The following is a 72089-nucleotide window of genomic DNA, read 5'->3' on the forward strand; positions in this document are numbered from 1 at the left end:
GGTGTTTCTTTTCTGGTCCAATCTATTTGGAGTTCTGTAGGCTTCTTGTATGTCTATGGGTATCTCTTTTTTTAGGTTAGGGAAGTTTTCTTCTATGATTTTGTCGAAGATATTTACTGGTCCTTTGAGCTGGGAGTCTTCACTCTCTTCTATACCTATTATCCTTAGGTTTGATCTTCTCATTGAGTCCTGGATTTCCTGTATGTTTTGGACCAGTAGCTTTTTCCGCTTTACATTATCTTTGACAGTTGAGTCAATGATTTCTATGGAATCTTCTGCTCCTGAGATTCTCTCTTCCATCTCTTGTATTCTGTTGGTGAAGCTTGTATCTACAGCTCCTTGTCTCTTCTTTTGGTTTTCTATATCCAGGGTTGTTTCCATGTGTTCTTTCTTGATTGCTTCTATTTCCATTTTTAATTCCTTCAACTGTTTGATTGTGTTTTCCTGGAATTCTTTCAGGGATTTTTGCGATTCCTCTCTGTAGGCTTCTACTTGTTTATTAATGTTTTCCTGTGTTTCCCTAAGTGTGTTCATGTCTTTCTTGAAGTCCTCCAGCATCATGATCAAATATGATTTTGAAACTAGATCTTGCTTTTCTGGTGTGTTTGGATATTCCATGTTTGTTTTGGTGGGAGAATTGGGCTCCGATGATGGCATGTAGTCTTGGTTTCTGTTGCTTGGGTTCCTGCGCTTGCCTCTCGCCATCAGATTATCTCTAGTGTTACTTTGTTCTGCTATTTCTGACAGTGGCTAGACTGTCCTATAAGCCTGTGTGTCAGGAGTGCTGTAGACCTGTTTTCCTCTCTTTCAGTCAGTTATGGGGACAGAGTGTTCTGCTTTCGGGCGTGTAGTTTTTCCTCTCTACAGGTCTTCAGCTGTTCCTGTGGGCCTGTGTCTTGAGTTCACCAGGCAGCTTTCTTGCAGCAGAAAATTTGGTCTTACCTGTGGTCCCGAGGCTCAGGTTCGCTCGTGGGGTGCTGCCCAGGGGCTCTCTGCAGCGGCAGCAACCAGGAAGACCTGTGCCGCCCCTTCCGGGAGCTTCAGTGCACCAGGGTTCCAGATGGTCTTTGGCTTTTTCCTCTGGCGTCCGAGATGTGTGTGCAGGGAGCAGTCTCTTCTGGTTTCCCAGGCTTGTCTGCCTCTCTGAAGGTTTAGCTCTCCCTCCCACGGGATTTGGGTGCAGAGAACTGTTTATCCGGTCTGTTTCTTTCAGGTTCCAGCGGTGTCTCAGGCAGGTGTCCTGCCACTCCTGGGCCCTCCCCCACGGGAGCCCAGAGGCCTTATACAGTTTCCTCTTGGGCCAGGGATGTGGGCAGGGGTGAGCAGTGTTGGTGGTCTCTTCTGCTCTGCAGCCTCAGGAGTGCCCACCTGACCAGGCGGTTGGGTCTCTCTCTCACCTAGTTTACTTTTTTTAAAGTATGGCCCATAACCTAGAATTGTTTCCCCCACCCCTTTTAGTGTGAAGTTTTCTTTTTTGAGATGTCCATACACTATTGAAGGAATTACATCATATCTACCAATTCCTTGCTCCCATCCAACTTCTCCAGTACCCCCCTACTCCCTCTCAAATTCATGACCTCTCCTTCTATGATGACTACATTCATACATATACACTTATGCTTATATGCAAACACATGTATAAACATTCATGTCTATACACAAATACATGTATATATAAAAACCTGCCAAGTGTATTCAGTGTTTCTTGAATGTATATGTGTTTAGGACTCATTGAGATTGGATAACCTACCAGGGAGTTTATTCCTGGAGCAAACCAAGTCCTCTACACACAATGCAGAATTCCATCTATTTGTGCTAACCTGTCAACTGGTGTTGTCATCATGCAGGTCTTGCTAGGCCCTGTGTGGCTGGCATCTCATGGGTACAGCATTCATGTCATGCCTAGAAGACACTCTCATAGGAGTCCTGGTCCTCATGTCTTTCCATCCCTTTTTTTCACCTCTGTTGTTCTTTGAGCCTTTGCTGTTGGGTCTGCATTATAGAATTGATTGGGACTGGGCATTCCGTGGTCACTTAGTCATGTATTGTCAACATTTTGAGCAGTTGTGGATCTCTGAAATAGCCTCCATCTGCTTTACTATGAAGCTTCTCCTATAGAGGGTTATACCTATCTAGCTGGCTGGTCTGGAGAGCTTACTTTTCTATCAATCCTATGAGACTTCTCCATGTCCTTCTCCTGCTTAAAATACTTAAATGAAGGACTGGGGACATAGCCCAGTGGCCTAGCACTTGCTAGCAGGAATAGGCCCTAAGTTCAACATCCAGCACTAAGAGAAAAATAATCAAAAGATCATTATTTCAGGGCCTATGAAGATGGCTCAAAATTCAAATTTCGGTCTTTCATACTCATCAGAACACAACCATGGCAATTCATTATGTGTTAGCTGTGGCTGATCTTACAATAGCATTGGAACACCATATATTTATTTGTTGTCCAACGTGGACAAAACATTACTGATTTCTCTGTCTAGCAGTGAGCCAGACATCTAAGAACTGGTCCCATTTGTACACATGGCAACACTGTTGACTGATCAATAACATCCACCAAGCAAATTAAATCCCATACATACAAATACATGTTTCTTTTACAAACTGAGATTCAGAGTAGTTCTATTCCTTAACAGTATTAAGGCACAAAGGGGAATAATGCATTGGGGGTGTTAAATGGTATGGGAAATAGGACTGGACAGAGAACACATGGAGTAACAAACGGCATTAAAGAACTTTCAAAAATGTTATATAGAAACCTTCTATTGTAGAAGTGTAGTAAATTATATGCAGAGAGAGGGGAGGGAGAGAGAGAGAGAGAGAGAGAGAGAGAGAGAGAGAGAGAGAGAGAGAGTTTAAATGTATTTACCCATAATGGGACATCAGTGGGACTTCAACCTCCTTTGGAGTTATTTGTCAGTGGGGTAGACATAGATTACTCAAACATTACAGACTATTGTCACTACTCTTGGCCATTCTCCAGAACTGAGTGATAAGACCCTAGAGCTGAAGATACTACATACTTGAGTAGAACATGAAGAAATCGATCTTGTAATGGCCTTGAAGGCTCATCCCGACTGGATAGCTGTCTTTAGTGTTGGAAGGTGCATGCTCCTGGAGGAGAAAAGTTATCATCATTTTTAGTCATTATTCTTACCCAATTATGAACCTTGTGTGTGAACTACAGTAATGACCATCTGGGTCAGGGTCTGACAGGTGACACAACAGTGGCATGGAATTTATGGGGCAACCAACCATGTCCTTAGAAAGACTCCCTTTCCCTGTTTTCTCAGCTTCCAGAAGATTCATGAATTCCTTGGTTCATGCTCTAACATGTCACCAGCATGACTGTGCTGTGAATACACTGTATTATTTCAAACCTCAGTCTCTGGGATCCGTCTACTTCTGCCCTGAGATCTGCATTTGTCAGTAACACTCATTCTCTGGCACTAACCTTCCATTTTCTCTCTTTTTGTACACATAGGGCCCCTCTAGGTATGTTAGAATCAGCTCTCCACCTTAAGGTCTTTACTTAACCAACTTTTCAAAGTTGTTCCTCCCATGAAAAATAACTTTGATAGATTTCAGGAAGTAGAATGCAGACACCTTTGGAGTGGCAGGACATTATTTTGTCTGCTAACTCTTAATTCTCTCTCTCCACAAACACACACGCACACACACACACACACACACACACACACACACACACACACATCCCTCTTAAGGGTTTGGTATTTGTGTTATGTTTTTATTGCTGTGATAAAATATCATAACCAAAAGTGACTTATGGGAGAGTTTCTTTTATTTATCATTTCAGAAGGACAAGAGTCCACTAGAGCAACCAGACATCAACCGACAGGAATGGAAACAGGGACAGAAAGCTGAGAGCTCACATTCTCAATGGAAAGCACAAAACAGAGAGAGAAATGTAAGTATGGCAAGCCTGTGAACTTTGAAAGCCTGCCTTGAATGATGTACCTCGTCCACCAAGGCTTCACCTCCCACCTTCTCCAAACAGTGCCATCAACTAGAAACAAAGTGTTCAAATGCCTCAACCTAGGGGAGACATTTCTCACTTAAAATGTCATAATATTATTTTAGTCAGTTTTTGTTTTTGTTTGTTTGTTTGTTATTTTATTTTTGCTATTTTAAAGGAGAGGTGTCGTAATCTTACTTTTCTATTGCCGTGCTAAGACACTATAGTGAAGGCAACTGACAAAAGAAGCAGTTTTTGGACACTTACAGTTCAGAGGGTTACTTCATAGCCACCATGTCAGGAAGCATAGCAGCAGGCAGAATGGTGCTGGAACAGTAGCAGAGAGCTAACATTCTGTCCCACAAGCATGGGCCAAACAGGGCATGCTAACTGGGAATGACATGGACTTTTGAAGTCTCAAAGCCCACCCCTAGTGATAAACCTCCTCCAACAAGGCCAAGCTTCCTAATCCTATCCCAACAGTTCTACTAAGTGGGGAAACAAATATTTAATGACCCACTATGAGGGCCATTCTCACTGAAACCACAAGAAGTGTAAAAACAATGTCATGAGAATTCTAGATCAACGTTTTATGGTTCAAGCACTAAGGCAGAACAACTGGACTGTGGGGGGGGGGAGTCAGAGACAAATGCTGAGTTACAGCTTGTCATATCTAACACTGTGACATCTAGTAAGTTATTGGAGTGCTCTGATTCTTAGTGTCCTCATCTGTAATACCTCATTTCTAAGTCGTCCACAGACTCAAACTGCAGTGACGTGAGTATTTATGCCATGCATGTGTAAGTCGTTAGCAACACGGTTCTGAGTCAAAGCATGAGCCACTATATAAGCAGAGTCAGCCAGATCCTGGAAACATTTTAATATTTAAATACTCAGCGCAGGCAGTCTCAGGCCAACATGCACCAGCACGCCTGCCTCTTGATAGAACTAAAACACATCTCACAGGAAGCAACTTCGTTTTTATTCAGGCTCAAGCATACAGTCAGTTTTTATACAATAAATATGTGGGAGTGAACCCTCTAGTAAAAGACCACAGAATCCCAAATATAGCATAGACTATAGAAGTTATGTTTTGGTTACAGTAAGAAATTAAGTCACAAATTACGAATAACTATCTTTGAAAATATTACCAAATCGCTTGAGCAGGCAAGAGAGGCTTGAGCAAGTGAAACAGCCTGAAGCTTAAATGCTAACAACTTCCAAGAAAAGTATTCACTTGTGTCTGTTCCTGTGTCCACATTCTCCCCCTCAACTACAGTGCTTAGTCTCAAGCAGCATACCGTTCCCATCCACAATCCCTGTAAAACAGCTTTCTGATTTGCAAAATTGAGGTTCTATACGAACTACTAAGAAATGTCACAAATAAATGTCACATGGCTTCTGCGGCTTGCTAAGCATTGCGTTCCTGCTGCAAATTTATTTCAGTCCTACGTTAATACAAATCTGGCTGGTGTGGGAATTCACTCTAAATTCCGAACAGAGCTTCGAGGGAAAGAAATGTTTCTTAAAGGCCTAGACATAAATTCTAAGAGAAGATCAGACCGCGGAATCACAATTCCGGGAAGGAGGCTGAAGCAGGCACAGAAAGTGGTCCATTTTTCTAGGGCATTCACTTGCTGCATAGTCACTAGATATGGTGTCAGATTTCATTAGATAATTTCTGTCAAGTATATCATGTACAGTGACAATCTTCACCGTTCGCCCCACAGCTCCCTCCCTTTGGCACCCCCTAGCTTTCCCCATTAGTGTCTTCCTTCTCTCTTCTCTTTTCACCTCCCCTCTCACTCAGATGAATAAGCGTGCGTGTGTGTGTGTGTGTGTGTGTGTGTGTGTGTGTGTGTGTGTCTGTGTGTCTGTGTGTGTATCTATACAAAATTCTAGGGTCCACAAATGAAAGAGAAATGAGCTATTTGTCTTCTATACCTTGACTTAGTGCACTTAATGTATAACTTAGGAGATAATGCCAAGAGCAGACAAATGGGATTGTATTAAAAGCTTCTGTGTGGCAAAGGAAACAATCTGAAGCTACGGTTTACAGGCAAGAGGAAAATCTTCGCAAATTATGCATGCGGCAGGAGATTAGCACTCGAACAACAACAACGACAGTGAAAAATATACACATATTAAAAGCCAAACAATTCATTAATAATCGAGCTTCTCTCAAAAGACGGAAAGTACTAATGGCCAATAAACATATGAAAAAGTTCAACATCTTTAACCTTCGAGAAAATGCAAATTAAAATGTCATGCATATTCTATTTGCTTCTCTAAAAAATGGGATATGAGGAGTAAGCATCTACAAGGTTGGGATATTGTATAGCAGTGTCTTAGATAGAAACGACATTTTCTAGCGAAGGAAGAAATATGAAGGTGGGCCCATTCAAGGGGGCTCCATACCTTTTAACTCATAGCACCCAGAATCTTGCCATGTGACAAAGTGGAAGAACAAGCCCTTGAAGAAGCAGCAGTTAGCATTCTCTCCCATACTTTGCCTTTCTGTCCCATTGAAACTGTAAATCTGGGATGTAGATGAAGTCAGGTCAGGCCGTGCTTGTTTATTCGTCCAGAAACACACTTTCTTCTGAATGAATTTAATCTAATTCTTCCGTCTGCCTGTGCGAGGAAGTTACTGTGCATATCTACCTTTTCACAGTGTTGCAAATAGATGTCCATAAATAAATTATTTCTGATATATTGCTGAAAATCCTAGTGAATCTCGTGTTTTGTTTGGCTTTGTTTTAACGCTCAGAAATTCCCATTTGGCTCTCAAAGCAGAGGATAGAGCTTATCGCAGCTCTCTGGTCCATAAATGGAAGACGGGATGTTTCTACCTTGTAGGCATCATAGGAACTAAGCAGGGATTTAATTTTATGGGCTGAATTGAAGCTATGATCCTTAGGTTCAAAGGAAGGCTTTGTGTCAAGGCCTGTTAGCCAGCTTCACCACCCACCCCGCAATGGCCTCTGACCAGGATTCACTGAAGTAATAAGGGGTTACCCAGGCAAAAGTACCCGGAATTCTGTAAGTCACTTCTGGCAGAGGTTACCTTTATTCTCTGGAGTTGAAAGCACGTCGCAAGGCATTTATTAAACCTTTATGAACTTTGCATTTTTTCCCCAAGGTTTGTACTGAGATTCAACTTTCCTAAACCAATTTTGAAAAACGGAAGTTGCATACATTCCTTGTACATTTTCAGAACTGCAGAGTTTCCCTCTCGTGTTATGGCTTGTTGGGTACCTAAATGACCATGATGTTCTTTTCAAACTTGACTAAACCATTCCCATATCAACAACACTCGTGGAGTGATTAATGTTTGCAATCAAGTCACCCTGACTTAGTTCAATTACAGGGAAATTGTTGAGTACAGGCAAGGACTTCTCATTCCTTAAGACTCAGCTTAAAAGCAGCCCTTCTATGAGGCTTTCTCCAACCTTCTCTTCCAGCCATGACTTAGTCACGCTCTCCCTTCAGCACTTCATAGAGCACTATCTTAAAGCATCTTGCCAGCTGGCTGTGATTCCTGTCACTGTTTGTTTGCAGTCCCAAGAGATATCCAGGCTCTCAAGTAGAAGGCCAATATATTATCCTCTTGGCAATTCCAGCATCTAGCCCAGTGCCAGCCACCTCCTAGGTACTCAAGAAATGTTTATTTAATCAATAGGCAGAGTATTTAAAGTTGTTCTATTGTCACAGTTATATTAGATTGAAATTGGTCAAATTAAGTGAAATTAATCTTTAAATTAAAACCTACTTATCCAATTCTATTTGAAAGATAATGCCTTTTGAAATGTCCTTAGAGGACTTTGTGGTTTAACATCCTCCGTTCTCTATTTAGGGTTGCTTGGATGGCTGAATTTTGGCGAAAATTTAAAAAGAAAGAATTAGGTTCATGGAACCTATAGGTACTAAAGTCAAGGAAGGAGTTTTTGTAATCAGGAAAGTGAAAACTTTTCCTCTTTTTCCTGTTTAATTTTCTTCAGTACGTTTACCATGATGTAACTTCAGTGTTTGCAGGGACCTTGTCCGCCTTAACTGCTGACTATACTATCCACTTGGTAGCTTGCTATCCTATCGACTGCAGTGCTCCTACCTCAAGCAATAGTACTATCTTGGGAAACATTACTAGTTTTGTGGGTAGATGGGTAGGTGGATGATGGATGAATGGCTAATAGGACAGAGGGACGGGTAGGTAGACAGATGGACAGATAGATTACAAAAAGATGAACACATAATGAATGGGGTGTGAAGATGAGACTTCGTAGAATTTTTACTGAGGATTCTGACCTCCAGGCTAGAATTTTATACTCCAGATTATTACCCCATTTTAGATAAAATAGCTCAAGTCCTCTCATTTGAGCCTCAAATGTCTCTATTTTATTCTTTATATTAAAGTATTCGTGCTGGTGCTACTGCAGTTCAAGCCCTGGTATTTTTACCTGTAATGTGTCTGTGCCTTGTAAATTATTTTCTCCTTATTAGATGTCAGTGGAGTGTGGCCTCTGACATGGTTATGTGAGCAGATGATTGGAGCGGGATAAAGGTACCCTCTTCTGCATCTGCTCCCTGTGTAAGAAATTAAGGCCACCGGGGATGGAGAGATGGGCCGGCAGTTAAGAGAGTACACTGCTCGCTCTTACAAAGGAGCCAGGTTTGGTCTTACCACCCATGTCTAGCTCACAACTGCCAGTAACTCCATCTCCTGGGAATTCCTCCTCAAACCCTTGCACTAAGGTGTCCATACCCTGACACAGGTGTGTGCACATACTCACATATACACACATATACAAGTAATAATAAAAGTGAAAAAATTTGAAGGGCCTCTAGTGACTTCTTTTCATTTTCTTAAGGAATACTTTTAGTAAATTCCTCATTTACTAGCATAAGTTCTAAGTACTTGGTTTTATCCGCAAAGTTTACATGTTTATTTTCTGGGCAAAACTGAAATTTTGCTGGAGGTCAGGTAAGGAAGTAGGAACGGTGAATCACAGCAAGCAACTGAGGTAATCCTGCTAGACTAATGATAAATGCTCGGACTCCTGCAGAGCAAAGCAGGATTGGAGATGCTGGGAAATGCTATCTCACTGAGCCAGTGTGTCAAGAGGGAGCTCTGGAGAGATGGAGGCTTCAGAATGAAGGCCAAAGGGAAGCCACTGAAAGCCCCTACTCAGAGCACACATATGCACCTGCACCCATCAGCACAGCACCTCCACAAAGCAAGCAAGCTGCATGAAATCCAGAAGGAAGCCATCAGACGCTGAGGAAGCAATCCCTGACTCAGCACTTCTTCAATTTATCAGCTTGCAACCTCTTTTCCTCCAAGACATTTATTCAGTTCCAGGTATACAGAAATCAATGAAATGGGGATACAAATCCAACATTTAATGACAAAAAGAAATTATGAATACATTTCCTTTAAAACAGTTCTTTCATGTACCTGTAATTTTACCCTTTATTAAAGACAAAAGCAATTTTTTGTGTTAATGAGATGGGTATTCTCATACTAGCAAACTAAGTCTTGGCAAAATATTTGATACTGTGGGACATAAAACACATCTGACACTTTTCAGACTTTATCAATATTTGGGTTTTGTGATGAATGCTCAATGCTGGCTGGGGAGTACCACTCTGCAAAACATACTACAAACTGGCAAAAACCTTGTTTAAGGACATTTCAGAAATTGAAGAAAATTCTGTCCTGGTCTCAAATCAGAATTCGTCTAACTAAATCGGGTCATTAACTAAAATACCAACTTAAAAACAAAACAAAACAAAACACTATTAAGTCTTTGTGAATTTCACATCATCTACCCCAATTCCACACATCTCCCTCCATAGCCACCCCCTGCACTTGCAACTTGGGACTCAAAAAACAAAAACAAAAGCAAAAAAAGAAAAAACAAAATGAAACACAAACAAAACCTCATCTTGGAAGCCACAGTGTGTCACACAGTAAACCTTTTTGCCCAAACAGTTTGACCCTGAAATGGCAACTTTGAAAGTTAAGCATTCTAGCACAACATTACTAGAAAGGTATGCAAATTTTGTTTACGTGCTGAATACTGACTGTAAAAACATCCCAAGTCTTTGTTTTCCACAATTAAACAATTGTGTTGCTGTAATAGCAGTCAGCTTTTCTGGTAAGGGCACTACAGTTCTTACAGTTCCTGACACACAGTGGGGGAAATACAGCTATGTTTTTCCTCTAGAGCCATCTTTCAAAACACCCGCCATAGGCATAACTAGACCTCTCTTATACTCCAACAACAAGGAGTCTGCCTCTGGCCAGCACCATTAGTTTCAGATAGTTCCGTTTGCCTTTAGTTAATTACTGGTTTGCCTCTGCTCTTTCTAGCTATTGCCCAGGTAGAAGTTCATCAGCATAAAATTAACAAAACCAAACCATGGACTTGAGAACGGTTAATGCCTGGATTTGAGCCACATCTCCACTGTATCTTGGCTAAGATATTTTCTGCAAGATCCATTTTGTTTCCCTGAGCCTCAATATCCCTCTCTGCAAAGGGGGGGATACCACATCTCACAGAAGCACCGTGATGCCTAAAGCATTGGAAAAGCACTGACCTGCATACTGTATTTGTCAGGATAAATGAAGCATGAGCCCTGCCCCAGGGAGACCTTCTCCTTGAACGTCACAGACACCTTTCAGCATTGTGTTGGTTAATTGTCTATCTCAACACACATGATATTTTTATAGCTACAGAAGCTGAGCTAGCCTTCCCTAGTTTAGAGCTCAGCAGAGGCAAGGAAGCAACCATTTGAAAACCACCTCTTAGCTTGAGGATAAAAGAAGAGTGGGTAATGGGACCTGCAGACTGAGATTCAGGAGGCGAGCTGGCCAGGCCCACCTCTGCAGCCAGCTTCCTGTAGAATCCTAGGTGAGTCATTTTTATCCTTGGGCACTTGGTTGTGGCAGAACTAGATAGAATGACTTCGTACACCAGGTCGCCTTTATGTTCTACAAACAGGATGTGGAGGTTGCTGGAGAGAGGAGACTGATTCTGAAGTCCCACAATGACACACCAATTATTTGAATAATTACAGCGGCTTCAGGCAAAGTGTTCTCAGCATTTTTATAAGCATTCTTACTTTATTATTTTGAAACTTCAGTGAGATTTCTAAGTAGTAATGCAGTGGCTTTTGGTTAATACCAGGAAACATGCTTTGAGCTTCCCGCTCGCTGCCATCTGTAACTATAATTGTCTCTTCAAAGAGAATGCTCTTAATTACAAGATCATGTACAAAACAGTAAAATTTAATCTAGCATGTGAAATGAGTAAGATGTGGGGGGGGGCGTGGGGATGGAGGTGTGCCCACACGCGGGTCATGTGTGTTTGCCTAATATTAAGAAAATGAGTCAGAAGCCATTTAAACTTTTTTACTGTGATTACATTTCTAAAAGTATACTAATACGTTTAATGAAAGCACAGAATTGAGGCAACCTGGCAAGATCAAGTCTGAAAGACCTGTCTGCCATTCGAGCATTTCAAAACCTGTTTTTCTGTGTCCTTGAATTCCTTCTCTGTAGGGGTTTACTTGATTTTTTTCTCTCCCATGGAATGGGGAGTTATGGGGACTGGGGGTCCCTTGAGAAGACTATGGGGCGAAGGAAATGTGGCTTGGGTGTTTTATCTATGAGCACATTCAAGGAAGCTCTTATATCCCTTAAAATGTTCCTGGGAAAAGGACTCTAGACAAATTGTAGTTCGTAGCATTGTTCTGACAAAGCCCGCAAAAGGAAAAGCGGGAAAGGAATTGATTTGGAATTTAGAGCAGGTCATTTCCAGTCTCTAGACTCAATTTTCTAAACCAGGGTGGTCAGAAGGGGATACTGACAGGGGAGATGGTCAGCATTGGGAAAACAGAGAGACTGCAGGGATGAAAGCGGACAGCTTTCGCTAAGGAGATGAGGTGTATGTGGTTGTCACACCAAGCACTCAGCAAGCTGTGAGCAAAAACCCACTTGACCCTGGATGTCAGGAGAAGGAATCATGGTAAATTTCCAGTAAAAAGCTGAGTTCATTCTTTAGCCAGGAAACCTACCTACCTTCACTTGCTGAGACCCATCAGTAGTACCAGGAGAGGAGGCTGCTTGTGAAAGGCTTTTAAGTCGCCAACTGACCCTCTTCTAAGTAGAGAGGAGATAGGCTGGTGAGGCTGAGAATCAGGTAGTTGGTCCCTCCATCCCCCAACATTTCCTGATCTTTGGGAAATCAACATCGTGCGGGCATACCTAGGTCAACACCTAGAGTCATTGGATAACAATAAGGACTTCCCTTCTTGCTCTCTCCTCCAACTCTTGTTTTGCTAAAGGCCTGGTTTAATAGTTCTCAAAGGACCATAACAGCCTCGGCCACTTCTCCGTTTTAGCTCAGCCTGCTCAGTAACAACAGGAAGCCTGGGCCTGTAGTGTCCAGGTCTCTGAAACGGCCAGGGGACAGAGTCAAAGCCAAGGACCAGGGCATGGTTCTCACAATGGGTGTGGGGAACAGGCTTGGATACAAGCTCACTTCGTGTGTACTGTGTAGTTCAGGCTTCTCTACATTTGTCAGTGGTCCCAGAGCCACCTCCATGGTCTATGTTGCTTTCTAGAAAATCCCCACAGAGAATGTTCCAGAAGAGAAAAAGGGTTGAACCATAATAGAGGCCTTTTGGTTCCAGGCTGTGGTAGGCAAGCTTAAGGGTGGTATATTTGGGTAGTGTCATCTGTTTTTCAGAGTGAATCTGATACAGAAACCAAAGGAAGCCATGGTGACAGCTATTGGTTCTGACCTAGGCCAAACAGGTTTCCCAGTGGTTTTACCTAAAATTTTTGTCTGCTTCTTTCCCCAACTTCGGGTTTTAAGTGATCCATTTAGATGACCAGTTATAACACGCTTTTCAGAACATATCAGCAAGAGAGTAGAGATCCGTTTTGATTAAATTGAAGATGAGAGAAGCCAGCTCTTCTATTCACAATATGAATTTTATTTAACATTTGTAGGAGTAACTGGATGTTAAATGTCTCTTTGAACATCCTTTTACTCAGTAATACATTCCTGTAATAAATGGTAAATATACAAATTGATTGGCTGAGTGCCCACATCATCTTTCACAGCTTCTAAAGTTCTTCGTGACCTACACTCCAGCTACTCCATCCCTCTGGACAATTTCCCCCCTCTATTACCCACCTTTCTTCCTTGATCTCCTTCCACACTGAGCAGTGTGATGTGTCTCATGCCTTGTTCTACCCTCAAAGGCCTCAGCTGGGACTTTGTCTTAGCAGGTACCTGGAACACCACTTCCCTGCTTGACTTCTACCTTCATTGGTGAATTCCTCATGAGTAGGCATTGTGTTTTCGACTTTTTCATTATTGTGTATCCAACTCTGGCATCAAAATACAAGCTCCATGAGGCAGGGACTTGGGGCCTTGTTGATCACTCTGCATACAGAAGCCACCCAATGGACACCTGTTACGACGAGCTCTTTGTTTTCCTTTGAGGGTTACTTTTCAGACCACCTGATAAATGTTGCCATGTAGCATTTCCAAAACGCCCTGTCCGACGTCCTTTTGCCATCTCCTTCCATTGTCTCCCCAGCTGCTGGAAGGGTTGACTGCTTCATTAGCTATGACTTCGCAGTACGTTGTCTACTTTTTACTCAGAGAACATGCCACACTGTGCTGAGCTCTTCTTGCCCATACCTGTCCCTCCCAACATGTTCTGCTTCTGGAAAGCAGTCACATGTTCCTATCCATGTATTTTCCTAATGCTAAGCCAATTCTCAGACACATGGTAAGTGTCCTGCAAATATTTTTTGTATAACTAAATACGTGAATGAATGATATTCCCAGCAAAGGGAAAAGGGTCAGAGACAGGAAAAAGATAGGTGTCTGACTTTGAGGGGGTGCTTTGAAAGTGGTGGGGAATGGAATTCAGTATCAGTATATCTGTATTTGAACAGTTTCTCATGCTTGCAAAAGGACTGTGCTAAGTCCTGGTTTCCTTTCTGAAACCTAGAAAAAAAAATCTGTTCACTGGACTAAAAACCAGCACATGCTCTTCCTTTTTCCTTTTGTCATTGTAACACAGTGTGCCTGCTCAGGGCGTGGTAATCAACAGAAGCGTGAGAGTATAGGGCAAACATGCTGATATTTCTGTCAGCATGGGACAGAATTGCTCTACACGTCCTGTGTAGGATTGCTCTACACGTGCTTTCTGTTTCGCTCACATTAGAGAAAACAGACACATTTCCCAGCCTGGGAGAATCTCTCCTAATTGTCTTAGCTCCAAGGGTCTCTTCAATATGACCCTCATGGTCACTCAAGACTTCTGTCAATGCAAGGAAAACTGTACCTAACAGTCTTTCTGAGAGTGTCACATGCCCTCTACTTCCTCCCCACTGGCACATTACGTTAATTTAATCATCCGTTGATGGGATTATGCAGAGGCTGTGGGAAGGCTGTATCTTTAGTCCAACTTTTGGAAAGCAGAGGGGACCTGAAATGATGCTGCTTGTTCTCTTTCCTCCAAGAAGATACCCACTTTCCCTCTGTATTATCTCATATATTATAACCAAGATCATGACCACAAATACCTGTTCTATTTTGATCTATGTTCCGCATTTCTTTTTTACATTCTTTTCCCTTTAAAAAACCATTAACTATCCTAGTGAACTAATTCCTAAGTTCTGCCTAATGTCTCTATTTCCTGAGTCACAGAGTCCTAAAAACAGTTCCTATGACATTTTATTTTGTCCACACACAAAGACTCGCAAAGACTCTCCTGCAGTAGAAAAACCATCTCCATGCTGAGCCTGAGGTCTTGAACTCTTCTTCAGAAAATAGCGCTCATCTTTCAAAATCACTTTATACTTCGTCTGATAGATTTTATTCATCTGTTTGACCAAACCCAAAGGTCAGGAATGTTCTTAATTGTAATCCAGCTTTCTGTTGTTGGGGTGGGCGTGTCTTGCTCTCACATCAATTTACATAAGAGGGCAATGTAATGACTATATCCACAATTCAAGGTTCTAAAATGTTAATTAAATTCCTCAGTACCTCCAACTTCCTTCAAGCCCATCAAGAGAGAAGAGAGCCAAGCACATGATAAAGCCGAGACACAGTGGTTTCAAGGGACCATGGTAGCCCAGAGGATCCATGAGAAGAGTACTGTGGTCCCTGTGGTCAAGAGATGTAGGAAGTGGTTGAACTCAAAGGGGAAAAGGACCAAACATTTTACAACTGTCCTTTGGAAACCCATAACAAGCATGGCTTCAAAGATAATGACCACCTGTGTAAATGTTATTGAGTCCTTCCTTCCCATGGGCAACTTCCGGTGGACTACAGTTATCTTCGTAATTACAAAGGCAGCTGACAAGAGATGAGCCTGACAGTGATGTCAGCATCAATTTTCTGGCACTACTCTTCTTCAGGGCTGTGAACCTGGACCAATCACCTTTCCTCTCTGAGCCTCAGCTTCCTCACCTGGAAGATGGGCATGATTATACCCATGGCACGGGAATGTAGTGCCACTCACATGGGACTCAGAACACAAAAAATATCTTGGAGGCTGAAGTCTTACCCACAGTAAAGATACTATTCTGACTAATAATAGTTATTGTGCCATCATTCCTTTGAGGCATATAAAGGGGTGAGTATTGATTTATTCATTTTACAGATGGGAAAACAAAGGGGTACAGACCCTCACTAGGTTATAATGCTGGGAAATATCATGATCTTAAGATTCAGAGTCCTTGAATCCCATTCACTAGCTAAGCGACTGGGGACATGTTGCTCATCTTTTCTGAGCATCTGTGCTTTTCTTTAAAACTGAAGTTGAGTAAATGGCCTGAGGTGGAATAAGGAAAACACCTGTCACATTATCTGGCGGTGACAAAACCTCCCAAAGCAGTAGCTGTTATTAGTATTCATCAAAGTCTGTGTCAGCCCCTACTTTATTTCACATTTAATACTCTGTTGTTTTCTTTGCTTCTGTAAGATCAGGACATGCACAGTTTTCAACTACTTTTTCCTGAATCAACGTGTTTCTCATCTAAGACATTGGGAAGTGGGCTGGATGGTGTCTCGGTGGTTACAAACACTTCCTGTTCTTGTAGACGACCTGACCTTCGTTCCCAGCACTATGTCTGGCAGCTTCACAATGGTTTGTATTTCCAGATCCAGAGTATCTGATGCCAATATCCTTCCCATGAACCTACATGCATGCGCATTTGCCCACATACAGACATATACATACACAAGCAATTTAATTTAAAAAGCTTTACAATACTGAACAATACCCAGAGGTTGCCTCACAGAGAAGTTTAGGAGGTAGGTTAACATGTTGGGAAGACTAAACCACTTGTCTTTAATACTCACCAACTTTTAGTCATACAGATGCTTATAGTATCGTGGTAATTGATATTGGTGATACATTATGCAGAATAAAAACAGATTTACTGTTTAAAATGTGTAAAAATGTAAATTCTTAAAAGGATAATATTAATGTCCACAGATACTGCTTGGGGCAGCATGGCAGAGCATCTAAAGGCTTCCTCTGGTCTTTCCCAATTAACACAAAGAACATGACAGAGACAAGAGAGGGTGAAGACACCAAAGCATTCTCGGCTCTGGAATTTCATGTCATGGAATCACTGTCAGAACTCTCCAATCTCCTCCACACTGCTGTGATGAAGGACCACCCTTTGTCAGGAGACTCTCAACAAAGTTTTCTAATAAGATATTAGTCAGAGATATCATTTGAATCATTCTGAGCATCCTGAAGAAAGGGAGCTTTGAGTATCAACAGTCAGACACAGCTCTCAGGAGTACATCTCTGATCCAAGCTAATGTACTTTCTTTTCCCTCCCTCTTTCTCTCCTTCCCTCCCTCTCTGTATGTTTTCATGAATGTCTGAGGTATGAGTTTGGATACGTGTGGTGTGTGTGTGTGTGTGTGTGTGTGTGTGTGTGTGTGTGTGTGTGTGTACATGCACGCATGCTCCAGGGTGTATTCACATGTGTACTCATGCTACCATATACACCATTTACCTTTCCAGAGTTATAAAGAGAAGGGCTCAATTATGGAGGAGAGCCCAGAGTCCCAAAGTGATTTAGACCTGCATGCTCATGTAACTACCACTGTTGGAGCCTGCTTTTCTCTCCTTGCCCAATAGACATCTCCTGCTTATCTACACACCTGGCCTTTCCCCAAGGAAGCCATTCCTAGCCTCCAGGTTCACTTAGCCCATTATGGCCTGTATTGCTTTCCCTTGAGCAAAACATTCTTTCCTGGTCTTTATCAGGAATGTGAGTTTATATTCACTCAGAGTTTATCTAACTCACTGAAAATCTGAGCATGATTAATATAAATTATCACTCTTAATAAGTCCATGCCCATGGTAACTGCTACAAAAAAAAATACTTAAATGGATGAATGAACAAATGACCCATGATCCTCTGAGGTAGTCGATGAAGATCTTGTCTTAGAACACTTTCTTCACTTATAAAATGAAAACCCTAATTCTATTCTGTGTGCCTCATGGATAAGATACAGAACAGCCAAGGTACAAAGACAGAGTAGAGTGGTAATTGCCACAACATTTGTGCTAGGGCATCTAGATCTGCAGGTTTGAATCACAGCTTTCTTCCCAAGAGATCTCCATGTGACTAGTGTGGAAATAGGTGACTATTAGAATTTTGTGCCCAGGTACTTCTCAAAGTACAACCTGAATTGACACCTCTGTACACGGTACTTGGAGAATTTCAAATTGAGCCCTTTTTTGTCTCGTTCTTCCTGTTTCCTTTTGTTTGCTGGCAGAGGAAGCTTAAGAACAAATCCTAACATTACAAAATCCTGTAAAGATAGTTTATTCTAGAAGTCTTAAGGAGTTTTAATGGGGGCGGGGTAACCCGGGGATATGCTCTATTCCATACTGACCTACAGTTCAGAAACCACTGGGGAGGACTTCTGGACCAGGAGGCACATTCAAAGATGCAGTGTTGTGAATCAGAAGGTAGATTAGGAACTCATGCACATCTCCTGGCTGCCATGATAGAGATTACACTGGGATATGAAATACCGTACTGTAGAAGACCACTCAATTTTCATATTAAGAGGAAACAGGCAATCCCAGTACTCTTCTGTGGAAGAAGGACCAACTGCAAACAGCAAAAAATAAACTGCTGTCAAAAGACAGCTAAAAGGTAAGCTTCCAGTGGCTCCAGGAACTCAAATGGCTATGGTGGACTATGCATACACGGACCTCCTTGGGTGTGAGAAAAGTTAGCTAGGCATTGGTTAAAGGTGCACCTTCTCAAGTTTTGGGTCATGAGGAATCAGGAGTTCTAAGAATGGCCGGAACCCTGAATTTTAACAAACCCTCCAGTCAGTGGTTAGATGAATACTACAGCTTAAAAGTCCTGGCTGATGAAGTAAGCTGGAGGGCTTTAAACATACACAAAAACCACACACACACACACACACACACACACACACACACACACACACAGAGAGAGAGAGAGAGAGAGAGAGAGAGAGAGAGAGAGATACACTGTAACATACATACATACATACATACATACACACACACATTGTCATAATGGGCTCTTTGTGTATTTTACTTATTAGCAAACAAATAAGAGTTTTGAGTTCTCCAGGGACCCATCAATCACAAGGAGCTTTACAAACCAGCACAGACAGCCCCCGTGTCAGGACAGGTGCTTTGTCTAACCAAGGAGGAAGAGGATGCCTAGTTCAGGGCAGCAGGGTAGAGCACGGAACCTTGCCTAGATGCATCTTGCCAAGCCTGCCTATGGGTCTGGAAATCAGGGCAAGGCAAGATTCCCACGTACAAAATTAGATCTTGGAAACAGGTTGGTTGTCTTGGACAGACTTAGCATGAAGGAATGTTATCACAGCGCCAATCTACATACAGATCTATATGAAACTGAAGTGAAATTGTGCTGTCTTTCAGAGAGAAGCTACCAACCTGGGATGGCAGAGTGATGACTGGATTCTGGCATTCATCCTTGCACGAAGAGAATATTGGAGTTTCTAAAGAGTGTCTGAGACCGACCTTGTTGACAGTCCGCCATGGCACTTCAACCCTACCACTTCAGGCGGAGGGTCTCCATGGGGCACGTTCACATGTGCAGGCCTTTTGTAACACTTTGTTGAGAGAAGTCTCATCATGTCTCCCAGAATGAGGCCAAATGCAGACTTTTCTTTTTCACAGAGACACTTGATTATCCTATGAGATGAGTTAATCAGCCGGTGACGTGTTTTTGCATGGCAACAACAAAGGATGCATCAGATGCCGTGCAAATGTCCCTGGCCTCCTCTATCTAGGTCATCAACCTGGAGCACTGCATCACTTTGATGTTTCTCTTTCCATGTTCATCAGCCACTTCTGAAAGGAAAATGCAAAGTATTACGGCTAGATCCATATGAGGGTGGTCAAATATTTACATGCAAGGCAACCCACAACAGTCTTGATGACCCCTGAACATCAATTATTTGCAACCTAGGGACATAAGGCCCTGAGACAATGCGATGAAACACCAGGACACAGAGCAGTTAAGTCTAAAGTTGAATTAGCGCAGTGCCCTTGTCTTTGTGAGGGTAGATGTACAGGCTACTGGAGACTATACACAGGAAGGGAGCTCGGCAGCCTAGGAAAGGTCAGCACTGGCATTGGTTGTGATTATTCTTGTCCTCTTTCCATCCCAGTTTTTACCTCCAAGCCTTTCTTCATTGTGGTTTTAGCTTCTGGGTAAATTAAACTTGCTAGCTCTAAAGAGACCGTGATCTTGGCAAGTTACACTCATCCCTTGTCTCCTTTGATGATCACAGTAATGGGCTAACTCTCCCCTTCCCACACTGAAGGCAGGGCAACTCTGTGGAGTTCCCTCTATCTTTCGGACCTTAGCAGCGAACTCTTACCTGCTCAATCAGACATTGCTTCACTCCTTTTTGGAAACCTTTAGACCCAGCAGCCCATTCCTTGTAAGAACAAATCCACAAAGGGCTTATTGACTATTGCTAGGACTAAGGTCCTAGAGCCAGTCAACCTAGAGGTTTAGAATGTATGGCTCCTGAAACTTCAGACAGGGCTCCTGCCTTTTAGCCTTACTTTCCTTACACATAAAAAACAAGGTCAAGATTACCCTTTCCCAGAGTGTCACACAGACCTTGAGTTGGACAAAGAACCCTCAGAGGCTGCTCTCTTGATGGAGTTTCTAACCAGGGCTTTTGGGTGGAGAAGATGGTAGGAAGGAGACCGACATTTCAGGGGCTTAGTTCCTGTTTATCCATGAATCTTCTTGGAGTCCCTGAGGCTATAATATCCATTTAGAAAGATTAAAGAGCATGTGATCGGGCAGGAAAAAAGAGAGGTGGGGAGATAGAGGAAGAAGAAAGTAGAATTCTCTGGGAGTTAGAATTAAGAGCCTAAAATGTCCCCTGAAGAGGGTGCCTTCCTAAAGACAAGGTGCTCCTTCAGAAATCTCTAGCAGGTGAACGTCTTGAAGGGGTCTTTTTTTTCTCCGTGAGCCTGCGTTTTCTTTCCCACATTCTCAGGTGTGCTGGCAGGCCCTGGGAAGCCAACAGACTTTTTCAAAAGACACTTCCACCTCCTAATCTCTTTGCCTACAAACCAAATATTGATCTATTTAGTAAACGGGCCAGTGGAGGAGAGCTTGTAAAACCCTGTTTATTCAGCAGTTGGGCCCCCCTGACAGCTGTTCACTGGGGGATTATGAAGTCACGGCAGTAATTACACTATAAACAGGGGATGGGGGAGAAGAAAGCCTGAAAGTGAACTGTGGGCTCTGTTACCAGGCAACATAAAATATGTAACCGGAAACCCAGCAAGCGTGTACATTTCCCTACAAGCCTCCCAGATGTCCTCACTTTGGGGCCAATGTTCAATTTCAGTTTCGGTTTGTTTATTTATCCGTCTTCAGGCCGAAGAGTGGAGCTGAGGATGTTGGAAGAGAAAAGAATCAAAACAAAACAACAAAACAAAACAAAAGCACAGGAAAGTGGAGTCATGCATTCCACCCAGTGTCCAGGCCTGCAGGAGAAGGCTCAGGCCCTTGGTCCCTGCTAAAGCAAGCTGTATAGATGTGTGCACAAGGAGGTGGCTAACCCAGGCTTCTTCAGCTAAGAGAGCAACAGGAGTAAGCACCAAGGGAGAGAGGAGAACGGAAAAGGAGAGAGCAAGAATAAGGAAATAGAAACTGGAACCCGCATAATGGGAACCCTGGAGTCCCCTCGGCCACAGCCCCACCTAGTGGTTGCCCCTTGTCGTCATTGTCATAGCTTCTGGGAAGACTAGTCCCCAAGGGATCCAGTGGCCTTGACTTTGTCCCAGTAGCTTTAACCAGAACATGCTAAAGCTAAGCTCACATCAAGTCCCCTGTTCTAGACACTTCTCCAAGCCTGTTTATTAAGATTGGAGAGCTCTGGAAAAGGACCAGAGCCCCATAAAGATTTACAATAAGGACCAGGATGTTTTACTTGCCTTGGCTCCTTAAGTCCCTGTGTGCTCAAAAGCTCTTCCAGCACTCTACGTGGATTTTGTTGTTTCTCAATACACATGTGGAGCATGCACGCCTACACATAGACACATATCAGACCCCACCAGGAAGAGAGCACTTCTGTTGAGTCCTGTATCATAAGCTAAACATTAACACAGCGTGAACACTCAATTTGGAGCACTTTATCTAAAGCAAAACAACAACAAAATAAACACGGCAAAAACTAAATGGTGCTGTCTCTCAGGAATGCTGTTCACCCTATTTTAAGACATGATAGCTCAGTGGCCTGGAAATTACCAGTTAGGTAAGCTGGTTGACTAGTAAGCCCCAGAAATCTACCACCTCCCTCTCCCCTTTGCTGGGATACACAATCATGGCCCTGTGGATTCTGGGGATCAAACGCAAATGCCTTCATATCTTGCTTTATAATCGCTTTATCTCTGCAATCCCTGAGAGTCTGGAATTTTTAACAGAATCAACCACCTCTCCCGACTCTAGTCCTCTCTCTTCAAAGAGCCGCAGAGATGCGAGACTGTAGGAGAAGGCTTAGGAAGGCAGAGTTCCCGTTTCCAGGAGCTCTGCAAATGTATTCACCATTGGGAGTTTGAAATACGCTATCATGAAAGTACTTATACCAAAATATAACCAAAAATAGCCAATCAAATACTCCTTTTCTTACCATGTCCCAGACTCATGGCTGACATGCAAGCCACTGACCCTGACCAACCACTTACGACTTTCCTGGGGAGTCAACGCATCATGGGAGCTGAATCCTGAAGCCACAGAATCCTGCAGAGGCTTCCACACAGAAAACTACCAAAGTAGTTACAGTCTGGTAGCAGAAATAGAATTTTAATTCTTTTCAACTGATTTCCATGTAGAGTAACCACGCTGGTGAAATGAGAATATTTCTCGTGGAACTTATTCCTATTATGGTATACATATATCCACAGGACACTCTGAGAGCCAGACACTGAGTGGCCAGGTTGTAACAATAAAAATATGTAATAAATAAATCCAGGTCACCGAACACACTGCTGTCACCACCTGAGCCTTTAAGGCAGCTGTGAAGACAGCTGGACAAACCAATGTCATTCAGTTTTATTTTGTTTTCAACCTGAAGAAAGCCATCGAACTTTTTCTCCTAAACTATAGTATTAACCACAGTGGGTAGCAGTTTGGTGACAGAGCTCACTGGGCACCTTGGTCAGCCATTCCTTTGATATTCGGAAGCTTGTCACGTTTACTATCTAGACCTCAGTTTCCCTCTCAGGCAGCTAAGACACTTGAGGGAGGCGAAGGAAGTTCTCCCGGCAGACATTTAGGTACTCACTGAGACCAGCTCAGCAAGCAGAGCTCTGCCCAGTTTCCACAGCTCATTGGCCCATAGACTTCCTTCCAGTCACTGCTGCTGTTGTCCTAGGGATGGTTTGTTTGTTGTGACTGACTTTGCCTGGGATGCACGACAGATGCTGATGCTGATGAAATTGCCCTCAGCATTGCAGCCCCGGGTCATGTTATCGTAGAATCTCACCCAAGCCAGGGCTGATTTTCAGTCGTTTTCCTAAATCAGGCAGCTTCAGGCATCCTACCCTGCCCCAGATGAAGCAGGGGTGGGTGACTGAGGGCTTCTGTCACCCTACCAAGATCCTCTCTTGGTCAAAGAATAAGAGTGGTTTTGTTTTGTTTTGTTTGTTTTGTTTTGCTTTCCCCAGTCTTGTGGTCACTGACTAGCATCCAGTGCTCCGATTGCACTTCCTGCCGTGGTCCATTTAAAAACTAAGTCTAGAGGCTTGAGGTTTCCATGCAAGCTTCTGATACCCTTGACTGCATCTTTCTCTGTGATCTCCTCACTTATTGCCTCTTCTCTCAGCTCCGGTCACATTGGCCTCTGGCTAAGCAGGTTCCTGCTTACTCCCAAGTCAGCCCTTCGACGGTTTTGTTTAGATGATACTTTGCCAGATTCCCCAGGGACTACCTTGAATGAACTGAAGCCTGCCAACCCGACTCTCCCAAATTCACTCTCCTGAACCCACTCTCTAATATCCCATCTGCCATTACCATTGATGATAATATACTCCTTATACACTGCCCTTTCTCAGAATGCCAGTCTTCCTAATTGTCTATCCTATGTCTAGGGCTGCGTCTGCATTTTCATAGACACACCCGCTTGTTCTGTGAGTGGGTAAACTATCTATCCTTGTTTTTCATGGATTACAGAATCCATGAAACTTTGTAGAACTTTCTCACTACAATTTTTTTAATTCCCCAAATCAATGATTTCACAATTGCTCACAGACATGTGGAACAGTGAAAAACTTACATCGCCAAAGTGCTGGTCCCCAGTTGAAGTAATGCTGTTTTAATTCTGTTTTCAACATCAAAAAATGTACACTATTTGGGGTATGTTCAGTGCTATGGATTTTGCACATTTGTGCCTTCTGTTGTGAATTCACCGCCCCTAAACATATTCATTCTCATCCCCCCTCCCTTTCTCTCCATCATAGTACAGACTAGTGAGCCCCAGGCATCACATATGATACATGAGTGATCTGCCAGTGAGCTTGTATACTTTTGTTTTTTGATCAGGAGAATCAAAAACAGCCCCCTGATAAGCTGGGATTAGGCCTGCTCCACTACTCTCTGCCCAGCAGAACTGCATAGTATTTCTCTGTGTGAAAGGCTATGATGTGGCTCAGTGGGATAATTCATTTACCAGAAAAAGCTTTATTCAAAAATAGTAGAGCTTTACTGGCCATAAGTTCAATGCTAATGAGTCAGCCAAACATAGTGAAAGATACTTAAATCAAAGCACACACACACATGTACAGGTGTCCCATGACTTACAGTGAGGTTACATCCCAATAAACCCATAATAGGTTCAAGAATGTGTTTGGTTCACCCTTCCTGCAGAGCATCACAGCTCCGTAATGCATGGGATGGTTCTATTCATGAGAGCAAAGCTGACTGAGAGCTGTCACTCCCTGCTCTAGCCAGCACGGCAAGGGTATCACACTGTATCCCTGGGAGAAGACCAAACTTCAAAAATTAAGGCTTCTACTGGAGGCACATTGTTTCTGCACCACCATGAAGTACAGGTACTAAGTCATAAGTCAAGGACCATCTCTGTACATGCCTGCTGGAATTCGCAGCAGTTTGCAGGAGCTCAGCCTCCTACTTCCCCAAGAACAATTGCAGAACATTCAGTGGCTTAATGTTCTTGGAGACACGGTGACTCTGTAAGCCAGAGCCACTATGACAACAAAAATCCACCCAGTTCGGTTTGAATTCTGAGTATTAGCTCATCAACTGTAGTCATGAGCTTGGAAAATAACTCCACGTCTCTGAGCCCTGTGTTCCTAATCCATAAATTATAGTGATCATATCTATCCTTGTGACTGTTCTGAAGAATAAATGAGATGGTTAATGTAAAAGCTCAGAGCCTGACCCACAGAGGGTACACCATGGACAGCTACTCCCTTCACATACCTCTTCTTCTCAGATGTCTTTGCAATCCACCGGGCAAGTGCTTTGTCTCTCCTCATTGTGGTTCTCATGACATTGAAACCACCACAGACAGTGCCCATCCTCTCATCTACTGCTCAAGGGTCTGTGCTGGGGTTTGAAGTAAACAGTGAGCAATATCTTTTAGTGTAGTTTTTCCTCCTTCCTATGGAGATTAATCTTTTTTTTAAAAAAAATAATCAACTCCCAGGAGTGGGGTTATCGTTTCATGGGTGTAAATACATGTAAAGAAGGACTGAGAGAGTCTTTCTACCAGTGGTGATAGGAAGAGTCCTCTTGGCAGACATGTGCCTGGGTGTGTGCATGATTTAGAGGCCATTAAAGTGATTCATCCATCACCCTTCAGTTTTCAACTTTGCAGAGAATTTAGACTTTGTGGAAAGGAGGAAGTCAAGAGTAGAGAAAATGAGGTGATACAGTCAATCAGGAAAAGTTGAAGACCAGATTTCATTGTTACGTTCTCTATACTACAGTTAGGGTAAAAATTTAATAGCAGTGATGGCACACGCCTTTAATCTCAGCACTTGGGAGGCAGAAATAAGTGGGTTTCTGAGTTCAAGGCCGGAGAGGTCTACATAGGGAAATCCTGTGTCAAGAAAGACTCTCTCTCTCTCTGTGTGTGTGTGTGTGTGTGTGTGTGTCTGTGTCTGTGTCTGTGTCTGTGTCTGTGTTTATGTCTGTATGTGTGTTAGAGGACTCTTACCAGGTAAAGGAATGCTGCTTCCTTGGTCTTTTAGGATCCTTTATTTTTATTTTGTAGAAAGAAGAAGAGATGAATCAACTTTGTTTTCCACTGAGAACTTAAACACTTTCTGTGTAACTTTCTTTACTATCTGTGTTGATATAGAAAAGAACACAAGGAAGGAATCTAAACATGGCCCATTCAACATTGTCCTCACTTCTCTCATTCAAACGCTTCTCAGTCAGTTGTTGCCTGAGTAGGAGGAACAGAGGTTTCAACTTTGAAGAATTACTTCTCTGATAAGAGGATAGTTGCTGCATACATATAAATCATCGTCACAGTAATTAATGGTTCCTAGAGAATGCCAGGGACTCTGGGAGTTGTCCACTCTATCAGGACAACTTTCAAGCTGCTCTAGAACTTAGCTGGCTTCTGTACCTTGGAAAGTCCCTGATGATATAGCAAGAACAGGAACCGGTTCCATATGATGTTGATTTTAGGTACAGAAATGATAGTCCTTGCACAGTGCCAATCAAGAAAGAAAAGTTCCCCTTATGGGTCTATTAAGTATTAATCTATTAATAATTCGCATGCTGGGCCCTCACAGCCAGTGAGCCAGTGACTCAGAGTGACTGAGTGTCAATGGGAAATTGAGAGGCTTACAGAGACCTTCTTCAGCTACCATCTTGGGTTTGGGAAAAGACGGTCCAAGCTGCCATCCAAAGGCTGCTCTCTATTCCATACTTATTTTTTGTAAAAGGTACCAGCCTTCTGTTTTTCCCAAGACTACCCGACTTTATAGAAGGAATTTGAGGAGGTAGAGAAGAAATAACATCTTTTGAAAAATATTCATTGTTCATAAAACATCTCAATTACCTTAAATATTCTGAAAAATATTTCCACAAAGAGTAAAAACAATAATTTCTCCTCACAAAATCCAAGGCCTTCTTTTCTTTCCATTTGGATATGATTAAGTGTGTTTTATTCAAATGAGTAAATGTCATTTATGATGTGGGGAAAAGGTAAAGTTTTCCATAAGACCAGTTGATATTTGTCCACAAAATTACTTATGTATTCTAATGTCGATACCAGTACCATTTGCCAAGATTTAAGCAAACTTTTGCAAGGGGTCTACCAGCAGCTGTTTATGAGGTACATGCTGAATACCTAGAGAAAGCCATGCAAGCACAAACCATGAAGCACAACATGTATTCAATTTGTTCAGCCCCTACTTCATCATGAAAAATAACAACAAAATCTATGCTGCATCCTGCCCTGGATGAGCCTGGAACAGAGACCAGAGATGGAGCGGTCAGAGAAAATATAGTATTATGTCACAGGGCATGGATGTAAAGAAGTGTAAATATAGAAGGAGAAAGAAGTAATTTTGGAGGAATGGGGTGATTATCCACAGAGGAACTCTCTTCTCAACTTGTGGGACTTGAAGAATAATCAGGAATGTTCCAGGTTAATACATGTCATCTAACGTGGAAAGCACTAGACTGGAAACACGGAAAGAGAACAGATGAAAAAGGCAAATGAATGTCAGGGTGAATACTTTGAAATGTAGCAGGCAGCAACGAAAGATCTCAGAACTCTCTGAGGCAGCAGTGTGTGGACTTTACTAGGTAGGGCACCAGAGATAAGATCTTACAAGAAAGATGAGAGTTTTCCCATGGCTCATGGAGAAGCAAAGGAAGACAGAGCAGAGAAAGGCATGTTGGGACACTTGACTGGGGAAAATTGCCCAAGAAGCTGAAATCCTACATAGCAGGTTATGATCTCCTAAGATAGATCTGAGAACAGCTGAGCTTGGTGACAAACTTGTAGGCCCTCTAACCCGTGGATATTGTTCCCTTGATGAATGCATTTGCAGTCTTACAGAAGAAAGCACTCGCTCACAGGTTCTCTCTGGACCCAGTGGGTGGCTACCTCTCTGAAGCTGAAAGGGAACATTAGCAGAAACCAGCCCAGGATGAGCCTCACAGTGGAGCAAGTAGCAAAGTGAAGCCCTGGGCTCAAAGAACACTGATGTGACTGTTGTCATTCATAAGGCAATTCTGCTGAGGAAATATTTGGGAGCCTTAGACATGAGCTTCTTTGCTATAAATGAGCTAATGTTTTCTGGAAAATAAGCAATAATTATCCCAGAAAACAATCAAATTCCAAAGCTATTTTCTTGATCTATTTTGACTCATTTATTGAGTTTTGTGTACCTTCCAGATGATGTACATGCTGGGGAAAGCTGAAAATGCAAAAGTATGTGAAGACAGGAATGAACACCCAAAATAAAAAGAGTGACATTCCATATACAATGTATCTACTTCTTCTAGTTTTATTAATGCTACTAGTCTCCTTAGATAAACAAGAAAAGTACCCTATGCACTGACCTAGGTCAGCTCTAAAGTCTTAGAGACGTTAGTTACAACACCGTCTCTGTTGAATTCTGTCCTGAAAGTGTGGATGGACACAGGCTAAATGGCTTGGTACACAATGGAGTAAACAATGCTGCGAGTCATAAATCATCATTTTATGTGATGCACTATGGAATATACTAGAAGCATTGTTTAAAAGGTTTTATTAGACCAATCTTTGAAAGAGCATGTCTCGTAATTTTAACTTCAATTATTGTAACTCACATCAGTGGAGTCTGGTCCTACAAGTCCTGCTACTCAAAACTATTTAAAACAATTGGCAATTCTTTCCTTTAGTGGCCCACAAATTATACTTGAAAGTATTGATAATTTCGACTAATCTTTTATTTTGAACATGACAAGAACGGAGGTGGACACGCAACTGAATTATGCAGTTTCCAGTTTTGATCCAAAGGACAGATTTGTCACCACATGAAAGCACAGTGGGTAATTACCAGGTGGTTGAAATGACAATTAACCCCATCCTTAATAATTATAATTTGACAGACAATAAATCAAGATGGCAGCCATCTGTAAATAAACGCCCACAGAGCCAGCTGAATAGAGTTGCACAATAGCTACCCTCATAAAACGAGCAAACTAGTTCTGACTAGTGAGCAAGTAAATTTCCTAAAGATCAGAAAGAAACAAATTTTTGGGTCACCATGTTCCTACATTTGTCAGCTGGACACGATTGAGGACCCAAGTATTGTTTTGTTTTCTTTTTATTTGATTGTTTTCTGGGATAATTATTGCTTATTTTCCAGAAAACATTAGCTCATTTTAAAATATGGGATTATAACATTTCGGCTCAAGTGAAACTATCCGATTAAATAGCTGTACCCTGGGGCTAGCATACTGCCTAGTATGTTTGCCTCAGTCAGAGACTACCCATGGGGTCTGTTACCCTTATTCCTTTCAAAACTTCTGTTCATTTGTCCACTGTGAGGGCCCTTGTGCTCTTTATATGTTTTAGCATTCTTTCTCAGACTTTAATAATTATAATAATATTTGTCTCAACAATAACATCAGCCTATATTTGTTATCACTTCTATGAACTGCTATGTATGCACCTTACTGGGATATCCTCTTAATTAAAAAATCTAGTTCGTTTTTTCTTTTGTTTTGTTTTGGAGGCAAACAATAACTCAGTCATTTTTCCCAGGGACATAGCTCATAGGAAGCAGAGTAAAGATTTTAGTTTCAAATCTCTACCCCACTCCCCAAGACATGGCACTCAACTCTTCCTGATTCATGTTCATGGTCTTTATTATGTGGTGAAATTATTCAGTGAAATTTAAAAATCTGAAAAGATTTTTTTTTACTTGAACTGTCACAGTTACACCCACACAGATATCTCCTCATTGCTAAGGATTCCTAAATCTATCTCTAACCCAGATCTGCCTCTTAAATACCACATCCTCAGAGCAACACACTGTGCTGCAGTCCCCGCCTGGACTCTTTCACTCAGCAAATGCCTGTTAAGTAACTCATGGGCAGCCATAATTCAAGGCACAGAAAATAGAGTGGGAAATGATGCAAGAGTCAGTCCTTCCTCACAGTGTCTAGTATAGAAGCAAGTGGAAGGAGCCATATAACTTGAAGGTCAAATAAGAATATGGGAGATGCTTACATATACAAAAGATGATGCCATGTCAGAAAAGGGAGCTAAGAAGAGCATAAATAAGAAGGAGCCTGCTTCTTAGGAATAAAGTAGTCACAAGAGGCCTCACTGAGGGGAGGACAAGGATGTGAAATTCCAAAGGAGGTGAGGGAGGAGACTAGATGGGTCTCTATAGAAAAGTCATTCTTGACAGCAGAGAAGTCATCTCAGGAACTCCTAGGAAGGAGTAGACTGGCCATGGTGGAGGAGTATCAAGGATTTCAACATGACAAGATGGTGCCAGAGAAGGCTGGGCTAGACAAGACAGAGAGCTGGACTGTAGGGGTGGACAGGGATGTGTCATACAGATCACCAAAGTAAATACCTTCAGAGTGATTTGGAGGGAATATGTCTTCAGTAGGTGTCAGGCAAAGGAGTCATGATCTGGGTTCACTGAAAGAGGACACACTGGCTGCTACATTGAGGACAGATTGAAAGACAGCAAGGAAGAAACAGTGGCCATGGAGATGTTAGGAAGCAGTTAAATCGTAGCCATGTTTTGAAGTGCTCAAAGAGTTTACTGATAAATTAGACACTGGAAATGACAGGGGGGAATCACAGAAAACTAAACCATTTGTTGGGAAGGAAAGAGAGTGAGGTTGTGATCTTAGGCTTAGTACTGAATGCTCTTAGGTGATGTTGACACCTGTGTGCAAAACAGATACCCACTGTTTCCATTCATCTCACACACACACACACACACACACACACACACACACACACACACACGGGATAGGGGCTCATATCCCTTACCTCCATTATCCATCTAGCTCCTTATGTCCATCTATCTACATAAGCCAGATTCAAGGGATCAAACTGATGCTCCCTTCATAACCTAGCTCACTTTGCAGCATCAGTCTGTTGCACCTGCATGACTTGTTATTGGTACCGAGAACAAATTCACTCCTCAGTCTGGGTGACCCCTCTGATCATATTTTAACTGATATTCTTTGACAAACATCAAGTTACTTCAATTGGCCACTTCTCTAAGCTTTCCATAAACCCATTGGCAAAATGATTAACTTGCTTCTCTCGTTCAAGTATAACTATTCACCCATCTGATACCAGTTTTTCTAGTCTAAACTTTCATTGGTACCCATTGGTAGAGCATGCAAGTGGGATGTGGAAGGAAGAAGAAAAAGGATGAGTTCCTTTAGGACCTTGAAGGTCACTCTGAGGATTATTGTATTTTGTCTTCAAGTTGACCGGGACTGATAGCGGTGACGTGAAGTAAAAGAGCAAAGGACGGGGTCTACTGTGAGTCTTCAAAGCTTCACTCCAGTGAGTGTGAACTGGACGGCACGTTCTTCTGAGCTGGGAATGAAGAACTGTGAATAACATTAGCTGATTCTTGTTATTTGTGAGATATTAGCTCAATCACTTATATTTAAGCTCTTTCAACTATTCCATGAGAAAAAATGGCGATTCTCCTCCATTTCACGGAGTCTCTGGATCAAGGTGTAAATACATTGAATATGTTTCAGAAGACACGGCGCTATTAAATAGTAGAGACTGGTTTTGAATATGGACGGCTCCCAGGACCCAGCGCTCCCTTCTACCTCCTACAATATACTGACTTAATATGAAACTGTGTTTAGTTTCACAAGAACATTTTCCTAACCCACATCAGCCCAAACTGAATGTCTACTTCAATATTATTTTTGCAAAATTGCCCTTCCAAAATACATAGTTTGTGGACAGTACGTGCTATACGACTCGTGTTTATATGGGTGCTTTAGCCACCATGTGATGTTTCTCTTAGGCTTTTTTTTTCACCTTCAGTCAAATGAGGGGAAACATGTAGCATATGGAAACATTTCTACAGTGCAAGTCATGCTGAAGGGGAATATTATGCAATTTGCAAATACTGTCATATGAAATATAAATATGCATGAAAATGCTACACAGAGACAAAAATATCTTTGTATTGATGATTCATTCAGTCAATCATTCTTTCATTCAGCAAATGTTAACCAGTCACCCATGTTACGGCAGGAGCAGTGGGAGGCAGCAGGAAGCAAGAGATGAATAAGACACACTCCTTTCCTGAGAAAACTCAGAGTCTTGTTTTTGCTTTGCTTTGTTTTGTTCATTTTAAAGTAGTCACAGCTAGATGAAAATATTCCAGTTGATTCTCCTTAACTGCTTCAAGGTAAGACACAGCTTTGTCCTGTGATGGAGGTAGGTCTTGTCTCTGGCTCTGGCACTGAGACACATGAACCAATCTCTTAGGCTCAGTTTCTTCAACTGAGAATAAGTAGACAGTGCATTAGAAGATGGCTGGGAGATTTAGGGCCTATTCTTAGCACAGAAAATCTGGAGAATACAGTCTGAATTAATGACTATTCAATGTTCACTGTGACTTTTTTCTTTTTCATCACCAGCACCATTTCCAAAAGGCCAGTCAAGATTTGCTAGCAGAGGGTGGAGAGAAGACTCCTTTTGTAAAGGGCTCACCTTCTCACATGAAGACCTCAGTTCAAGTCCCAGAACCCATGTGAAGAAAAAAAAACAAACAAACATGTTCTATGGCAAAGTGGCTCATAATAGCAAGGTAGAAATCAGAGACTACTAGCTGGTCCCTGGATACATATAGGCCAGTCATTCTAGCTTACTTTCAAAGGTTCAGGCCAATGAGACCTTGATTCAAACAAAGTGTGAAAGACTTCCAAAAGGGACAACTTCTGAGGCTGTCTTCTGACTTCCATGTGTATATGCACATATTTGTATTCACACACAAATGAACGTGGACAGAACACAATTCGCAAGCAACCACTCATCCTCCCTTGCTTCTAAACTAGAAGACAATAAATGAAAATTCCTCTGAGAGGTTTGGAAAGGAACAAACAATCCATTTAGGACAGAACTGTCTAAGTTCTTAGAAAAAGATGTGACCTTGTCAACATTCAGGTCACGAGGGAACAGGAAGCATTTGTTGAGCATCTTCTGCCCAGCAGTAAAGGGGACAGCTACCTAAGGACCTATGCCAATGGGATGAGACAAAATTCAATTTCTCCTTAAGAAATTTTAATGGGTTCCCATTACACCAAGAATACCAGCATAATCTCTTGACAAAAGGACTCAATGAAAAAAGAGTCCACGAACAACATTGGTCCTCCCATCTCTCATCGTTCCAGATAGGAACAACAGGGACAGCACTAAAACATGATCACACTGGTTTTTCTACCTCCATAAGGCAGGCATCTTGCCATTTAAAGAGTGACTAACATGAAAGATACTTAGAAGAAGCCAACAGATATCAAACACATGAGATCAGGTTTGTCCGGCTTGTGTGTGTGTGTGTGTGTGTGTGTGTGTGTGTGTGTGTGTGTGTGTGTGTGTGTGTTGTCAAATATTCTTCCAAACTCAGTTTCCTCAAAAAAAAAAAAAACAGAATCAGAGAGCATAGCTTTCTCCAAAATCTCAATTCTTAACACCAGCAGATGAAAATTAGATCCATATCTCCCTGGAACCAATCTGTTCATTTTTATTTATTCACTTTGTGTCTTGGAATAAAATCTAGTGTCAAATGATTAAAGGTATCTGGACTGTTCTCATTTCTCATATTGCTTCTCTATCCCCATGATAAGTGCCTGATCTTCTTTGTCAGCTAAAGGCCCCTGGACAATAATGTCTGTGCTCTGTATTAGTCTCTCTTGCCCTCTTGGTTTGTTTGAGAGTGTTCAATGGACAACACCAGCAATCAAGGTACCAGGGAAGAATAATTGTGCCCTTCTAGTATATCAACCGTCATGATTGCTTAACTGTACTTACAGTTCCTACCAAATCACCTTTCCATCCTAAAGATCTAGCCTTCAAGTCCTCCTCTTTGCCTCTGTTGGGACAGTGAGTGGTCAGTAAGTACTTTTTCTAAAGTAGACAAATTTCTTGACCAAACCTCATTGGTTCTCTTGACTTTCTTCAAGTACCTGTAGATACTCTCCCCCCTGAAACCACATTCAGCATCTGAGTATGCTGTTTGGTTTTCTATTGCAACTCTATCGTTATAACGTATATTCATTTCACCATAGTTTACACTCACACTGGATCTTACATATCTAGTAAATAGCATCCACTTGCATCATACTGAAACAAGTCAGCTGAGATCACAAGAGGCACATTTTGTTAGTTTTTTGTTGAGCTCACTAGAGAGACAAAATTTCCCCACATGTAATTGGCAGTCACTCTGGTGAATGAAGTTTCCCAGTCACGGGAACGTGATGTTTATCCAGCAGCCTGTGGTACAAAGATGAAATCCAAATATATGAAAACACACTTTCCAGACTCTGCCAAGAACGTTTCTAGAATGTATGCAAAAAGCTGAAAGCATTTGTAACTGTGTCCTAGAATGTGAGGGAGCATCAGAATGGAGCTGCCGGAGCACTACAACCATTGGTACTTGCAAACCAGGACTAGGAGTTTGGAAATGAACTGAGAAGTCGTCCAGCCTCCATGGCCTTTTTGAAGTTTTCACAGGCTCTGTGCCAGTATTAGTTTGTCCATGGAAACTCCACAAATCAAAGCAGACAAATGTGGGACATGAAGTCACACCTCAGTGGGTCTGTGAGAGAGAGATCAGGACATATCCACAGTTAAAAGAGTGAGATGGAGATTCTTCTTCCAAAATGCATGCCTACTAAATGAAATAAAAACGGATCACAGACTATACCCAACCGGACATAGATCAGCACAGCAGACATTTCCAGTCTTACAACACACACACCCCTACATCAGGTTACTGGCAGGCATGACATGCAAAGGGATTTCTCCTTGGTAAAATTTGGGGAGAATGCATTGTTATTATTGGGTTTCTTTACACTGCTGACTCTTAGGCTTAAGGCAAACATAGCAACTGCAATATTATGCTTGCATTGGAAGAGGAGAATATGTTTACACATCTTAGGAGAATATGTCAGCTCTCCCTAACTCACGTGTGAATTCCTCAGGATCAGTCCCCTCTTCAGTGCTGGGTGTACAGAGAGGCACCATCACACTCCATTTATGTGGAACTAGGATCAAACCTGGGACTGAGCTAGCTATCTGGATCTTTTTCTTCCATATACACCACAATTAAAAGCAGAATATATCTGATTGTCCACAACCAGGAGAGATGATTCAAGCACCGTTTAAATCAAACCCATTTAAATTTGAGCATTCTAAAATCACGGAGGTGAGTCAATGTGCTTAAGATTATGTAAGAAGTAAGAATTGAAGCAGAATTTAATTGGCCACAGGCTCACACAAGACAAGGATCAAGGGTTGATGATCAGAGTCTAAAATAGTCTAAGTGACCAAGAATAATACAAATAAAACCACATACATGCTCATAGAAAGAAAATTGCACCAATTGGTGGAAAATGAGAATGAGTTATGAGTTGCAAGCAACATTTGACCTAGTAAAAACTGGTGGAAAATTTGCCTATCAATGCATAAGAGGAAATGGAAATGTGTTATGTACACAGGATTATGTACGTTCAACCATAAAGAAGAAAACGATTGCTTTTGCAAAAAAAAAATGGATGCAATTGGAGATTGTTGCATTAAGTGAAATAATTAGAAAACCAAGTACCATATAGTTTCTCTCACATGTGGAATCTTGATATTTTTTAAAGACTTGAATGGGGAACTCTTTAGTAAGAGAAAGGAAATTGTCAGGAGAGAGTGGAAAGACAAATGAGAGGAAAATACGGCAAGTAGGACCAAACATTATATACATGAATAAAATAAAATCAATCCATTCTTACATAGAATTTACATATGGTAAAATTCAAAGAACAGAAAAGTTTGTGTTACAGTCAATGGGTTGTCAGAAATGAAGTTTGCAATGCTATCTTACAGACAGTTTTAAATTTCCATAGTTGAAAGTAGGCAAAGACCTGTGTATCCATTTTCCTGACATACTTATTTACCCTATAATAGACTGATAAGTGTTGTTTGAGTGAATGAGGGCATTTGGATAGAATGCTGATACTTCATTCTCTTCCAACACAATAGTCAATCCATCTCAAAGGCCCGCTGAGACCAGTACCTCAGTATCCCTTGATTCCATCTACTCTTCTGCATTTCTTGGTGCTTAAGGCCAAGAAACCCCTGCCTTACCACAGAATGTTCTAATAGCCTTCCAGTTGGTTTCTTACGCCCCTCATGAGCCCTTCCAATCCATCCTCTACACTGATGCCAAGTAATTTTTAGCACTGCAAATTGAACTTAGCATTAGGCTCAAACCTTCTCTTTGTCTTCCAAATTACACTTGGGATAAAATTCTAAAACAAGCCTTACCTTGTCTTAGGAGACTAAATAATCTGCTTCTCTAGGCTCATATGCTGCCTCTCTTTCTGTATTTCAATTCCATCTCTTTGTCTCTCTCTGTCTCCCTCAGCCTCAGTCTCTGTCTCTCTCTGTCTCTCTCTGTCTCTCTCTGTCTCTCTCTCTCTCTCTCTCATTCATTTGCCCCCAATAGCATGACAGCTTCTTTCTCATTTCTGAGGGGGTTGGGTACTGTTCTCTTTTTTTAGTGTTTTCTGCTTTTAATCTGCCTTGGAGCAGGACCATCTTATTTCCAACAGTAGTTCTGTAAGTGTGATTTCTGTGGCTCTTAGACCAGGTTAGATATTTCTAGCAAATCCCCTCCCCCACTTAATGCCTTACCTTTACATTGTTGGTCTGAGAAATCTGCAATTGAATAACTTCATGGTCACACACACACATACACACAAGCACACACAAACTACATATATATATATACATGTATATATATGTATATATATATATATATATATATATATATATGCTATACAGAGACTATACTGGCCCCAGTCTCTATAATCCCCAACACACACAACAAGTATGCATATGTAACTGCTTAATACAGATATATTACGATACACCTGACTACAGAATGACTTTTGACTTTGCAATGATGTGGAAGTGACACACCATCTGTAGACAGTACTTTTCATATTCCGTATTTTTGTCTTTTTCCAGACTTTTAATAGATGTTTTATCCCTTTCCAATGCTGAACAGCAATAGCTGCGCTTGGCTCCATGATTTCAAGTGTGAACAAATATTATCTATACCAGTGAACGAATTGATGAACTTTTTGTTCTGCACTTCTAGTCAGCCCCTAATTTTATAGGCTTGTTTATACCTGTGGTCCTCACTCCTCCATACGGTCTCAGCTGTGTAACCCTTTTACCAGCCAGGTGTCTGCAACATTAGAGTCAGAAATATCATCAGACTTGGCTTCTATATTAGGCTGTAGATCAGTTCAAGTCTTCACTCCTATCAATTGCAGTGGACAAGTGTGGTATGAAAAGCCAAGAAAGCTCACAGAATGTATCTCTCCAGACTGGGCATTGGCACAAGAGTAAGAATGGATGTTAGTGAAGACTTCCAAAATAGGAAGACTCTGTATGTAACCGGAGGACTTGTTTATGAGCTGCCTAGAGGTGAGGAAAGGATCGATGCGAAAGGCCTTCTAAGCAAATGGAACAGCCTACATAAAAACAGGGAGGGAAGAGAGAAACAGCACTTCTAGGTCATTTGGTTTGGTGTGACGAAGTATTGGCCTGAGATGAGTGAGGGCTGGACAGGGGAAGGTCTTGTAGCCATGTGAGGGAGGCTAGACTTTATGCAAAGTACAAAAGGAAGCCAATAAAGGAGGCATAGCAAGGAAGAACATGACCAGATAGGAACTGTTAAACAATTGCACAGACCACTGCTCAGAGGAAGAAAAAAGGACATGCGCACTCCAAATTCAATTTGGTAAGTGTATTGAATTCAATTTAATACTTGACTCTGTTGGGGCATGTGTCTTGGGCTCCTTTTACTACTTGCCAAATCAAATATGCCCACAGCACTGTGTAGCAGTGACATCATTGACCATTTAACCCATTCCTTCTCTAGAGAGGAGGGATTATAATGACGTTTTTCCCAGTGACTTTCATATAGGACAGGGCTTCTCTCGTGTTCCCTAGATAGCTGGGGTCTGCTGCTTGTTTAGTAAGTTTGATTTATTTACTGGAAGCTAGAAACTTGGAAAACAACAGCCTGCGTGCACGTGGATGGGCTTCCCTGTAGGAGACTGAGCTGGCAGTTATTTTAATTAGCAACACATTTTATAAGGGCAGACTCGGCAGTGGAAACATGTCAAGGCCTCTTTAGCTATGGAGTTTGGCAGACTCTCGTGCGTGTGCTTGGGCTCGGTAGTCAGTTCTTGACTTCTCTCCATCTCTCTCAAGAGGCTCATTGCACAGAAAGAACCCTCTGTGTGTAGAAATCCCCATGGGGGTTGGAGGACTTATCAATTTTACATACCATAGCTGAGGATTCAGATGGACTCTTGAAACCAGAAAATAAAATACTCTCCAGGTAGGACTAACAGCATTCCTTTTTGACTTAGTACCAAACCTGTTGCTTCAATAATTTTCTTCCTGGAACCTAAACTTCTAGCTATACAAGACTGTTTACCTCATTGGTTCAATGTCCACTTTGCCTCCGGAAGATTATTTCTCCTTATATTGTCACAATGTTTCCTCAAGAGCTATACGCATTGCACGTATTTTATTGTATATATAAGTGTGTGTGTGTGTGTGTGTGTGTGTGTGTGTGTGTTTATTGATGAGATCCATCACAGATGAGGCAGTACATTGTCAGTAGCATACTGAGAATATGAGTAGGATACTGTACTACTGGATGAAAAAAGTCGACTGACTGTTATAGACTGTTCACTCAGCTGATACAGGAGTAACCACTGGGCCTAAGGAAGGCCAGGGATGTGAAGGTGACCAGTCTTGAGAAACTCCCATGTGCTCTCAGGATGAAGGGCAAAAATAGGCTTGCAGTCTAACTGTACTTCCTAATATGCAACCCATGAAAACCTGTTGTGTACATTCAACCTTTAGGCTAAAGATGCCAGGATTGTTTCCAGTCAGGTTGCCTTAGCAACAAGTGCCAGAACCATCCATTCAAAAACCATGATATTATAATGGGCTGGAGTCTTGCTTTTCTAATTTCTAGTTTCCAATAAGCCCTTGTTATCGTCCACTGTCCATATAGGACAGGGCTTAGCTCCTGAAAGCTAAAAGGTTTGGAAGAAAGGTAGGAAGGAAGGAAGGAAGGAAGGAAGGAAGGAAGGAAGGAAGGAAGGAAGGAAGGAAGAAAGGAAGGAAGGAAGGAAGGCAGGCAAAGAAGGAAAGAAGGAAAGATGGGAGGGGAGGGGAGATAGGGAGAGAAAGAGAAAGAAGGCAGGGGAAGAAAACTTTCCATCCTAGTTCATCAACATGCAAAGAATTACCCATACCCAAGGAACCAAAGGGTTCAAAGATCGTGCTAATTTACATTTGCAATCAATTAGATAGATAGATAGATAGATAGATAGATAGATAGATAGATAGATAGATAGAGATAGAGAGATAGAGAGATAGAGAGATTTAACTGACACCTGACACATACATACCGCCCCCCATTGAATCTATCTGTAATCTGGACATTTAAAAACTCTCCAAAATACAAGATTACACTTGTTGTGAGAAGCCAGCAGCAGCTTCAGGTAAGAAGCTGTCTTACTGGGAAGGGGAACAATGAGAGTGGAGATGGGCAGGCTACCTATTCACTTGTGTCGGGTGGAGCCCACCCTCTCGAGCATCCATGCAGAGTACAGAGCCTCTTGAGGACACTACTGTCCATGAGGCTGTGTAGGTAATCCCAAAATGAATGAAGCAGTCTCCAAACACTCACAATGCAGAAGGAGGGATGGACAAGGTGCCAGACAACAATGGAGACTGACATAAACAAGGGATAGATTGCCAGAGAAGTTTGGAGGAATAGGTAGCAGGTAGTATCTTTGGCTCTGGAAATTGAAATACAAATTTACATACCAGGCTGGCTTTTTATAGCTCTGTGGCCTTGATCAAGATTTTTGTTTTGTTTTGTTTTAATTTTAATTGTTTGTTTCTGAGTTTGTGGGGCAGTGTCTCATTTTGCACCCCACTGGCCTGGAATTCATAATCCTCCAGCCCTTCCCTCCACAACGCTGGCTTTACTGGTGTACCGTTGACATCTTACTATTTTCATCTGAAATAAAAATGAGAAGAGTAAGAATAGTCCTTCCTTCCTCTCACAGGATTATGAGGGGTCAGCAATTCAGAAAGATTAGAAAATAACTTGTGTTATGGATGAAATAGCATTTTTAACAGGACTCAGGGCTAGGTCCTGTCATATGATTTACATGATTTAAAAATCATGGCTCTATTTCATCATTAGTATAATTCCTCCTCCTGCACACATTCTTAACATGTTAGTGGAATTTTTGAAGCAATCTAAATTCACAACCCAACTACTTAATCCTGGAGGGTTCCTGTGGGCTCTTCTAGCAGAGTCTAGCTAGACAGAACTAGCAGATGGGCTAGACTTCTCTGGCTCTCACTGGCCATCAGTATTTGAAATGTCCCCTCCCTGCCTTGTTTGTTGTTTGTTTGTTTAGCTGAATAATTTACTGTGAGTGTGTTAAATCCCCTACAAATATTATTAGAGGTTAGTCAAGTTATGCAATCTCTCACTTTATCAGTCTAGGCTGTTCAAAATCCATGCAGCGCCCACTGCCCACCGTTGTACAGATATTGTTCCTCTTTACAGTTTTTGACAACCAAACACAATTTTTGCTCTAAACAAGGTTGCAATTACAAATTCTTTTTAAACAAACCAACATAAAGGATGTGGTGTGTGTGCGTGTGTGTGTGTGTGTGTGTGTGTGTGTGTGTGTGTGTGTGTGTGTGTGTTCATCAGTACCTAGAAAGGCTGTATTTCTGACTTCGACTCAGAAGTGGGGCAGGGGGAGGGCAGAGGAGAGAGGACTGTGTGTCCTGATACAGAGTCATCTGCCCACGCAGCCCGGCTTCACTTCTGTTCCTGAGAACTTTGGCTTCAGCCCGCATCTGGTTTCCATAAGGAAGGGAACTTGGCGAATAAGAGGCCACGTAACTACATCATGTGCTTGCACACCATGAATACACACACCAGTCAGGGAGGCCAGAGGGAATGGACTGAGTCCCCCTCAGCACAGCCTAGGGTAGGAAAGAATGAGACACTCTGCAGCTCTTCTGAACAAGTCCACAAAGCACTGCCCTTTAAACTTCCTCAGAGAGCTAGGGAGAGGGCTCCGTGTGTTGGAGAGCGTTTGCCACACATGCATAAGTTTAAATCCCTACCACACACGTCAAAAGCTGAGTGTGGACATACTGAAACCCAAGTACTCTAGGGGATGGATGGTAACAGGAGGGTTACTGAGGCTACAGCTAGGCTGCCAGGCTAGCTCCACTGTTAATGAGAAGCCCTCTCTCAAGGGAGTAGGACAGAGTCACAGGACACTCAGGCACATGCACCTGAACACACATGTGGTCATATATACCATACCACACATACTTTCAAAGAGTGAATATATACTAATACAAAAAATTTTGAATTTTCAATAATATAGTGTTACCAGTTATTCTAAAAATATCAAGTCCAGAGTCCTTTACCAGTCTCCAGTTATTGCTCATGGATGTTGTCTTTGTGGTTCCTAATTTGTTTTTATGTATGTGACAAGGTGTCATACAGCCCAGGCTTTCCTTGAAGTTATGATCTTCTGCCTCTACCTGCCAAGTCCTGGGGTCACCCGCATTTACCTCCACTCCTAGGTTTTAATGACTGCCGGGAATGCAGGGCAGTGTGTGTACAAGCATGCAGTAAGAAATAAATGAACAACTCATGACCCTTCCCTTCAATAAAAGAAATATACATACAACTCAAGCTGCAAGCTCATAGGGGAGACAGTTACACTGAGTTGCTCCTCAGTTCTGAATTTGGAAACATACTTGAAACTTGTATGTGCGAAAAAGCTTCGACTTACATCCAGATGCACGTGGCCTGATTTCGTACATCTATTGTTGTCATGGAGCCTTGAACATACTCTTCAAGCTATTTGAAAACTATAGTGCCCCATCTTTCACGAGATTTCTGTAGCAAGTACTGATAGAACACATAGAACATCCTGAACAAGTAGCACTTACTATGTGCAAGCTGATGCTTTTATCCAAGATTCCAACTCACAAACAATGCACACAGTGTGTCCAGCTCTAGGATACCACCACTCATCATCTCTGGCTGTCCCCTGCCCACACCCTTGATATTTCTGTTACATCACCTCCAGTGGCTCAGTTCGAAGAATTATGAAGTGTTCTGTGTGAAAGGAATCTGTAGTCCCGACATCTATAGAGGAGGATGCTGAGGTAGAAAAAAGGCTCTATCCATTCAGCCAGTGGCAGATCCAGGGCATCTCCCAGTACATCAACTCTAACATGTTTTGTTTTTACAAATCTCTTAGTGCAGCAACAATAAGTACAGCTACCCTTATAAGAGCCTGGTTGCACCATCATGGAGCTGGAGCAGGCTAGCAAAGTGGCCTACAATGTTGTCCACAGCAAAGAGAAAGACAGTGTTTTTGAATGCCCAGGGAAAGAAAAGGGAACTTTGGGGCTCGATCTAACAGAGCTCAGAATTAGAGTGCTTACCTAGAGTGCTTAAAGCCTGAGATTCAACTCCTAATACCACAAAGAAAAATACAAAGGGCAACAGAGTGGCAGGGAATGGGGTGAAAAGGGAGAGGAGGAGAGAGGGAGAGGGAAGATAAAAGAGAAAAAGGCAAAAGGGACTTTGCTCCAGTGGTGAGTGAAGGATGTTGGGATGAGGCTCTAACTTTGAATTGTCAAAGCAAACCCGAGGTTATCACGATGGACTATATGATAGGAAGCAAAAGGAATCTGAGTCAGACAGGAGAGTATTTCTCAGTGGAAGAACTGGTCTGGTGGACTTTGAAGAGGAAGGATCTGAGACTTAAAAGCCTACCCCCCTTACTAAAAACTGCAGCCCTCCAGCACCTCCAGTGGGAACTAGACTCTCTGATAGGCAGACCTTAGCCAGGAATATTGGTTTTGGATTTCTGAGGTCTACAGCTATAAGAGGATAAGTATAAGTTGTTTTAACCTTTCTGAATCTATAGTGATTTGCTGCGGTGGCAACACAAAACTAATATAAAACTGTAGCATAGCATTTCAGAACCACTGAGCGACAAATGCCGTGCACGGAAAGAGATAGGTGGTGTACAGTGGATTTATGTAAATAGAAGAAGGAAAATGTAGTTTGTGTTTTAAGTACAAGAGCAGTTTAGAAGATTATATCAGAGTATGGCAACATTTTGAAAGAAAATACTATTGATTGCATATTATTGATAAAGAGATTTAACAATAGTGAATTCTTCTACTCTTATGTACTTTACGATATTTTTCAACTACAATGCAATATGTTCCAGTTTTACAATTAGAAAATAACCATTAAAAACATTCTTGATCACTTGATTGATTGATTAATTGATGACTGCAAAAGGTTCCTGCTTTGTAGCACAGGTTGATCTCAAATTTGTGGTCCCTGTGCCTCAGTTTCCAAAGTGCCAGGATTAAGAATATATAACAACAGACTCAACTAGAAGATTCTGTTTTGTTTTGCTTTGTTTTGTTTTGGCAAAAGTCCGTTTTTTCATTTTATGAAACTTGAAATATAAATATATGTAAAGCAGAGGAGCTGCTGGCTCAGAAGGGAGCTGTGTCAAATTTTGCCTCAGTTCAGAATTTGGAAGCGTATCCTTAAGAAGAAAGTTAAGAAGTCTAACACTGAATCCTCTTTATCAAAGTCATTAAAAAATTCAAAACAAGTATACTTCATAAGACAGCAGCAGGCACGGCAGTATCAGGAGAACCCTTCCCCCTTTCGGGATTTTTAAGTCCACATCTAAGGCCTGCCCTTTAGTATCTGGAAAGTTAATAAGCACTCTCCTCTCTAGACCGCTCCCATCATTGAGAGCACTGGGAAGCATAATTGCATGTGGCATTTTGTTGCATGTGGCATTTTGCAGACTAGCACAGTGTTTCCCAGTGTGGTTGCCACAACAAAGGATTCCACACTGAAGACAATGAAATTAGAAAGTCTGCTGGCTACAAAGATGGCTCCGAAGTTAAGGACACTGTCTGTTCTTGCAGAGGACCTAACACCCATGTTGGTAGCTCACAATCACCTGTCTCTACAGCTCCAAGGAATCTAATGCTCTCCTCCAGTCTCTGTGAATACCTGTATACATGTGGCTGTGTACACACATACACACACACACACACACACACACACACACACACACACACAAATAAATAAATCTATACAAAACTAAACTAAACTAAACAAGGGATAGCCTGTTATTAACGGCTTGCAGAGCATTGAGCCTTAAGCACTTCCTGTATATTTACTGCTCTTTCTCGTCTCCTCTGAATGACCCTGTAGCCAGAGGGTATCCTCAATTAATTACCACCTCATCTCTCTTGCCATAAAGACCATTCTGTCTTTATTAAATATGAAGGATTCCCCCAGCAAATGACCCAAGCACTAAGGGTAGAAAGAATGAAAGAGAGCCCTTGCCTCCAATTAATTAATTGACTTCCAATCTCATAGAGTCAGTAAGTTAAGGTCTCAAATCCTACATAGGGAAAGCACATTAGAAACTGACCTAGAAATACAAATACCCTAAGAGTGACCCTGGACTCAGTAATCCAACCCGAAATAGATGGGGGAAGGGCACAGAAGTTATTAGCCTCTATGCTCCAGGATGCACTCTGTTCTCTCCATCTGCTCCATAATAACAAAAGGATTAACCCCCAAAAACTCCATTTTCCATATTCTGTTGCTAACTGGATGTGGACTAGTTTGAGCCAAAGGAAAACAAAGAATATTGGAAAAGACAAGAAACTGGAATACAGCTTTCTCTGTTTGTGTTTCACGTACCATTGGGCAGTGGCTGAGATTTTATCACTCCCAACCCCAACACACACACACACACACACACACACACACACACACACACACACACACACACACACTCCACTGTGATTCACAGCTGTACTTCCTCCTAGGAACACAGCCATCTTCTCCCATTCTCCAGCTTCAGAAATACTCGGAGCTTCCTGCTGATGTTAATACCTCAATTGTATCACTGTATCCTGCTGGAGAGTAACATCTTTTCCAAAAGCTTTTTGAATGAGTCCTCTGATGAAATCCTTTGTAGTCACCCCTACAGGTGGTATCTGTCTTTGAGACTCAGCCCTCTGAAGGAATTTGGTAAAATCATAATTTTCCACTGGCAAGGTAAAAGGGTAAGCCTTCCATGTAATAAAGACAGTGTGACTATAGCCTAGAAAGGAGAAACAAGACAGAGGCCTGGTGTCCTGGCATCCTCAGGAGTAAAGAGAACTCTGCTGGCACTCCAACCTGATCAGATCACAAAGGCCCTGGGAGCAGATAGAGGGTCATAGTTTTTACTCCAAGGGCCTGGAGATGCAATTTTGACCCAACCTGATCTAGTAAGTTCTGGAAATGGACAGAGAGTGCACTTTGCAAGGCTAAAGAAGACTCAAGGTGGTGCGACTGCCAGGAAGTGTGATTTGGCAAGAAGAGAACAAGCTTGTTACATGTGTCTGAAAGTTGTAGAGTTCCAGTGACTAAGCAAGATGTCAGTCACGGTGACCAGAGGAAAACCAAACTGGACCCTTATTTAAAGTTAAAGTTCACGCTTTCACAGGGAAATTATCTTAGAAGACATTCTCTGACTGACAAATCAGTTGGTTTGATAAAGCAAACACAGGGGCACGTCTGTTGACATAAGGCCATCGCCTTGATTAAATTAAGGCATTATAATTATTTAAATTATTGTTTTATTTATGGCAAGCTTGTAAGAATACAGTGTTTTCATGGAATCATTACTATTTATTTATACTATCTTTATTTACTTATGTTGTGGAGGGATTGTGGGAGTGTATGTACTCACGTGCCATATGGCATATGAGTGGAGGTCAGAGGACAATTTCCTTTCACCCATGGGTCATCTGCCTTGGCTGCAAGCACCCCTACTTGCTAAGCCATTTCACCAGGCCCATGGCATTGTCATAGTATTATTAACTTGTTTTTGTTTGTGTAGTAGGTAGATTGAAGAAATACTTCCATGGCCTGTATTTTAAACACTGGAATGATATCATCTTGCTTTGTGATTCAGAGGAAAAAGTCATTGGCTAGATATTCTTCCTAAAGGAAATTTCTTTTTTCTCCAGTCTCTGTACTTCAAACCAGAACTAAAAATATATGAAAAGCTAACATGTGGGGTTGGGGATTTAGCTCAGTGGTAGAACGCTTGCTAGCAAGCGCAAGGCCCTGGGTTCGGTCCCCAGCTCTGAAAAAAAGAAAAAGGAAAAAAAAAGCTAACATGTACAGCCACCTGACCTCTTCATCTTTCTATACCCCCAAAATACTTGTTATACAAATGGCTCCTAACTGTCATTAGCTAAGTAAGCATCCTAGTTTAAAGAAATAAGTGTTAATAATTTCCTTATAGAGAAGTGAACAGTTTCTACAAGAATGATTTATTTCTCTATAATGCTATTGTAATCTGATCCAAAAGACTGATATGTTGGAGTTTGTAAGAGATTTCTCAGAAATTAGTGGCTGTAAAACACAAGCTTTGCAGTGAGTCATCTTGGTGGTTTGTGTGCCTCCTCTAAGCTCCAGATCCATCCTGGGCAGATCCATCTGCAAGGCCTTGACTACAATTACTTACTCCTTCAGAAGTGAACAGCCTAGAGATTGGGGACCCTTGGAGCTCTTTCTACCCATGTCACAGACTGTTGAGGTAGACATACGGGAAACTATTAGTTACCCAAAAGTCATAGCTACTAAGGTGCGGGATCCGAAAACATTGACCACCTTTCAGCATTCTTTCTATGAGCTCACATTGATCTTTAACATTTTGGGATTGTGGTAGCCTTTGTTACCACCCATAGGTCTGCCAGCTCCTATCCTGTTTCTCCAGATGCAAGATGACCTTAGTCCCCTCACTGGTGCAAGTGTTGTAGCATATACATGTCACAGCATAGTCAAGAGAGACACTGTGATATCTCAGGTCTGTATCAAAATGTGGGTAAAACTGTGTAGAATGTATGTGGCTTCTGAATTCACTCTGCCATTGACTCAGAAAGGTCCCTCTTCACATAAGCTCTTTCTACAGGTTGTAATGAAATTCTAGTGCTGTTAAAACCATAGTGACTAGTCTGGCTTTCTTCATGAAAAGCCTTTCAGAAAGGGCCCCCAGATCTCACTTCCCTTTCAGTTAATGGTCTCAGAGGAATGAATGGTGGGCTGGAGAAATGGTTCAGCAGTTAAGAGCACTTCATCCTCTTTCACAGTACTGGAGTTCAGTTCCAGCACATTCATCCAAATGTATGTATGTGCACATACATCCACAACCATCTATAACTCCAGCTCCAGTGGATACAATCTCATTCTGGCCTCCTACCCATCCACATATATGTGTGTACACTCACACAAATACATACAGATAAATGAAATAATCATTCAAAAACAGTGAGTGGTTTTTTCATGAGCTTCCTCTCATGGAAAGCAAGACTTCCTTTCCCTCATGACTCAGAGGGGTCTTGGCTTTATACAAACCACATATGAGCAACCCAATTCTTTCTCTGAGAGAACAGGAAAGAGTGCAGGTAGCTGAGGCCCTCATGAGGCTGTGGTCTTAAGTACCCCTGTGAAGCTCCTATGTTAAAACCATAACTCCTAGTACCTCAGAGTGTGTTTTAATCTAGGGTCCATAACAAGGCAATTAAAGTTAAATTCTGATGTAAGGATAACCTCTAATCTAATATGACTTGCATTCTTTGTCTTCAGGGAAGGAAAACAGTTTGAACCAAGGTCTCTCTGTAATGCAAGGTGGCCTGAACTTATGATCCCACCTGTGCTTCTAAGTTCTTACATTAGAAATATGAGTCTCCATGTCCCCCAACATTCTTAAAAGGAAAGGTAAGGACATTGGAATGTGCATGCACAGACAGAAAGGGTCATAGAAATACATGTGGCCATGGCTGTCCACAAGCCAAGAAGACAGAGGACTTGGAAGAAAACAAACTTTTCATCACCTCACTCAAATGGGGAGAAGATAAATTTCAGAGATGATTATTTGCTTGCTTGCTTATTTATTTGGTTTGGTTTGAGACAGGCTCTTAAGATGTAGTCCAGACTGGCCTCTAACTCCTGAGCCTCTTAACACAGCATCTTGAATGCTGGGGTTGCAAGCATGCACTACCTTGCCTGGTTGAGTATCTGTTATTTGAGCCAGCCAGTCCATGGTAATTTACTATGGAAATCCTAACACATTAATAAATTAGCCAACTGGAAAAGTAACGTGAGTCAGACCTTGACTCTAGAACCCCTCATCTACAGGGAGGGGATAAGATTTGTGCTCTAGGTCACTTGATATGATTAAATCTTGCCAACTTTCCAATCAAAGAAACACAAGCCAAGGTCATCAATCTTTCAAGTAATAAAAGGAAAGAATGGTCCTCAGAGCAAAGCTGATTTCTTTTTGGCAACCACAGGGCAATCATATTTCAGGCAGCAACACATAGCCAAAGACTCTCTTGCCCAAGAAAATATCCATCATAATGAATCTCCTCAGTCTGTATCTCACAGTCCTGGCAGAAGCAGACCTTATTAATGCAAACTTCCCACTCATCTTGACTTTGTGATAAGAGTTATACTAGACTCTGTCTTCATACAGGAAATGGATGGATTCATGAAGAACATCAATCAATCAACTGCAAGGAACACAGATTCTCTACTTAGTTCAGCTTCAAGTGTCAGAGATACATACTCACATTCAAGAGACGGATGTGCCAACTTTGATGTAATGATTTCTGCCCATATTTCAGTTCTTCTTTTCGCACCTTGAAGGACCACTTTTTAACCTCTGTTTATTTTGAAAGTTAGTTTAGAGGAATTAGGAAGAAAACACAGATCCCAGAAAGCATTAAAGACCAATTTCATCTATTGTGCTTAAACATCTTCCAACATTTTATTTATATATATCATAGTAAATATTCCATAAGCATGATAGTATAGTATCAATTCCATTTTCCTTTACTAATTATCCTAATGATAGATTTTTTTTACTCTAGTAATTGATTTAAGCCCTACAAGATCCAAAAGGTCCAAGAATCATTAAGAGTTACAGCTGAGAGACACCACCGGAACCTGAAGGGACAGACCAGATAAACAGTTCTCTGCACCCAAATCCCATGGGAGGGAGAGCTAAACCTAGAGAGAGGCAGACACGCCTGGGAAACCAGAAGAGACTGCACTCTGCACACATCTCTGACACCAGAGGAAAACACCAAAGGCCATCTGGAACCCTGGTGCACGGAGGCTCCCGGAAAGGGAGGCACAGATCTTCCTGGTTGCTGCCACCTCAGAGAGCTCGTAGGCAGCACCGCACGAGCAAACTTGAGCCTCGGGACCACAGGTAAGACCAACTTTTCTGCTGCAAGTGACCTGCCTGGTGAACACCGGACACAGGCCCACAGGAACAGCTGAAGGCCTGTAGATAAGAAAAACTACACGCCTGAAAGCAGAACACTCTGTCCCCATAACTGGCTGAAAGAAAACAGGAAAACAGGTCTACAGCACTCCTGACACACAAGGCTTATAGGACAGTCTAGCCACTGTCAGAAATAGCAGAACAAAGTAACACTAGAGATAATCTGATGGCAAGAGGCAAGCGCAGGAACCCAAGCAACAGAAACCAAGACTACATGGCATCATCGGAGCCCAATTCTCCCACCAAAGCAAACACGGAATATCAAACACACCAGAAAAGCAAGATCTAGTTTCAAAATCATATTTGATCATGATGCTGGAGGACTTCAAGAAAGATGTGAAGAACTCCCTTACAGAACAAGTAGAAGCCTACAGAGAGGAATCGCAAAAATCCCTGAAAGAATTCCAGGAAATCATAAAAAAACAAGTAGAAGCCCATAGAGAGGAGTCACAAAAATCCCTGAAAGAAGTCCAGGAAATCATAAATAAACAAGTAGAAGCCCATAGAGAGGAGTCACAAAAATCCCTGAAAGAATTCCAGGAAAACACAATCAAAAAGTTGAAGGAATTAAAAATGGAAATAGAAGCAATCAAGAAAGAACACATAGAAACAACCCTGGACATAGAAAACCAAAAGAAGACACAAGGAGCTGTAGATACGAGCTTCACCAACAGAATACAAGAGATGGAAGAGAGAATCTCAGGAGCAGAAGATTCCATAGAAATCATTGACTCAACTGTCAAAGATAATGTAAAGCAGAAAAAGCTACTGGTCCAAAACATACAGGAAATCTAGGACTCAATGAGAAGATCAAACCTAAGGATAATAGGTATAGAAGAGAGTGAAGACTCCCAGCTCAAAGGACCAGTAAATATCTTCAACAAAACCATAGAAGAAAACTTCCCTAACCTAAAAAAAGAGATACCCATAGGCATACAAGAAGCCTACAGAACTCCAAATAGATTGGACCAGAAAAGAAACACCACCCGTCACATAATAGTCAAAAGACCAAACGCACAAAATAAAGAAAGAATATTAAAAGCAGTAAGGGAAAAAGGTCAAGTAACATATAAAGGCAGACCTATCAGAATTACACCAGACTTTTCGCCAGAAACTATGAAAGCCAGAAGATCCTGGACAGATGTCATACAGACCCTAAGAGAACACAAATGCCAGCCCAGGTTACTGTATCCTGCAAAACTCTCAATTAACATAGATGGAGAAACCAAGATATTCCATGACAAAACCAAATTTACACAATATCTTTCTACAAATCCAGCACTACAAAGGATAATAAATGGTAAAGCCCAACATAAAGAGGCAAGCTATACCCTAGAAGAAAGAAGAAACTAATCGTCTTGGCAACAAAACAAAGAGAAGAAAAGCACACAAACATAACATCACATCCAAATATGAATATAACAGGAAGCAATAATCACTATTCCTTAATATCTCTCAACATCAATGGCCTCAACTCCCCTATGAAAAGATATAGATTAACAAACTGGACATGCAACGAGGACCTTGCATTCTGCTGCCTACAGGAAACACACCTCAGAGACAAAGACAGACACTACCTCAGAGTGAAAGGCTAGAAAACAACTTTCCAAGCAAATGGTCGGAAGAAGCAAGCTGGAGTAGCCATTCTAATATCAAATAAAATCAATTTTCAACTAAAAGTCATCAAAAAAGATAAGGAAGGACACTTCATATTCATCAAAGGAAAAATCCACCAAGATGAACTCTCAATCCCAAATGTCTATGCCCCAAATACAAGGGCACCTACATACATAAAAGAAACCTTACTAAAGCTCAAAACACACATTGCAACTCAAACAATAATAGTAGGAGACTTCAAGACCACACTCTCATCAATGGACAGATCATGGAAACAGAAATTAAACAGAGACGTAGACAGACTAAGAGAAGTCATGAGCCAAATGGACTTAACAGATATTTATAGAACATTCTTCCCTAAAGCAAAAGGATATACCTTCTTCTCAGCTCCTCATAGTACTTTCTCCAAAATTGACCATATAATTGGTCAAAAAACAGGCCTCAACAGGTACAGAAAGATAGAATTAATCCCATGCATGCTATCGGACCACCACGGCCTAAAACTGGTCTTCAATAACAATAAGGGAAGAATGCCCACATATACGTGGAAATTGAACAATGCTCTATTCAATGATAACCTGGTCAAGGATGAAATAAAGAAAGAAATTAAAGACTTTTTAGAATTTAATGAAAATGAAGGTACAACATACCCAAACTTATGGGACACAATGAAAGCTGTGCTAAGAGGAAAACTCATAGCGCTGAGTGCCTGCAGAAAGAAACAGGAAAGAGCATATGTCAGCAGCTTGACAGCACACCTAAAAGCTCTAGAACAAAAAGAAGCAAACACACCCAGGAGGAGTAGAAGGCAGGAAATAATCAAACTCAGAGCTGAAATCAACCAAGTAGAAACAAAAAGGACCATAGAAAGAATCAACAGAACCAAAAGTTGGTTCTTTGAGAAAATCAACAAGATAGATAAACCCTTAGCCAGACTAACGAGAGGACACAGAGAGTGCGTCCAAATTAACAAAATCAGAAATGAAAAGGGAGACATAACTACAGATTCAGAGGAAATTCAAAAAATCATCAGATCTTACTATAAAAACCTATATTCAACAAAATTTGAAAATCTTCAGGAAATGGACAATTTCCTAGACAGATACCAGGTATCGAAGTTAAATCAGGAACAGATAAACCAGTTAAACAACCCCATAACTCCTAAGGAAATAGAAGCAGTCATTAAAGGTCTCCCAACCAAAAAGAGCCCAGGTCCAGACAGGTTTAGTGCAGAATTTTATCAGACCTTCATAGAAGACCTCATACCAATATTATCCAAACTATTCCACAAAATTGAAACAGATGGATCACTACCGAACTCCTTCTATGAAGCCACAATTACTCTTATACATAAACCACACAAAGACCCAACAAAGAAAGAGAACTTCAGACCAATTTCCCTTATGAATATCAACGCAAAAATACTCAATAAAATTCTGGCAAACCGAATCCAAGAGCACATCAAAACAATCATCCACCATGATCAAATAGGCTTCATCCCAGGCATGCAGGGATGGTTTAATATACGGAAAACCATCAACGTGATCCACTATACAAACACATTAAAGAACTAAACCACATGATCATTTCATTAGATGCTGAGAAAGCATTTGACAAAATTCAACACCCCTTCATGATAAAAGTCCTGGAAAGAATAGGAATTCAAGGCCCATACCTAAACATAGTAAAAGCCATATACAGCAAACCAGTTGCTAATATTAAACTGAATGGAGAGAAACTTGAAGCAATCCCACTAAAATCAGGGACTAGACAAGGCTGCCCACTCTCTCCCTACTTATTCAATATTGTTCTTGAAGTTCTAGCCAGAGCAATCAGACAACAAAAGGAGGTCAAGGGGATACAGATCGGAAAAGAAGAAGTCAAAATATCACTTTTTGCAGATGATATGATAGTATATTTAAGTGATCCCAAAAGTTCCACCAGAGAACTACTAAAGCTGATAGACAACTTCAGAAAAGTGGCTGGGTATAAAATTAACTCAAATAAATCAGTAGCCTTCCCCTACACAAAAGAGAATGAAGCCGAGAAAGAAATTAGGGAAACGACACCCTTCATAATAGACCCAAATAATATAAAGTACCTCGGTGTGACTTTAACAAGCAAGTAAAAGATCTGTACAATAAGAACTTCAAGACACTGAGGAAAGAAATTGAAGAAGACCTCAGAAGATGGAAAGATCTCCCATGCTCATGGATTGGCAGGATTAATATAGTAAAAATGGCCATTTTACCAAAAGTGATCTACAGATTCAATGCAATCCCCATCAAAATACCAATCCAATTCTTCAAAGAGTTAGACAGAACAATTTGCAAATTCATCTGGAATAACAAAAAACCCAGGATAGCTAAAATTATCCTCAACAATAAAAGGACTTCAGGGGGAATCACTATCCCTGAACTCAAGGAGTATTACAGAGCAATAGTGATAAAAACTGCATGGTATTGGTACAGAGAAAGACAGATAGACCAATGGAACAGAATTGAAGACCCAGAAATGAACCCACACACCTATGGTCACTTGATTTTTGACAAAGGAGCCAAAACCATCCAATGGAAAAAAGATAGCATTTTCAGCAAATGGTGCTGGTTCAACTGGAGGTCAACATGTAGAAGAATGCAGATCGATCCATGCTTATCACCCTGTACAAAGCTTAAGTCCAAGTGGGTCAAGGAACTCCACATCAAACCAGATACACTCAAACTAATAGAAGAAAACTAGGGAAGCATCTGGAACACATGGGCACTGGAAAAAATTTCCTGAACAAAACACCAATGGCTTACGCTCTAAGATCAAGAATCGACAAATGGGATCTCATACAACTGCAAAGCTTCTGTAAGGCAAAGGACACTATGGTTAGGACAAAATGGCAACCAACAGATTGGGAAAAGATCTTTACCAATCCTACAACAGATAGAGGCCTTATATCCAAAATATACAAAGAACTCAAGAAGTTAGACCGCAGGGAGACAAATAACCCTATTAAAAATGGGGTTCAGAGCTAAACAAAGAATTCACAGCTGAGGAATGCCAAATGGCTGAGAAACACCTAAAGAAATGTTCAACATCTTTAGTCATAAGGGAAATGCAAATCAAAACAACCCTGAGATTTCACCTCACACCAGTGAGAATAGCTAAGATCAAAAACTCAGGTGACAGCAAATGCTGGAGAGGATGTGGAGAAAGAGGAACACTCCTCCATTGTTGGTGGGATTGCAGACTGGTACAACCATTCTGGAAATCAGTCTGGAGGTTCCTCAGAAAATTGGACATTGAAGTGCCTGAGGATCCAATTATACCTCTCTTGGGCATATACCCAAAAGATGCCCCAACATATAAAAAAGACACGTGCTCCACTATGTTCATCGCAGCCTTATTTATAATAGCTAGAAGCTGGAAAGAACCCAGATGCCCTTCAACAGAGGAATGGATACAGAAAATGTGGTACATCTACACAATGGAATATTACTCAGCTATCAAAAACAATGACTTTATGAAATTCGTAGGCAAATGGTCGGAACTGGAAAATATCATCCTGAGTGAGGTAACCCAATCACAGAAAAACACACATGGTATGCACTCATTGATAAGTGGCTATTAGCCCAAATGCTTGAATTACCCTAGATGCCTAGAACAAATGAAACTCAAAACGGATGATCAAAATGTGAATGCTTCACTCCTTCTTTAAAAGGGGAACAAGAATACCCTTGGCAGGGAATAGAGAGGCAAAGATTAAAACAGACACAGAAGGAACACCCATTCAGAGCCTGCCCCACATGTGGCCCATACATATACAGCCATCCAATTAGACAAGATGGATGAAGCAAAGAAGTGCAGGCCGACAGGAGCCAGATGTAGATCTCTCCCGAGAGACACAGCCAGAATACAGCAAATACAGAGGTGAATGCCAGCAGCAAGCCACTGAATTGAGAATAGGACCCCCGTTGAAGGAATCAGAGAAAGAACTGGAAGAGCTTGAAGGAGCTCGAGACCCCATACGTACAACAATGCCAAGCAACCAGAGCTTCCAGGGACTAAGCCACTACCTAAAGACTATACATGAACTGACCCTGGACTCTGACCTCATAGGTAGCAATGAATATCCTAGTAAGAGCACCAGTGGAAGGGGAAGCCCTGGGTCCTGCTAAGACTGAACCCCCAGTGAACTAGACTGGTGGGGGGAGGGCGACAAGGGAGGTAGGATGGGGAGGGGAACACCCATAAAGAAGGGGATGGGGGAGGGGGATGTTTGCCCGGAAACCGGGAAAGGGAATAACACTCGAAATGTATATAAGAAATACTCAAGTTAATAAAAGAAAAAAAAAGTTACAGCTGAGGTTGAGACCACCAACTCCAAGTACTGCAGTCTAATGTCTGGTAACTGTGAGGTAAGGAGACTTTATTCACATACCAGGAAGTCACTTTTGTGTGACAAGGGTGGGGCTCGATGCAGAAACATTGACGAAATCAAGACCTTTAACCTGATTTCCTTGTACTCCACAGTGCCGTCCCTGGATTAGTTTTGTTTCAGAATTCACCACCGACATCAGGCAAGTTTTTCTTGGTGTCTGGATGCATTTGGGATGGGCTCTCCTTCCATGTGCAGTAGAATCTGATCATAGAAACATAAGGGAAGAAAACAAAGCTCCAAACACCAGGAAGGTCTTTGAAGAAGCCTGAGTAGCAGCATCACTGATGTGGTGTTCTGACCATGCCAGGGTACCAGCAATTCTTGTTAAAGTGAACTGAATACATAAGCTTCACATAGAAACGTATTTGTCGCCTACATTGAGGACATGGAGGTGGAGGCAGAGGAGCAGAGGCTGGGAACAAGCATCACTGAGCCTTTCATGTGCTTCCTGACTGAAGCTTAATTAAGCCATGACTTCAGCAGAGTCTATGAACAGCCACAGGAAAGCTTCCACGCTCAAGCATGAACAAAGCACATCACATCACTGCATATGCCCTGCTCACAAGCTGACCATGGCTTATTAATGCCCCAAAGAAAGTAATATGCAGCCAGTACATATGCAAGTGTGTCCATATGTACATATCTGTGTGTGTGCGTGCGCGCGCGTGCGCACACACACACACACACACACACACACACACTATGTATTTAGTGATGTATATTTACTGTTTTGGGACCTAATAAAGATTTTAAGCAAGTCTATTTTGCAGAGTCCTAAAATATTTTTTTCAAGGACAGGGAAATAATTTAGTGGTTTCTTTTAAAGTCAAGCAGATATTTAATATAGGCCAACAACTACCGGGCTAGGTATTTACCTTCTAAGGAAAATGAAAGTATATTCACATAAATATGCTTCATGTGAAGGCTTCACGTGAATATTTAAAGCAACATTATTTACATTACACCATGCTGGAAATAATCCAAATGAAAACTACCTGGTACGTATATGGTCAACTGTGGTACACTCAAATAGTGGGGTAGTCCTCACCAATAGAAACTAACAAATTACTAATAGACACAACCACAAAACTAAGTCTTGAAAAGTATGCTGAGTTAAAACAAAAGTGAAAGAGTACATTTATTATGATATCATTTATATGATGTCTTCTGTGATGGTAAACTAACAGATAGTCTTTGCTGCTACTAGAAAGTGCCATTCAAGCTTCCAAATAGGGAAGCAAGCAATAGTTACGTTGAACTCTGATGCCTAAGAACCACAACAATGGCCAGCATGGCATGACAATGCTAAGGAGGTGGTCATGGCAGGAATATTTTGCTCATAACTAACATCACACTAACTGTACTTAATACCCGATCAACAAGAAGTAAATCCTGACTGATACAGGATAAATAGTCAACCACCCAGAATTAGGGAAGTCATGGACATTACTTTTGGGGATCTTCCTTATGTGCCCCTCTGGAACTCTCCAAATTTGTTGTAGCTGGTGGTGGTTTTCCGCGACAGAATCTTGCTCCTCTGTAGCCTAAGCTAGCTGGAAACTCACTAGGCAGACTAAGCTGGATCCCATTTGCAATTCTCCTGCCTCTGTATTGGAGTTTCAGAGTCAACCACCAAACCCAGCTCACCCTTGGATCTCTATACTTCATTATAAATTCATCATGACATTGTCACATATTTCCTGCCAGTCTGTGAGCACACTCAGGAGTCCTGTACACCAAACCATGAAGTACCTGGAATAGGGGGTGATTCAGTGTTTATAGATTAAAGACGTGAACGTGACAAGAATCCAAGGAGGCCAAGAAGCAAGCTTGAAAACGGGCAGCTCCACACCTTGCTAGTAGGCTGCGCATCTAGAAAAGGAATCCTCAAGTAGATGGGTACAATCTGTGGCCAGTGGAACCCATGCATCTTAGAATAGGTACAAATGTGGCCCAACTCATATGTAGATGACCCTACCATGTCACAAGTCAAGAGATGGGACATCTCTGATGGAGGAAAAAAAGCAAGAGTGGAAAATCCCATAACCAGCTCTGTGTGAAATTTTCAAAAGATGCCAGCACAAGGGGCCTACCACAACCAGGGCTGTGGGACCACCCTGCAAAACAACACTGTCTTCTCAGAACTACATGGGAACCCCCAAGAGCCTCTCTCATTGTGCTCTCAGGCCACACAATCTGGAAATGTGCTGTCACATATTTCAGTCTGTGCTGGCTCACTCTGATGTTAACAGAACAGCATTCTCCAGGCACAAAGAATATACCCAGACCCACTGATTAGGAATGTGTTTTTTAAACCAAAAGGCTGGGGAAGAGTTAAGCAGCCTGGAAGTTTTAGAGATGTGTAACAAATGGGATTCACACAGAGACCTCCCAGAATGGAGGACTCATCCCAGACAGGAATCAAAGTTGTTCCAGATCTGCTACAGATTTCTAGGAGCTTAAATAATTATCAGAATGCTATTTGTAGTGGGTTCTATTGTGGGTGTGAAGACTCCTAGGGTTTGTTCTCACATAAGAGTCATAGTGTCTTGGCCTCAGCTCCTGAGCAACATTAACAAAGGCAGGCAGGCAAGGTTCACAGATACCACTCGATCATAGATATACCTGGACCCAAAGACTTTAGAAGAATGTTCCCTGGATGTCACACATTTTGTCATTGATGACTAGATCACACAAGTATTATTTTTTCATCACTAAAAGGCATCTGAAACCGGATTCCCAGAGGAGTATATATCTAGGCAATGGTTCTCCCAGCAGGTTGAGAGGATGACTTCTGGAGTCTGAGGACCTGAGTTAAACCCTAGTGACACAATTTATGTGTGACTTGTTTTCTTGGATTCCATACCTCAGTTTCTAAATCTGCAAAAGGAAATGATGAGGAGATATCCATAATAAAGGTCTCGTGTTAACAAATCTCAACTACCTAGGCAGCCATAGAACTAGGATGGGGTCCTCCTTGCAACATCACCCAATGACCCTAGGACCTGGACTATAAGATCACCTACTTGGAGTCATCCTCTCTTTCCATCAACCACTACTTACTGAAATGCTATGCCTAGCTGGTACTTGGCTCTGAGGCTACAAAGAGTAAAGATGAGTGGGCTGGCCTTCTCTCAATTCACTGCTGCCTGGGAAAGAGTTCATCATACAAGGTTCGGCCTATGATCGAGCAATGAGAGAGAAGGGAGGGAAGCAGAGAGAAGAGGGACTAAGGAAGGGAAAGCTTTCCCCAGAGGCCCACAGTGAAGGGCTACCTTTAAAAAAAAGAGCAATGAGAGGTAGATTTGAGCAGCTGAAGGAGGAAGAAGAGGAACAAGACAGAAATTGCATCAGGAATCAAGGTAAGGGGAGCTATACCATCTGGGAGCTGTGGGGAGGAGCTGAAGAGAGAATGGCTCGCTGTGGTGGAGGCCAAGGGGACACAGGTCTTGGAGTTGGCAGGAGTCACTAAGGAGAATTTATGAGCTAAGCATGTTTCTGAACATCAGCACTGTGACATTCCCAGGAGACAGACTGCCATGAGGTCCTATGCTGACATCGGAAGATGTTTTGCCCTGGTGTTTTACTCATGGGTGTCAATAGCAACCTCATCCATAACATGACCCCTCCTGATATCTGAAACTGCCTCCAGATTTTGTTGAAAATCCTCAGGTGGGGAAATCACCCCTCACACCTCACGTACCTCCTGTGTAAGAGCTAGACTAAATTATGGCTTCTGAAGTTAAGCCTTGTGGATTAGAGACTTGTAAGGTGATGGAATATGGCCAGGTAGCCATTGAATTTAGTTATTGTTGTTGTTTTGTTTTGTTTTGTTTTGTTTTGTTTTGTTTTGGATTAAAACAACAGCGCAAAGAAAGGCCATCTGGTTCACAGACAATTGCAACAGTCTAGGCAAAGAATTATAAAGAACAATGGGAATGCTAATGAAAAGATGCATGCATAATTGACAATTATTATATATGCTAATGAATGTATTAGCACATATGATGTGCTTATATATTGTATATAACTGGGCACACACACACTAATTGGAACTACAAAGAAATGTGAGGTGGCAAAGGAGGAAGAAAAGAGTTACTCTGTCTCCTGTTCAATAAATAGGAGTCTTTTTAAAGATTCTTTATAATTAAACAGAAATTATAAATGCCACCATTTGAATTTGAATTTTTAAAGTATTTTTAAAGATGTATTTTTATTTTTATATTGTGTGTATGTGGAAATAGAGTATCTACCTGTATGTTGAGGTGTCTGAAGTCAGATTCCCTAGGATTGGAGTTATAGGTAACTGTGATTTACCACAGAATTGAGTGCTGAGAACCAAGCTCTGAGCTTCTACAAAGGTAGTGTGTGCTCTTAACCACTGAGCCATATCACCAGGTCCTGAACGTTAAAAATTAATAAATAGCATTTCACAATTACTCTCACTCTATTCTCACCATAACTTCCTAAGACCCTTGAGAGTCAATGATTTGCACACATCCAGAGAGCTGTAGAATGGACCTCATCCAAATACCCTTCTCTGTCCCCTTGTCTCATGGAAACATACCACTCGGCTTTCTGACTCATCACCACCAGTTCAATCTGGGGCATTTCAAAATTAACTTCATGTAGTTTTTTAAACAATACATTTCCAAACAAATGATCTCATTAACAATGCACAGGGAGGAGGCCATAGAGCACTCTGGGAAGTGCTTCGTTATGGTGTTAATTAAGAATGTGTTGTTCCCCTTTTCTCTTGCAGTCCAAGCTCTGGAATCTGGAGTCCAGCAGGCCAGCTAAAGCCATGAGCCCATGAAGTGCCAGGCCCTGGAAAACCCATATATGTGTGCTGCTGGCCATAAAGGACAGATAGGTGTTCAAATGAAGAAAAAAGTTGAGTTTTTAACATTTAATTTTATATTTAGTCAACAAGTATTAACATACTTCTATATATTTATGGTGTAGAATATGATGTTTTGACATTGTGCATTCAATGTGGCTCAGCTAACTCAGGCCATTTAAAAATTTATACCCTCAAATACTTGTCATTTTGGACTGAAAATATTTACCATCTACCTTTTAGAACATTTTCGAATGCATAGTAGTCATTTAATAGTCTTCACACAAAATCATCAACCTTCATTTCTCCTGTCTAATTGAAGCTTGTACTCTTTGAGGAATATCTCCCCCTTTTTTTTCCTCCATCTTTATTAAATTGGGTATTCTTATTTGCATTTCAATTGTTATTCCCTTTCCTAGTTTCCAGGCCAACATCCCCCTAACCCCTCCCCCTCCCCTTCTTTATGGGTGTTCCCCTCCCCATCCTCCCCCCATTACCGCCCTCCCCACAACAATCACATTCACTGGGGGTTCAGTCTTGGCAGGACCAAGGGCTTCCCCTTCCACTGGTGCTCTTACTAGGCTATTCATTGCTACCTATGAGGTCAGAGTCCAGGGTCAGTCCATGTATAGTCTTTGGGTAGTGGCTTAGTCCCTGGAAGCTCTGGTTGCTTAGCATTGTTGTACATATGGGGTCTCGAGTCCCTTCAAGCTCTTCCAGTCCTTTCTCTGATTCCTTCAACGGGGTCCTATTCTCAGTTCAGTGGTTTGCTGCTGGCATTCGCCTCTGTATTTGCCATATTCTGGCTGTGTCTCTCAGGAGAGATCTACATCCGGTTCCTGTCGGCCTGCACTTCTTTGCTTCATCCATCTTGTCTAATTGGGTGGCTGTATATGTATGGGCCACATGTGGGGCAGGCTCTGAATGGGAGTTCCTTCAGTCTCTGTTTTAATCTTTGCCTCTCTCTTCCCTGCCAAGGGTATTCTTGTTCCCCTTTTAAAGAAGGAGTGAAGCATTCACATTTTGATCATCCGTCTTGAGTTTCATTTGTTCTGTGCATCTAGGGTAATTCAAGCATTTGGGCTAATATCCACTTATCAATGAGTGCATACCATGTGTGTTTTTCTATGATTGGGTTACCTCACTCAGGATGATATTTTCCAGTTCCATCCATTTGCCTATGAATTTCATAAAGTCATTGTTTTTCATAGTGGAGATGTTTCCACTGTGTAGCTGTACCACATTTTCTGTATCCATTCCTCTGTTGAAGGGCATCTGGGTTCTTTCCAGCTTCTGGCTATTAAAAATAAGGCTGCAGTGAACATAGTGGAGCACATGTCTTCCCCAATTTCACCCCTTCCATCTTTGGTTGTCACCCTCTTATTCTCTGTGAGCTCAATTCTGTTAGTCTCCACCCCTAAGTAAGATCAACTATTCTGTCACAAACAGCAGGATTGCCTTCTTTTTCAAGGCTGAAGAGTATACCATTGCATGCATATATTGTATTATTTATCCAGTCACTGATAACAGATACTTAAGGTACAGCCATATCTAAGCTATTTTGAACAGTGTCACATGAACGGGTGAGCATATACATCTCTTCCCTACACTGAGTTCAGTTCCTTTGGGTATACGCAGAAATGGCATTACTAGATAGTATGACAATTGTATTTTTAGCTTTCCAAGGAAATTGCATATTCTTTTCCATAATGGCTACATTTTTTTCTTGGTGCAAAATTTTCAGCTGATAAATCTGTCTAAATGCTGTTCACAAGTCAAGTGCACTGGGAGTGTGCACACTGTTTTGCCAATCTCCCAAGAAATATGAGTATTTTCCCCAGCTGAGTCCACATCTCATTTGTTACATCATTTGAAAGGCTCAGCTAGTGGCTGCAGCTTCCCACACCCCAAGTGGGCTTTTAAAATTTGCCCCATTTCCAGAATTTTCCAATGATATTTTGGGGGGGGGGAGATAGAAGTGAAAGGAACATCAGAATTGCCCTCCACCAGGGACAAGAAATAACACTAGTTGTGGGGTATCCTCGAGCTACGCAGATGCCCTGTAACCTACATTTTCTTGTGCATGGTAGTAAATGTAAGAGGCTACTTTACCCACTGGACAGCAAAAGTAATCAATATTTCCATAGATTTATAGTAGATGGAGCACTTGTATGCTCCCTTAACATAACCCCAACCCCACAAGAGGTCACTCTTCTTTTTTTTTCCTACAAGGAATTATGAGACTTGGTGAGGGTAACAGATTTCCCAGGGTCCTCTCAAAGATAAAGGGCAGAGGTGAAGATATTCACCCGCTCATTCAAACCTTTGTTGAATGTCTGATGTAGCCAAGATCGTTCTGAACAGCAAAGACACATCTATAACTCAATCCTAGAAGATCCTGTGTCCTTACTGTCACCCTAGAGGGAGAGACAGATGAGAATCACACCATACGTCCAGGGTATTCATGATGGTCATGGGTTCTGGTCCCCCTAAGATATCTGAGTTTCGGCTTTGATGCAGGAACAGTATAAAGGAGCACTTCTGGGATAACGTTAGCTTTCACTGATTTAAGCCTCTCCAAGTCAGAGCAGGAGAGATAGCTCAGTAAGGAAAGGCAAGTATGAGGGTCTATCTGTTCCTGTTTCAGTATTTATGTTCTTTCCTGAACTTGCAATCCCAGTGCTAGTGAGGTGAACACAGATGGGGATTCCTGGGGCTCCCTGGCTAGACATCACTGCCTACCCGTTGGTTCTTTATCGAAAAACCAATGTAGCAGATACCAGAGGAAGAATACTGGAGATCAACCTCTGGTCTCTCTCTCTCTCTCTCTCTCTCTCTCTCTCTCTCTCTCTCTCTCTCTCTCTCATACACACACACACACACACACACATACACACACTCACACACACACACGAAACCTGTGCATTCATGCCCACCTAAAATCAAACTGGAGGTGCCTACTTTGGCCCAGACCTCCTGTGAGAACCACAGAAATGCTCCGAGAGAAGGAGTAATAATTAGGATGAGAGAAGTCCAAATACCATGAGTGAATTAAAGTAACGGACAATTAATTCAGTCATGCAGTAAGGGCTACTGTGAGTTCCTGCTCTGGACTTCGGTGCCAAGAGTTAATCACTAAGGCAAGAGAGTCTTACAACTCATATCTCCCTAAGAAGATACAGTGAGGGAGATGTGGAAGATGAGAGCATTGTCCAAAAACTGCTTGCACCATTTGTCAATGGAACAAAATCTCTGTCCCTGAGTTAATATCACAACTGAATCTTATTGTAAAATGCAAAGCAAGACTTACTCAGAATTGTATTAAAAGCCAAACCCAGTGGAGCATCTGAAACAAAGCCTTTCAAGCTGGGATTCTGTAACTTCTGGTACTGGGATCCTGTAACTTCTGGTACTGCCTCATCCCCTACCTCAGGGACCATCCTTAGTATCTTCCTTCTTGGAGTTGTAATTCTGTGTTGTCTGCCTGAAGTTATGAGATGACTTCTTGATCAAATTGCTGTAATGAGCCTGCCTTTCCCTTCTAAGCCAGGCCCTGACCTTTCTCCTTTGCTCAGGTTTGTTTGTGTCTCTGCCTCTTTCTTCTCCCTTTTCTTTCCTTTATTTCGCATTCCCCAGACTGCACACTCCCTTCAGGAGGGGTTTCATGTTATGTAGCAAGTAGGAATTATTGGTTCGTTTCCTCTGCCAAGTCTCCCTTCTTCCCCTCATTCCTCCCTCTTCACGAGGAAAAGGTTAAAAAGATGTTTCTAGCAGGCTTCATCTCCTACATCACCGTTGTCTCTCCTGGGACCCTGTCAGACAACTAAAATATGTAATTGAATTAAGCAGGTTTATATCTCTGTGTCCTGTTTCCTGTGTAATTTCTGTCCTTCATTACACATCTTTGAGAAAAAAAAAGACAGAAAGTGTCTTCATTGTACACAGAGAAAAATCAATTATCCTTAGTCTAAAGTGAAGTCATGTGTTTTTATTTGCTGAAGTCTTCATAGAAATGAAGAAGATGGTTGAAAATATTTAGGCTACTGTCTGATCTAGTGCAATTCTCAACATGTGGGTCTCAATTCCTTTGGGCGTCAAAGGACTGTTTCATAAGGGTTGCGTGTCAGATAACCTACATATCAAATGCTTACATTATAATTCATAAAAAGAGCAATGAAATAATTTTATGGTTGGAAGTCACCAAAACTTAAGGCATTAAAGAGTTACAGCATTAAGAAGGTTGAAAACCAGTGTCTGGCTTCATATTTTATCAATAAAAAGTATATTGGTTCTCTGTTGGACACTAGGTTTCAATTACCAGCAAGGCTCAATTCCTCTAGTGAAGCAGGTCAATGTCTAGGAAAGAGGCACAATATGGTACTTTGCTCAAACAAAGAAAGGAGGACATGTGGTAGGGATAACCAAGAAGGGGGCAACTGAAGCTTCAGTGTAAAAGTTCTGTTGTAGAAAAGACTAAAAGGGAGGACTGGAATAGAAGGCTTGGGGACATGGAAATGGGGGCAGGGAGAGATAGGATTAGAATAGCCAGACACACTAATAAACAAAACAAGACAAAACCTTTAGTGCAAGAAGATAGGGCTACAGGAGAGGAAGAGGTCTTATTGTTTGTGCCAAGAAGGAAGAGACTAAGAGATTTTGGATATAGAAAGAACTCCATTGCTAACCTATAGAGAAGCAATAAAATCATGGGATTTGCTCCACTCTGCTGGGAAATTAAACATGCTATTCTTATTTAATTCTTACACCACCACAGAAGAACCAGCTGCTCTAGAGACTACTTAGGCACCCATGGCATCCAGGCAAGGACTTTGGCCTATAAAGATAAGTAGAGAAGTGTGGTCCCAGCAAGGCTGCCTCAGGAGTCCAGCACGTGTCTGGATTCAAGATGTCTTGCAGGCATAACTTAGGGTTGAGATGTAGTCAAGTGTCCAGGACTAGCTACACAGGAAAGCTCTTCCTCAGGCTGGTTAGAAATCCAAAATGTCCTACAACTAGGAGATTTTGCCACTAATGTGTCACCCATAAGTGTTTGATGCTTATTGGTCTCTCAGTCTGACAAGAGTTACAGATCAGTGGTGGCTAGAGGAAAGATGGATTCTCAGGAAACTCTGCCATTACTAAGGAGGACACGGTCCCAGTCAGAAGTTCTAAAGCTACTCCTTCTTCTTGTTTCAGTCTTCAATAGACACTCTAAAGGAGGTCAAGACTCAGAACATCAAAATGGGGTGAGCACAGTTTGATTGAAAGACACAAATGGTTTTTGCCCTGGAATACAGAGAATTGCCCATGGGAGGGGCAAAGCAAGCTCCCAATATCGCCTTTATCTTTACCATTGTCCTTACCAGCTACTCCTGTGTCCTCTGATAGAGAAGAAGTGTGAGGGTTCCAAAATCTTCCCAGTGGAGGACAAATTCTGTAAGAGTTCTCCTTAGGTATGGACCACTGAGTAGAGATGAGACTCCTCACTCTTGATCATGACCATGATGATTATCCAAGGCCAATGAAGACAAATTGGTCAGCCAAATCTGGTCTATGTGTCTTAAGTCATGTTCTCAAAATTCAGCATATTTAAAAAATTGCATCTATTTTGATATTTATTTATCTGGGGACATGCATGCAGAGAAGCCTGCATTTAAAAGTCAGAAAACAACCAGTGGGAGCTGGTTCTCTTCTTCCCTTATGTGGGGCCTGAGAAACAAACTTAGTCATCAAGCTTGGCAGCAGTGGACCTACCTGGTAACTTTACCTTACCAGTGCATTTTTGGTTCACTTAGATTTGTTACCAGGCAGGATGAAGACTAAAAGTGTGGCTGTTACACTGGATCCCAGCCACAAGCACTCGAGTCTCCAGAAACTGAGTTGGCAAAAGGAAGCTCATCCAGGCCACCAAACAATCGTTCTACATGTGTGCAGGAGTAGGCTGCTGAGAAGGGCCGAACTTCTCAGGAAATGGTGTGCTAAAAGGTAGGAAGGACCTTCATTCCTCTTCACAGCCAGGCCTAATTAGACATAGTCTTATCAGATTGGGTTTAACTCCGATTTCCTGTTTCCTTGAAGACTATTGTGCAAGTTTAACAGTCCTGACTCCTACTGTGCTTGAAAAGAGCCCTGATTCAGCAGCCATCCCTTTGGGTTTCTTTGTCTTACTGGCAAACTTTTAAAATGCGTGGAGTGGGTAAAACCAATGACCTCATGGGACCCATAAGGATTCTTAGGAGTCTTCTTGACCATAATGGGACACAGCTATGGGACAGATGCAAACTGTTTTTCCCTTGGGTGCTATGGGGTTGAACAGAGTGGCCCTGCTTCTTGCTGCTATGTACTTAGAAGATGCAATTTTAAGTCATGTCGTACCCCAGATCTTTCAAAGCACCATAAGAAAATGGTTGCCTTATGCAGAGGTATGCCGTGGAGTTCAGAGTCTATCTTTAAGAAGGAAAGCCCCTCTTCATGTGTCATTAGGATAATGGGAACCGGATATAGGTGGAGACTGTTTTCCTAATCTTGATGTCCAGGAATTGTTTTTCTTTTGGGGATATCTCAAGGCAAGGCTAGATGTCTGAAGGAAGAAAGAATCTTATTCAAATTGCTTTTGCTCATGTCTCTTTTTGGAGGACGAGTTGGTGTTTGGAGGGTACGGAGGGAAGGTTGATTGTTTGAATCGGTGTCTCACTGTGACTCAGGCTGGAATGGAACTCACAGCACTCCTCCTGTCCCTGCTTTCTAAGTGTTTGGGTTAAAGCCACCTGGCCCGACCTGTCCCTCTTCGTTGGTACCTCACTGGGGCTGTAGTAATAGTGTAGTTCTGGCTGTCTGGAGTTCCTAACTGAGTTTTTAGTTCTGTTTCTTTATTTACCTTTGAAGGACACGAACTGTATTATTTTAGGGGAAGCAAGATGGCTCAGAAGGTAATCATTTGCCATCAAGCCTGAGGGCCTGAGTTCAATCTTCTGAGCCCACAAGATAGGAGAGAACCAACTCCTACTAGTTGTACTCTGACTTCCATATGCTGGCCATGTGTGTACACTTCCCCTGCCACACACACACACACACACACACACACACACACAACACAACACAACACAGGAATAAATACATCTATGTGAAATCAAGGAGGCATTCCAGGCAATGTATCATTGCTTTGGTCCTGCTCAGAACAGCCTTGCACTTCCTACTGTATCCTTTTCATCTCTGAGCAATTCAGAGAGTTAGACACTCAGCATCTTTATCTCTCACCTGTCACTCATCAAACCTCTTGACATCAGACTTCTTTCTAGCTCTCACACCTTCTGACATTTCCAGCTCTCCTATGTTCTGACTCAAAAATTTATGTTGTTCTCTTTGCAATGCTAAAGATACACTTACTCCAGAAAACTGTAACTTAAATCAGAATCTACAATTACTTCCCAACAACTCTGAGTGAAAATAGGTGTGCTGATTCCCACAGAGCTTCTGGTGATTAAAGACACAATTGAGGCAGCACATAAGCTCTTCTCGCCTTCTTTCTGTTAGAGGCTTGGACACAAAGCAGAACCTTATAAAACTGGGTTGGATTTTTGTCTAAGTCTCTGTGCTTGGATGATAAAATATGCCCAAGTGGCCTCTATATATGGAGAATTGTACCCCTAGCTTGAGGTGCAAACAAATTGTAAGGTGACCTAAGAGTATACACTCTAGTAACCAAGCAACTGAGTCTTGGCCAATCGCAGGCTGCCAATTGACCAAACCACACTCACCCAAGACAAATGCCAACTGCAGGCAATCAGGATATTTTTGTATGTCACCTCTTTTTCTCAGACTATAAATACAGCCTGCACATGTGGTGGAGTGAGGAACTCAGAACCAGCTTGGTCTGGAACACTGCCCAGTTCTAGGACCTTCTTCTTGCTCAAATAAACGTTGTTAAATTTAACTCATATTATATATTTTTCCTTTAGCACCCTCAATCTTTATTTATCCCCTGAGGCGCAAATACTAAGGTTCCCTTTCAAACGCTACCCTCAGACACCCAGTTCCAGGGATACGTGTGGTACTATGTCGAGTCTTCATTTATTTCGAATGATCCCTTTCAAGTGGTTTGCTGACAAGGTATAGAGTATGCGCAGGTGACATGATATAACAAAAGGGCACTAAGGGGACATAGGGGAAGAAGATAGGCAAGGGGTGCAGAGAAGGGGGTTGAATGAGAATAAAGTGTATGTGGCAATGCCAAGAAGAAACCTATTAGCTTATTTGCTAATTGAAAAATGAACTGTGAATGTAGTATGTTCATTTATGACCTGGATGTAACTGGAGGTTTCATTAAGGAATTGTCTATGGTGAATACAGCAAGCTCATAGCCTGTCCCTGGGACCCATCCACAGGGCACTATTTCTATTGTAGCTAGATCGAAATGCTTTCCATTTGTGAAGGCAGTCTTGCCATTTTTCTATATCCATTTCCCATTGTTCCTTTCTGACAGCGAAGCCAGCAGGCGTGAAGTCTCCCAAGCAGATTTCAGGGCATTGCTTGCCTCTTGGCCAAGTAAGTGAGAGAATAAGATTTATGACCTTCAGCAGCATGATTTTGTGGGGGAGAGTGGCTTGATTTAAAAATAGATGGATTTAAATTGCTTGCTCCAGAAATACAGCTGGTTAATAACAACGAAGACTTGAGTGAAGTCTAGTTTTGTTCCAGAGTCTGGCTGCTTTGCAGGACTGGATTAGGAAGCCATTTGGGTTTTGGAGCATGGTCTCAGCTTTCTATATTACAAGGAGAATAAATGGGGTCAGAGTGGGATAGGGACTCCTCCAAGATCTCTGGAAGGTCAGTGACCAGGCTGCACGGAAAACAGTACAAAAAGATTCTTCGTAGATTCTGCCTTTTCCTCTTCTCAGAAGATGTAGGCCATTGCATTGTCCTCCTTCATGGGAGACACTGTTTAACACTCCCTTGGGTTGTTAAGTTACTAATTCCAGAGGCTCAAAGCAACACAAATCAATGTGTTTTTGCATTTACTGACTCCTCGGGGGCAGAGATCTTTTTAAAGGGTGCTGAAGTCAAGTGAACCTGTTCAGCTGGAATGTACTAGAATAAAGGGCTTGGCTTTTCAACTCAGACCAATGCCATCTTACAATTTGGTTTTCTCTAACCATCTGCTTAGTCTGAGGCTTCATTGTAAGTTCTCTTAGCTCTACACAGGCTAAGTCCCTAGCATGTGAAGATGCTCCACTTCCAAACCCAGGATCACTTTTCAATCCACAGCAGTCTCCACTGAGCTTCATAATACACACAACATGATTGAAAACTTACAGAAGAAAAATAGCAGCCAATGTCTCAAATGAAGGGGAAAGTTGTTTTGGAGTGAAAGGAATGTTTGTGGGTCAGTTCTGGTATCCAGTGTATCCAAACTCTATTCACTGCTGATTCATTTTATAGCTAGTTCTGGGGACATATACAAGGTTCTCAGGTTCTGTTGTAATTCTGCCCAGTAACTTCCCTTCTGGTATAGCTCCTTCACGAGCAACAATCCCACCTTACCTGTATTCTCAATGGTATTCCTATCTGTAAATACCTGACAGCTAAGTCACTCACTGCACAACTGGATATCCTGTCGAGTGAAAACACCACCTCCTCTAAGATAAAAACATGTAAGATTGTCTAAGGGAAGAACAAAACAATAATGTCATGTTGCCAAGAAGGTTCAATAGTGGAAGACATATGCCACCTAGACCAGCAACCTGATTTTGATCACAGACACTAACCTCCTGGAAAGAATCAACTCCCATGAGTTTAATGCACTCAGACACATACATGTACCCCAAAATTATTGAGTGAAACTTGCATTTTAAAGAATGCTCTTGGTAAATAAGAAATGTATTGTTTTATCTTAGAAAATACAAACTTCAAAAACATGTTTATCCTTCACTATTGAAAGGTACAGTTCCCTCATGTATGTTGGTGTTCACCTAGGGAAGCTAAAGTGGGGGGTTGGGGGGGTCGGGGTGGATGGATTGTAAATCCCATGAAACTGGGTTACATAGCAAGACCTAGTCTGAAGCAGAATAAGATAAAATACAGTTAAAAGTCAAAAGCTTTTTCAAATTGATTATAATTTGATGGTGTGTTTCAACACAAAATGTATAATATTTTGTGCATTCCTTTGCTGGGCCAGTCTGACAACATCCATCAACGTTTACAAAATTCTCATCAGGCAAACAAGTGCAGTCACAATCAAGTCTATTCAAATGAGCCACAAGAGAGTGATGTTTTGCTTAGCTGGTGTAGAAATGCCAATGCCAGTGTGAATATGTCTGAAGCATGGGGGCACCTTGTGGTTCCTCTGCTGATCCGCTCTTTGTCACTTGACATGAAGAAGAGCTTCCAGCAAGGGCCACCATCCTTCAGTTTGGTATCTAACCTAGAATAGGCATTCTGTGACACAGATCTCCGGAAGTCCCCAGTAGCCAAATTGAACTCCTTTGGGCCACCACTTTGTACATAAGCACAAGCCTTCTGAGCTATTTTAGACATCAGAGTTTAACACGAAGACTGGAATCAGGCATCTGAAACTCTGCCCAATTTCCTGTCACTTAAGTGATACCAAGTGCGTCTTTACTGTCAAGTGCTATTACATTAAATGGAAACATCTGTACACATGATGATACCGCTGGAACAAAAGACTGCTTTGCCCAGTCCAGTGTGTCTCTGAGCGTTCAGCGCCCTGAGGATAGAGAGTGTCTATTTAGATGAGTGAGCTCGCTCCTGTGAATTTCCATATCCTGATCCGTACTGCCTGGTTCCAGTTCTCAGGGACATCCTTCCACTGATAATCTCAAGTTAGGTGACGTTAATGCCACTAAGATGAATGTTCGCTTCATCTGGCCGTTCTTATTTATAGACTCAGGGTTAGGTATTTTGCAGGGGGCGGGTATTTGGGGTGGTGTTGTTGTTGTTGTTGCTGTTTGTTGTTTGTTTTGTTTTGTTTTTTGTTTATTTTTTTCGCTGCAGTTCACTCAAGTTATGAAATCTTCCCTCCTTCTGCAAATCTTCACACCACCTTGCATGGACTACCCTTAATTTGAAGACTCTTTGTGGGAAGGCTATTCAAATGCAGCCCAACACACAATTCAATATAACCCTGATGGTCTAGTACAAGGAAATATGGTCCCAGAATTTTCTTATACGTAAGAACTGGCATGTTCTTGGTCATACAGACACAAATTTATTTATAGCCACACTGAAGAAATTCATACCTTTTCCACACTACAAATAACAACCATATATCTTATGTAAAGTCTCCTACCTTAAGTGACAAGGTCTTTAGAACATAGCAGCTCGCTACCACAGCCACAACAGCAAAATGAATGGGACGGAACGATTCACAGTTTTCTTCCAGTAGATGCTCTTATCTCCTCAACACACAGAATTGTTATTCTACAATATAATCCTTATATTATATTTGGGTCATATTTCTCATAGTTCTTGGAGTTGAGCACACAAACTTGGCACAATCCACATATAAAGCCTAATTCTGGAAGACGGGAGAGGCAGCTGCTTCACAAGGATCTGTTTCTGCCCTTCACCTTAGGAATCCTTATTCATAGCTTTTCCCCCAAAAGCTCAGCTGTTACTATGTCCTCATTTCCATAAGAAAAGGTGACAGTGGAAGGAATGTGTGCTTTAATTTATTCCCCTGTTTCTATTTTCAAGAGACTGTTCAGTTCTTCACACTCTTGGAAGATAGGAACCCTCAAAGTGCATCTTAAATTCACAGGTGGGTAACTTACCAAAACCATAACTGTGGCTCAGGCTTGCTGGTGACAGCAGTTGTTCAGTTCCTGTCATGGCTTGTAGGGAATTTCCA

At 41.8% G+C, this 72089-nt stretch overlaps 2 long non-coding RNA genes across 2 annotated transcripts; one reads left to right on the forward strand and one right to left on the reverse strand.

Moving 5' to 3' along the window:
- Positions 1–1818: 1818 nt before the first annotated feature.
- On the reverse strand, positions 1819–20715 carry LOC134478981 (uncharacterized). Its single transcript, XR_010051817.1, has 3 exons — positions 19945–20715; positions 18992–19411; positions 1819–3123 (listed from the first exon to the last, which is right to left on the reverse strand). It is a non-coding gene; the product is annotated as an uncharacterized LOC134478981 (long non-coding RNA).
- Positions 18677–19215, forward strand: LOC134478982 (uncharacterized). Its single transcript, XR_010051818.1, has 2 exons — positions 18677–18875; positions 18977–19215. It is a non-coding gene; the product is annotated as an uncharacterized LOC134478982 (long non-coding RNA).
- Positions 20716–72089: the final 51374 nt, after the last annotated feature.

Source organism: Rattus norvegicus, chromosome 5 (assembly GCF_036323735.1).
Source record: "Rattus norvegicus strain BN/NHsdMcwi chromosome 5, GRCr8, whole genome shotgun sequence".
Lineage (NCBI taxonomy): Eukaryota > Metazoa > Chordata > Mammalia > Rodentia > Muridae > Rattus > Rattus norvegicus.